At 35.7% G+C, this 69,524-nt stretch overlaps 4 protein-coding genes across 7 annotated transcripts in view; 3 read left to right on the plus strand and 1 right to left on the minus strand.

Moving 5' to 3' along the window:
• The window catches only part of LOC121431767 (serine/threonine-protein phosphatase 2A catalytic subunit beta isoform), a 17,057-nt gene extending 5,427 nt beyond the window's left edge, over positions 1-11,630 (plus strand). The window contains exons 3-8 of one of the 3 annotated variants that reach the window (XR_005972159.1): positions 276-449; positions 1,710-1,799; positions 4,437-4,598; positions 5,317-5,435; positions 5,838-6,551; positions 6,724-11,630. Coding sequence is in view for 2 of the 3 variants with exons in the window: in XM_041629467.1 (XP_041485401.1) it covers positions 276-449; positions 1,710-1,799; positions 4,315-4,357; positions 4,480-4,598; positions 5,317-5,435; positions 5,838-5,910 (618 nt within the window). In the remaining variant the exon portion in view is untranslated. Of the gene's footprint in view, positions 1-275; positions 450-1,709; positions 1,800-4,314; positions 4,358-4,436; positions 4,599-5,316; positions 5,436-5,837 lie in introns of all 3 variants that reach the window. The other 2 variants (XM_041629467.1, XM_041629466.1) reach the window with 2 other exon arrangements.
• A 1,908-nt stretch (positions 11,631-13,538) lies between these two features.
• LOC121431666 (coiled-coil domain-containing protein 177-like) lies at positions 13,539-34,655 on the plus strand. 2 transcript variants are annotated; one of them, XM_041629311.1, is made up of 16 exons: positions 13,539-13,710; positions 15,351-15,553; positions 16,496-16,613; positions 17,808-17,960; positions 18,240-18,658; positions 19,241-19,426; positions 19,938-20,057; positions 20,686-20,739; positions 22,740-22,859; positions 24,637-24,710; positions 25,856-25,963; positions 27,046-27,148; positions 27,722-27,831; positions 29,456-29,626; positions 30,791-30,932; positions 34,385-34,655. In XM_041629311.1, exons 2-15 carry the CDS (start codon positions 15,383-15,385, stop codon positions 30,888-30,890), a joined length of 2,007 nt encoding a protein of 668 aa, XP_041485245.1. In that variant the 5' UTR covers positions 13,539-13,710; positions 15,351-15,382; the 3' UTR covers positions 30,891-30,932; positions 34,385-34,655. The 2 variants fall into 2 exon arrangements, with proteins under 2 accessions (XP_041485245.1, XP_041485244.1); XM_041629310.1 differs by having other exon boundaries at positions 13,540-13,710; positions 22,740-22,865.
• A 9,464-nt stretch (positions 34,656-44,119) lies between these two features.
• LOC121431989 (translation machinery-associated protein 16-like) lies at positions 44,120-50,247 on the minus strand. Its single transcript, XM_041629791.1, has 5 exons — positions 50,130-50,247; positions 47,044-47,156; positions 46,106-46,228; positions 45,219-45,367; positions 44,120-44,482 (listed from the first exon to the last, which is right to left on the minus strand). The coding sequence occupies exons 1-5, from the start codon at positions 50,130-50,132 to the stop codon at positions 44,142-44,144; spliced, it is 729 nt and encodes a 242-aa protein (XP_041485725.1). The 5' UTR covers positions 50,133-50,247; the 3' UTR covers positions 44,120-44,141.
• A 3,825-nt stretch (positions 50,248-54,072) lies between these two features.
• On the plus strand, positions 54,073-58,406 carry LOC121431937. Its single transcript, XM_041629716.1, has 3 exons — positions 54,073-54,331; positions 56,266-56,541; positions 57,695-58,406. The coding sequence occupies exons 1-3, from the start codon at positions 54,161-54,163 to the stop codon at positions 57,776-57,778; spliced, it is 531 nt and encodes a 176-aa protein (XP_041485650.1). The 5' UTR covers positions 54,073-54,160; the 3' UTR covers positions 57,779-58,406.
• Positions 58,407-69,524: the final 11,118 nt, after the last annotated feature.

Below are 69,524 nucleotides of genomic sequence, written 5' to 3' on the forward strand. Positions count from 1 at the left end.
TATCCTAGCCATGGTGTGTTTTCCTTCAGCAAGAAATTTATCCACACTGTGCTGCACTCAACCCAGGTGAGGTAAATGGGTACCGGCAGGAAATAATTCCTCAAAAAGCTGTGTGCACCTGAATCGGTAGCCTAGCTTAGTCAGGTAATAATAACAGCAGGGCCCGCTGGGAGAACAGTTTTTGGAACTGAAGTGGCTACTCTGGGTACATGTAAATATACTGTTATTATTATTATTAGATATTAAAGTTTCTCTTTTTCTTCTGATCAATACAGGTTAGGCATCCGGAACGAATAACTATCTTGAGAGGGAACCACGAAAGCCGGCAAATCACACAAGTATACGGCTTCTACGATGAATGCCTACGAAAGTATGGTAATGCTAATGTTTGGAAGTACTTCACAGATCTGTTTGATTATTTACCACTAACAGCACTGGTAGATGGACAGGTAAGATCAATGGGAAGATTGAAGTATTGTTGATAGCGTGGGTTCTATTCTCCCGCGATAACATTGGGTCAAAGCCTTGACAGAACAAAGAATTCTAGTTCACATTTGTATCAAATGCTAGGATTCATCTCTCTCATTCAATATTTATAACAAATTTTTATATATCCTTGTCAATTCTTATCAAGATTTTGGTCAATCACATAAGTTAGAAACTATAGAATGTATAACACATGTATGGGCCACCTCCTTTCAGCTCTGTACTATAGAAATATATGTTTACATGCAGTGTATGCTTGCAAATTAGAGGTTAAACTTGCATAAGTCAATCTTTCATTTTATAATTCAAATATTCACCCGATTTGAAGCAATTTTTGTTGACCAGATTCTCTCTCAAGTTGAACAGATTTTTTTAGTCCTAGTGCATAGGCAAATGTAACCATTTGTTGTTTTTTCTTTTGATGCAACCATTGTTATATTTTGAAGACAAATTTTTTGAAGTCTTTAAATCAGGAGTAAAAATAATAAAATGTGTTCTTCCTCTTCCTGACTGCTGTATAGCATTTGTTTACTTGATTGCGTAGTTCATTCATAATACAAAAAGTTAATTTGTGTCACCATGTGACTTGCGCAATAGCCATTATTGTACTTTGATATTGGAGTCATTCTCTAAATTTAGACTCTTTATTGTGATGAATTGAATATTGGGTCTAAAGTCCAATAACCCAGTTCATGCTGTATGATGATCTGTCTCCAAGTCTGAGTAATATCAGGATTTCAAATTGTTCTGAGTAATATGTATACTTTGTAGTTTGTAGTAATATTTGAACTTAGATAACTTAGATTACTCAGGATTAGAATTCAGTTGAAATTATTGTTTCTGTTATCTCATCTTTTGTCTTAATATAGATACATTCAATAAAGAAGCATGAACATGATTAGTTTATAAACTTCTATGAATGAAGGGATAGGAGACTTCAACCATTACTTGGTTTTGTATTATTGAACCTTAACAACCTGGTAATGCATATGTAAAAGTGAGGGAGAAGGAAAAATATGGCATGAATCAATGAAAAACACAATTTTGCTGACTGATGCAATCAGGTGATGTACATGTAGATCGTGAAATTAGACGGCAAACTGCTATTTAATCTGTTAATTGCAAAATGGATACGATGAATGAATAATGATAGCAATTCCTTTTTTTAAGATTTTCCTTCCCCTATAGAGGTAATAACAATTACATTTTATTTTGCTTTGCAGATCTTTTGTCTACATGGTGGACTATCACCTTCAATCGACACACTAGATCATATCCGTGCTCTTGATCGTCTTCAAGAAGTACCGCATGAAGTAAGCAATCTATTGGCCAAATGTCTATATTGGTTTATCTAAAACCCGTCACACTAGAGGCGGAATGAGCCGGAATGCCGTCGGAATGAAATTCTTGGTACATTCCTGGATATTCGAAGCGCATTCTAAAAATTCTGACTTGCATTCTGAGTGCATTCCAGACATTCGGGTCCATTCTTGTGACCTGCCCGAATGTTTTGCTCATGTTCAAAACTTTCGAAGTGGAGAAATATCGAACGACATTCGAAGTGCATTCTGAGTGCTCTGTGACTGCATTCTAAATATTCTTACGACATTCTAAGAGCATTCGAGGCATTCTGATCGCATTCTAGAGAAAACCGAATCGCATAAAACGCGGCCAGCTGCTGTTGTAACGTCATTTGGCAGTAGAAGTCACCCGGTCATGTCGAAAAAAAGGAAGACATTTTTGCAAAAGTAGTGAAAATTTCAAATTCCCTCCCGAATGTGGCACAAATTTTGAAAATTCTTCATTCCTGCTGATTCCGAATAAGTGTGACCAGGGTATAACATATTGAATATACATTAACATTCGAGTGAAAATGTTGGGTGTTACCCATTTCTTGTGAGAATATATTTGTTCGATCGGAAAGCTATCAAGTTAAATTTCTTTCTTATATATAAAGCTACATGTAGGCTGCTATATAAAAAGCCTAAAGGCCTTGTCTTCATAATTTTCAACAAGCAAATTGATGAGGTAATATATCTTTGCTTTTTCATTTGCATTTTATTGCACAGGAAATCATCTTTTTATTTAGATTTTATCTTCTAAGAATAAAAAGAAATGGATATTCGTCTGATTTAATGCATTAGATGTTAATTGCTGCAAATTATTTTATTAAAGGGGAAATGTATCAACTAAATGTATGAAAATATGACATATTTATGATTTCAATATTTACAAAAGAAAAAAAAAGAAAGTGGGGATATGACATCAGCCCACATATTGAATATTCATGACTGGTTTGGTATCAGATTTTGATGAAATGTTCAGCATTTTGCTTGATGAATTTTCCTCTACTTATTTAAATATAGTTATTTTCAGTCTGGATTACCCCCTTAAGCACAAAATGTAGCTTGATCGACAGGACTTATCCAGTGATGCCCTGTCCTTCCCACACCCCTTTACCTCCATCCTGGGGGTGTTTCACAAAGATTTAAGTATGACTTAAGTCGCACTTAAATGCCGATGCGTACATGATATCCAACGCGCGATCTTAGTGATAGATACGCAGTAGTGTGCGTCCTCATGACAGGATCTGACCAATGCGATCAAGCCTTTCATACCGTATGCAACTTGGTATTTAAGTGCGACACTGAGTCGTACTTAAATCTTTGTGAAACACCCCCAGGTCAGCATAAGAATATAAAAGAAACATGAATTAAAAGAGTACAACTGAAACTGGCAACAGTTAATTTGGGAAAACAAATGTAACATATATCCATCAGCAATTATCATTTCAATTGATTCATTACAATATGAATAATAAAAGAAAAGAAAAAAAATTTGAGTTGATTGTGTACATGTCCAAACTATTTGGAATCTCAATTGACAACTTTAATCGTCTACGATTGGATAAGAAATTGAGCTATTGAGCCTTGATTTTTGAATAACTTGATTGATGTTTCTCCATTTGTTTATAGGGACCTATGTGTGATTTGCTCTGGTCTGATCCTGATGATAGAGGTGGCTGGGGTATCTCACCACGAGCAATTGAGCCTTGATTTATGAATAACTTGATTGATGTTTCTCCATTTGTTTATAGGGACCTATGTGTGATTTGCTTTGGTCTGATCCTGATGATAGAGGTGGCTGGGGTATCTCACCATGAGCAATTGAGCCTTGATTTATGAATAACTTGATTGATGTTTCTCCATTTGTTTATAGGGACCTATGTGTGATTTGCTTTGGTCTGATCCTGATGATAGAGGTGGCTGGGGTATCTCACCATGAGCTATTGAGCCTTGATTGTTGAATAACTTGATTGATGTTTCTCCATTTGTTTATAGGGACCTATGTGTGATTTGCTTTGGTCTGATCCCGATGATAGAGGTGGCTGGGGTATCTCACCACGAGCAATTGAGCCTTAATTTATGAATAACTTGATTGATGTTTCTCCATTTGTTTATAGGGACCTATGTGTGATTTGCTTTGGTCTGATCCCGATGATAGAGGTGGCTGGGATATCTCACCACGAGCAATTGAGCCTTGATTTATGAATAACTTGATTGATGTTTCTCCATTTGTTTATAGGGACCTATGTGTGATTTGCTCTGGTCTGATCCTGATGATAGAGGTGGCTGGGGTATCTCACCACGAGCAATTGAGCCTTAATTTATGAATAACTTGATTGATGTTTCTCCATTTGTTTATAGGGACCTATGTGTGATTTGCTTGGTCTGATCCTGATGATAGAGGTGGCTGGGGTATCTCACCACGAGCAATTGAGCCTTGATTTATGAATAACTTGATTGATGTTTCTCCATTTGTTTATAGGGACCTATGTGTGATTTGCTCTGGTCTGATCCCGATGATAGAGGTGGCTGGGGTATCTCACCACGAGCAATTGAGCCTTAATTTATGAATAACTTGATTGATGTTTCTCCATTTGTTTACAGGGACCTATGTGTGATCTGCTCTGGTCTGATCCCGATGATAGAGGTGGCTGGGGTATCTCACCACGTGGTGCTGGATATACCTTTGGTCAAGACATCTCGGAGACCTTCAATCACACCAACGGACTCACGCTCATCTCCAGGGCTCACCAGCTTGTCATGGAAGTAAGCATTTCATTCATCACTGACAACTGTTATAAGCTACTGAAATCCTTGCATCCGATTGGCTAAGGGCAAATTAGTCATTGAAAATTACTGATGAGTTGCTTCGGAGAACACTCCCAGAAAAATGATGATGAGGATGATTGATAAAGATTAGATTGTGTGATATGCTGATGATTTTTAAATATTTTAATTTTCATTGTTTCATTAATTCTATCAACTGTCAGTAAAAAAAAACCCTTTAAAAACGTTTATATTGCCTTTCTACCTACCATATTGGGATGCTAAAACTTCTTTTGAATAATTATATTTTTTCCATCTTTCTTGATGAATTAAAAAAATATATTATGTCAGTAACTTTAAAGTGAAAATAGCCCTTAAGTATCATTTAGTTTTTGTCAAAGAGATAAAGTGAGAGAGATGTCACATGTCTTTCTGTAAGTATAATAAAAAGGTACATGTATGTGTTTTTTGCTGAAGTAGACTTTGAATTTCAGCCCCTTATCAGTGCATAACAATGTTATTATTACCATTCTCCATTTTAAAAATGAGGAGCACCTGACCCGAAGGCAGAAGGTTACATTTTTAAAAGTCTTTGGTATAACTCTGCCTTGGATTGAACCCATGACCTTCAGCTCGCGAGGCAGGTGCTCTACCACTGAGCCAACATGCGCGGTCAAACTATTAATTCTTTTGATTCATTAATTGTTTATATCAACAGGGTTATAATTGGTGCCATGATAGAAACGTAGTGACCATCTTCAGTGCCCCTAACTACTGCTACCGATGCGGCAATCAAGCAGCGATCATGGAATTGGACGACGGTTTGAAGTATTCCTTGTGAGTATCAATTCATTCATTATTATTTTTATTATCATCATCTTAATCATCATCATCACCATCATTTGTTTAGTTTGGCCTTAAAAGCATTGTACAGTGTAAATACCAAAATACAATTTAAATAACTAGATATAAAAAGGTTAAAAATTATAGAAAAGAAGAAGAAAATGAAAGTCAATTTCCATGGGCCAGGGCTAATTTTAGATCTTAAGTCGTTGCAAGTGGCCTGTCAAAATCACTGTGAGATAGTGTATTCCATTATTCAAATTCATGATCAGAACTTGTTTATTTTGAATTATATTTTCAGTAATTATCATCATACCTCTCCACAACCTAAAGATTTAGTATTGATGAGATTTAGGGATCATGCTCAATGTTTTCTTTCCACTTCTCATTCTTCAGCTTGCAATTTGACCCTGCTCCTAGAAGAGGCGAGCCACACGTCACACGGCGCACACCGGACTACTTCCTCTAGACTTAAAAATTCCCTTTCATCATCTTATCCCAAATATTGGATCCATCTTGCTGGGTAGGGTAGTGGAAATTATACCTTACCGCAGGATCACCATGGTATCCAGTTGAAAATGATCCTCCAGTTGGAGTTTCAACTTTTCTCATGATTTCTTCTTTATAGCTATAGATTGTAATTTTTCTGCATGGGGGGGGGTATTTGTTCAAAAAGTTTTAATTCTGTAGAAGGATATGTTGCAGAATGTGAACTTCATGGGTTCATTATCAAATTAGTATTAATTTTGAATGTACCCTACTTTTTGTTTGTTACATCAGGGTATGCTTGCTACTCAAAGTAATGCTGTTAGCTAAATTTATCAATTTCAGTGTACTTAGAATGGAGTGCAGGACTTCATCAATCATCTATTTAATTATAATTCAGTAGCCCTATAACGGCATAGTCTGACTACCTACATGAATTACTTATTTTGTGTATTGCATTGTCACAATAGAGAAGAAGTCATGAGAAAATCATAAAACCTGAGTGGCACTTACAGTCTCAAGTTTTGGTCCATTTCTGAAGGAAACCTTACGACTCGTATCAAAAGGGGGCACTGCCTGACGGTAAAAATTGTCTCCCTGTTGTGCTACTCTGAATGATTGTAGGTCTACTTACCTAGTATATGGCCTCTGATCTTCAATTTCAGATTAGAAATATTGGCATGTAATGTAAATGGTCGGATATTGAATTCTTTTGACAGATGATGACTTCACTCTCACACCGGCTGATGAAGTGATTGTTAGTCTACTTGTTAGACCAACCTAATTACATATATAGGTCATCATCTAGCAGAAATGCAGGTATTAAGGGGTGTACTGCTTCAGTTGGGGGGGGGTTCACAAAGATTCACCTGGACAAGAAACAACACTCGACAATGGCACACCAGTTAAGACCATTTCTTTAAACTTGATCATCTGTCTCTCTAAAATAATTTGCATATCATCACGGTTACGCATCCAAACAAATTTGTTCCCATCAACAATTAACCTTTGGATAAATAATGCTAATTTTTAGACATGCGTGACCATCAATTTTATGTTATGCGTATTCGTTGAGAATTACTGATGAAAGCGAGTGGTGGCCTTCCATAGTTTAGTGCAATAGTAGTCAAAACCAGTCTTTGTGAAAGCCCCCCTCCCCCATACCCAGACCGATACAGAAACAGTTTTCATTGGGGCCTTCTTCGGTGGGATTCCATGCTCGGCTCACCTCCATTTACACAATGGGAGAATTTAAAAATATACTGGTAAATTAAGGAATTCAAGACAGAGCCGTGAGGAATTTAAGATTGTTAAACGATATTCATGTATTGTAGATATTGGTCTCAGACGAGAATGGGAATGCTTTATGGTCATGTACATGTCATCTCTTCAGAGCTAAAAAGGCATAAAACCTGCTCATGCATGCTCTACTGGCTTTCACCACATGCAATCTCCATTCATATTTCTCATTTGTGGTGGTTAGAGTTTGAGCTGGGCTGCTTTTGACTAGTTTGAACGATTTTTGCTTTCAAGTAAATAGATGTGTATAAAACGGTAGTTCCAACATGTTACCATTATAGTCTCTTTCCAAGAAATCAGTCTTGTTTTTAAGAATCATCAAATGGCTGGAACTGGAAGACACAGATATGGCCTATTTGCGGGCAACCGTTCATTATTACTCCAAAACAATTTGTTTAGACAGATCATTCCTGTGTGTGTTTTTTTCCTCTCCATTTTTAAACATTTTTTTTTTCATCAGAATTAGCTAATACATCTATAGAGGAACATGATTTGATGATGGATTTTGCAAAAAATTTAAATGTAATACAACATGTTCTCATATCTATTATGATAAATATCTTTATTTAAATAAAAGAATGGATCGTAATCAATTACTTGCTTCATTTGAAAATGATAATAGGTTGTTGATGAGGCCAATAATCTGATATGAACATGTCTGCAATTTTTTAATACCAATCCATTTTTTTTTTTTATGAATGGAAATTTTGACAAAAGGCCCAGACTATGTTATGTGGATCATTACATTATCTGGAATCACTCCACATTGGTACATGTACTAATCACATGATTTCATGAGCTATGTGTTCTCAATATTGTGTGTTAACTGTAGCAGTCTAAACTAAGCGTAGATAAGTACAACAGAATAGAAGTGATAAGAAATCAGACTGCATTGGTTATTATCAATTTTGAATCATCTCTTGGTGAGAAAGTAAACGAACTGGCTATTCACTACAAACTATTAAAATGGATATATTGTTATCGCGTATATTAGAAGCAGCCTGTTGCTGAGGAGATGTAATTTAGTGGCTGCGTTTTTATCTAGCTATTGAGAAAAACAAGCAAAAGATGTGTTGCGTCAGAAGATACTGAATTGTCTGGCTGCGTTTTAAATTATTGAATTTGTCATAAAATGAAATTGTTTTCTATGTTGTGTATATTGAGAGTTAATTTGATATTTGCTTTTGGAAGAGAGCAAAAGGGGGGAATGGAATTGAATATTTAATGTCTTCATATACGTCTGTCTTATTGTATTGCTAGACAGAGATGAGCTATAATCTTCAAAACAAATTGGAATATGTTTCACCAAGGTGATGTTGCAAGATTGGTTTTCGGTCCCAAAATCTGTTGTTAGATGCAATTGTGATTCACTTCTGGACTGCTCCTTGTAATGTAGACTAAAATCAACCTTTTTGACATGTAGTTTTGAACAACAACCGAAACAAATTTCTCACAACATGCTCCAAGATTGACCGGTATTGATAACAACCATGACAAGCTATGGTTCCAATGTTTGCTTTCACCAAACTCTGAATCATCAAAAGCACTGATGTAATGAACATTTTTATGAACATTTAAATTCTACAGATTTATGCCTGGGGGTGTTGCAAGAAAATATTTGCAATTAATTGCAAAAACCAGTAGCAAGTTTACAAGTTGTAGATCAATTTTAACCGAAACAAATTAATTTATGATTGTTGATCATACATGAAGCTGACCAGCGATCAATTGCAAATTTACAATTAATTGCAGCACTTATGATCGATTTTGCGACCTGAAATTGACTTTTCTTCGATTCCACCTATGTTGTGGAAACAGCTAGTGGCATGTTTGGCTTGCTATACTTTAAGACCAATTTTAGCAACCAATCCTGCAAATCTTTTGTGAAACTCCGTTATTACTTTCCTGGAGATTATATTGTGTATGTGTGGGTGTACAGTGTACTACTTCTTGACCTAAAAACACTGCGACACATTTGATAAAAATCTATTCTAGTTTCCTTCCTTAACCCTAACTGTTTTTAAACAACTTTATTGTTGCTAAGATTTTGTTAATGTAATTATACCATCAGCGTCTTTTTGTATGTGAAACAATAAATCTTGTCCATGATAGCTATGTTATAAAAGAGAGAATTAATTCCATGTAGATATTAGTAGCCTGTAACCCATCGTGTCAGTGCAAAAATGCCCTTAACATGACACTTTTTTGCGCATCACATGCATGCGAAAACTCCCCTAGCAGCATGTGCAAGTGCGTTGCATAAGGGCATTTCCGTAATGATGCAGTGTACAAAAATGTTTTGCTGAGGGCGTTCTTTCACCAACACATTGAACTGTTAGCCTATTTTCAAATGATGTAAGGTAGTTATCTTTTTGAAGGCTTAGCTTTGAAGGCCCATTTAGATGTGTCATGAAATCCTTGTTCTTCTCCATCAGACCATACCATGTCATGTCTATATGATCCTGGCAACATGGCAATTATTTCCTGTGTCTGAAAGGAGACCTGTGTTATGGTGTATGCCTGGTTGGTCTACACGGCTGTACACAACTTTTTACCATCCTGTTTACCAAAGTCAATAATATTCAATGTTTGAAGCAAGATTTATATGTATTAAGTGTATAGCACCAATGTTGACTTTTCCTCTTTTTTTTGTTCAAAAATAGATGGTATTCAGTTTTAGTTCCTCCATTTTAATTATTTTTTATTTGAATTTAGCCAAGAATTATTGATCTGGAAATTCTGTTGGAACTTTTGTTTACACTGGAAAGTGAATAATCCAGCCAATTTTCGATGTCATTAAATTTTCTATGTTGCAGTTGATGTATTGAGCACCATCTTGTGAAGAGGTCCGTTCTCATCAGCATCGCCAAACGTTTTAAAGCATTGTTCATTCAGGAGATTATTGTGTAGATGTTGGTCTAGTACGGTAAAGATTTATTTTTGTAATGTGAACAGTGACATTGCATTATACCCATACATCTATATTCAGTGTAATTTCTTACCATTTTATAAACATAATTTGTACCACTCCCTTTCTATGTAATATATCCCGTGACCTGAATTTACACATTGAAGTTAAAAAAACTAAAAGCTTTTATTTTGTATTCTTTTGAGATAATGCTACATGTTGAAATCTGGCTATTTCATCTGTGGCACAAAAAATGACTAAGGTACCTCACCAAAAGCCTTTGTAATGTCTTTTATTAAAAATTCTTCACAGCATCTTTCCAATTGGTATTGCCGTTTGACGCCAAAATGTTTCTTGTTGGATTCTTGAAGGGTAGACACTGCACTGACTCTTGATGAGATACCTCAATTACATAAATCACTTCTTTGCACATAGAGAAATGAAATATATGAACTTCATCAAGAAAAAAAAACATTGATAATCACTTGATATCTCCCTTACATTTAAAAGGCCCATATTCTGCAAATCAAGCTTTAAAAATGGTTCAGGGTACATTTTTAAAGGTGATAGCCTGCTTGAGAGTCTCTTGTACCCATCTCTCTTGCCATCTTGGCCATGCTTCTCCCTTTAGCTGCTTCAATCAAAGTGAAAGTCCTTGAGTATCTGTGAGTAATAGAGAGAATCACTCTCAAACCTTATAACCCATGGAAACTAGTGTTAATTCTAGAACACACATCTCTATATGGGTTGTTCATATGGTCCCAGGGGTGTTTTGTGACGGTTTTCAGTAGCTTATAAAAAATAATAACAGAAAATAACTTTGTTTTATGAAATGATTCTGGGTTGTATTGTTTTGTGAAACTGGTCTCGGACAAACATCCTTGGTTGACCAGGGGCCTGGTTTCATAAAGGGATGCAGCTATAGTAACTTTGCCATGATGAGAACTACCATGGTAACACGGCTCAACCTGCAATCACAATCAAAGTTTCCATGGTAGTAATAATAATGGCAAAGTTGGCATAGTTGGAAGCCTTTCTTGGGCCCCAGAGCCTTGTTGTAGAAAGGATAAAATTATGGCAACTCAATTATTCAGTGGTGATTACATGAAATCCTCAGTTTTATTTGGCAGTTGATAATTGTTGCCATGGTAGTTACCATAGGATTGTAAAGTTATTGATTTGCGCCCCTGAACATCCATCAAACTCTGGTTTTCATCTTGCAGAATATGGGCCTATATATTTAATCTGGAATTAAGATATTGGTCCTCATGTAATGCTGACTGTACAGCCCCATTAATGCGTTATTGTTCATGTTATACTACAACATATCTTTTTTTTAATTTGATAAAGATAAATTGCAGGGAAATGTAGCCCTCTTGTAATCTTTGTTCCTTGTCTAATGAAAAAAAAGCTTTATATCTGGTTTAAACTGAGAAGAAAATTGTTAAATGTGTTTCAAAATAATAAAAAAAAGCAATGCTATGAGTGTGACACTATTTGAAGATATGGTGTATTGTTTTTCATTTGAGTGTTGCATATATTATTTACAATCTTATAAAATTACAAGATTATAATCATTAATAAAAGAATATATGTAGTAGTAGTTGGCATAGTAGTCGTCGAAGTAGTAGTGGTAGTGGAAGTGGTAGTAGCAAGTAGTAGAAGTAGTAGTAGAAGTAGTAGTAGTAGTAGTAGTAGTAGCAGTAGTAGTAGCAGTAGTAATAGTAGTAGTAGTAGTGGTAGTAGTGGTAGTAGTAGTGGTAGTAGTAGTAGTGGTAGTAGTAGGGGTAGTAGTAGTAGTGTGGTAGTAGTAGTGGTGGTGGTAATGGTAGTAGTAGTAGTAGTGGTGGTAGTAGTAGTAGTAGTAGTAGTGGTAGTAGTAGTAGTGGTAGTAGTAGTAGTGTGGTAGTAGTAGTGGTGGTGGTAGTGGTAGTGACAGTAGCAGGTAGTGGTAGTGTTGGTGGTGGTAATCTTTATCTTGGTAGTAGTACTGGTGGTGGTGGTGTTCGTGATGGTGGTGGTATATTCATTTGATGGTGTAAGAGAAGTAATGGTGGTGGTATTGATGGTCCCAGTGATGGTGGTGATGGTAGTGGTATATTAATTTGATGGTGTAAGAGAAGTAATGGTGGTGGTATTGATGGTCCCAGTGATGGTGGTGGTGGTTGTGATAATAAAAACTGCATGCTTACAAATCTTTGGCAGCATACTGTCCACTGTGTTGGGTAATAAATGTTGGTGAAAAAGTATGTATATATTCTGGGCAGTTATCCAATTGAGCAAATCTACTACCCATTAGTTTTATCACCAAATTTGGGCAGATTTTAACAAATAGTGGAGTGGACAGTATGTTGCTCAAGGTGTATTAAAAGTTGGGCATTTTTTGCCCAACTGTTTTAAGAGTGTGGTGTTTTTTGTGTTGGTAGTAAAAAAAAAGTTGTGATGATGTAGTAGTAGTTATGACAACTTACACGTGCACAATATAACCAAGATAATTAAAGAGAGAACGGGTGTGAAAGATAAACAAGATTAATTGATTAAATTCCTAAGTTTAACTTAAAAAACGAGGAAGGGGGAGTACAGAGAAAGAGGGAGGGTGGAGAGTGAGTGTGAGAGATTGGGAGAGGGGGGGGGGGGGGAGTGTGTGAGATAGAGCTAAGGGAGGGAGAGGGATGAAAACGAGAAGGGAGAGGAATTAGGGGGAGGTTGCTCAGGGATTTTTATTCCAGGCCTATATGCACCATCCCCTTCTCAAAGTAATTTATGAAATAATAAATCACAAACATCAAGTAGCCTTATTTTTGTCAAGAATAAATCGATCAAATTATAACTAACAATGTGCATAGCCGACATAGATAATTATAGCCCTATATATGTTCACCTGATATCATCGACATATTAAATTATTAACATTAAAACTTAAGTTAATTACTGATCACGGTGGTATAAAACATCACCTAACACGCGGGAGAAGTCAGCTTATCGTAAGCAATGTCAGTCAATAAAATTAATTTATGGCAAAGAAAACACTATATATCACGTCTTCTAGTGCATTTAATAGGGGAAAGGAAAGAAGAGGGGGATTTACAGATTGACAAAAGAAACAAGATGTAAAATTCGTAAGACTCTTCATATCAACAAACATATTGTTCTGCATGGTAGAATATCCCGATACGGCAAGATGTCAATCATGATTCTAAAAATGACAACAAAAACATCAACTTATCTTGAACATGATAATCTAATAATCAGAGCATATACTCCTGATAAGAATAACGACACTTGACATTTTCGGTATAGGCCGACAGTGTACATTCGGTTTTGGTTAAGCCAAGGTAATCATATTCGAGGCGCATGATCTCTGAAAACAGAGCATCCCGGAAAAAAACTGATGCATCCACTGCATGCATTTTTTATAATCCACGACCTAATCACGTCATCACCTTCAAATAGCATCTCATGATGTGGATGTCAGTTCGTATGGCGTCGTCTTGGATGATCGCATCTTCGGAAAACACCTGTGAAGGAATTTATTCCGAGCCGTAGAATTTGGAAGATTGTGGACATTTCTTGAGGGTAAGCATCATTCTCTTGCTTATTTTGTCATGAGCTCCGTAATGTTTGTTTGTTTTTCTAAAATATGTAATTTTTATGGAAGAAAGTGATGACGTTAAAGTAAAGTGGGAAATCTCGCATCAGCATCATCTCGGCAAACAAACGTCCCTGGCCTGGTTCACAGAATCTTGTGCGGCTAGTTTACTGTACAGTCCCATATGTTTGGTATCACGTATTGTTTTATATTTTTGTTCCTAACAAAACTTGCCCTGTCTTTTAGTTGATGGTCACAATTAAACTATTGATTCATGTTCCCATTTGATTGATGCGTGCTTCTATGCTATATTATAAGCTGATATGTCCAGTAATCTTCAAGTTGGCAAGGCAAGGCCAAGGGCTAAGCTTGGAATCCTGGGGTGGTATTCTGGAACACTGTCATAACTTTTGTCATAAATTTTGTCATTTCTTTCCGAGATGTGACACCGCTATGATTGTCACAAATCGGTATTCTGAACATTGTCTTTTCCCTGTCATATCTCTCAAAGTTCCCGCCCATCTTTTCGGAAGCAATCCAATCAAAATCATCGTTAGTTCCCAGTGCAGTGTGGGAGCCCTTCTAGCCAATAGGAATGCCCCGTGACAGGTAGGGGATATCCCCAATTCTGTTGCTGGCATCGCGCAACTACGCGAATATTGATGCGCTTAATTACAAAAAAAGACGGAGCTGTGAAGGATTTTAGAGGAGAAGTAGAAAAATAAGGAAAACAGAGAAAAAAAGGAGAAATTAATATGTAGGGCCTAACTAATTGTAGCATGACAAAATAATTCTAAAAATTGTCGTGGATGATGAGTGAAACTTATGCCACAATCTAATCTAAATGATATCATTATATGCTTGAAATTCCATCGGCAGGGTATCGGGATATTTGGTACTAAAAGATGTGACAAAATTTATGACTGCTACCCCCTGTCATAACTTTTGTCATATCTTTTGCTTGTATAAAAGGATTACGCGCATTAAAGCCGCGTATTTTTGGTGCGCGCCAAAGAGATAAGACAAAATTTATGACAATTTTTGTGACAAAAGTTATGACATCCACCAGAATACCGATTTTGTCATATCTCTGAGATAAGATAAAATATGGAGATAAGACAATGTTCAGAATACCGCCCCTGGGCCTGATAATTTGTTTTAAGTGTGCAGTTTTACGTATTCAAGTGAATTATGAAACAGAACAAAATTACCTAGCACTTTTTCTACCTTGAGTTCTCAACACCAAGTGTCTACCAAGGAGACTACTAGGACATGAAACAGGCCCAAATGAAAGACAACTACGTATGAAGCCTGTGTGTGTAAACTGCATGAATTACATTTACAGCACACAAATCTGCTGTCATAAATTCATTGAATCTTGAGAGTTCGGTGTGTTCTTTGTTTACAAAGGACATTCTGCACATTTCCTGTAGAAAAAAGGATGACACTGATGGATTTCCAAAGAGTTACGATTGATTGAATCAATCATAACTCTTTGTAAGACGGGGCTCAAATGTAACACTGCAAATACATAATGATAATTAAAAAATTGTTCAAATCTATAATGAAGTTCAAGCAATTGTGTGTACAGGAAAGAGTAATTTTTTTTTCTTGTTTCTGGATCCAGGTCCTGCTCCTCGTGCTGTCCATAGAGGGATAATGGACCATTCAAGAGACCACCATTCTGATCTACCTATTGAAGATTGGAGATCATCTCTGATGGAGAAGAAGATAGACCTGTATAACTTTGAGAGCTGCGCTGCTGAAGAGTCGCCCTACATACTCACCAGTCCTAGATCTCTCCGCGCATGTGCAAGAGTGAAGATACAGGTATACACAAATAAATAATACTCATCGTTGAGAGCGGGGGAGGAGGGCATGGTTGAATTTCCCTTAAGTCAAGCAATTATCTATGGTACCAAGATATTTAACATCTAGAGGTAGACTCATTAACCTATGATAATGCAACCTGAGGCAAAGTGAGGCTGTAAGGATAGGCCCCTTGAGGGTTTTTAAAAGTTTCTTGTACCTAAGGCCCTCCAATGTAGGTACTTCTTTGATGTCAACCTGGTAATTCCTTAATGCTTACTGTATTTCAAGTTACCTTTTGTTTCATTTGTCCACAAAATAAAATGGAAAATAGTTCAAATGCTGTTTTTAGATATAAACAAGAATGAAGTCCGATACAGCACAGTTTAAATTCTGTTTTGGATTTTCCCCTCCAAATAAATAATTTGCACCAGCCTCAAGAATGAAATGACCCCAGATAGTTTGATTGCTTTAGAATTCAGTCAGAGTGGTCAAAATGCTCAGCAAAAATGTAAAATGTTCATTGTGACTATGATAATTCTTTGCTTTTCGTGTAGCCTGGGGTAGTGCTGTGAGGGAACATCAGTAGTGCCACCACCCCAGTGATCTTTAAGTGCTAGAAAAAAGGAAATAAAGAGGAAAATAATGGTAGAGAGTAGGAAAATACAAAAATTGAGATCTGTGTCCCATCATTTACAACCAATTTCCTTCTGTTGAGAAAAAGATGACATCACTGTTGTGTCATTTTGGCCCCTCCCCCTCCAATCAAAATGCCCTAGCACCAACCCTGTATCTAAATTGTATAAGAAATGACCCTTCTAGTGTACTAGATTCCTAAAGAATGCACAAATCAAATTATGGTTTACAATTTTGCATTTAAAAAAAACTAACATGAATGACATGAATGTAATGCCAATCAACCAGTCATATCGTGAACCCTGTGTTTGTGTATTTTATCTTTAGCCTGTGGAATTGTTAGCTAAGCCTGAGACAGATTTTGAGGAGGAGCTGCTAACATCTGGACAACAACCAGGAGAAGCCTCCAGGAAACTCTATGATGCCCATGAGAGACAGAGATTAAGTATGGCGACAAATATAATCATGCCAAAGTTACAAGTTGTTTGAGTTTTTTTCTGGCACTCTCATTCCCCCCCAAAAAAAGAATTATATGAGCCAATCGGAAATGATCTTTTCTCACTTTGATGTTTTTATTTTTCAGTAGATAAGGTCTTTTTTTAAGAAAGATTTTGAGATATGTTAGGCTGAAATTTGGGAGAAAAAAATTGCAAGCACACATGCTTTGTTACACTTAGCACAACTTAACCGGTGTGTTGGCTTAGTTGGTAGAGCGTCCGTCTCACAACCGGGAGGTCGGGGGTTCAAACCCCGGCTGCGTCAGACCAAAAGACGTTAAAAGATGGGAGTTGCTGCTACCCTGTTTGGTGTTCAACGATTAAAGGGATAGAGCCTCGTCGATCTGGTGCTGCACAGCAGCTGCCTGGACTACGATCAATTGGGCAAAGCAAATTTTCGGAGTATTTCATTTCATGTCTATTTCGAACAATAAATTATGGATTTTCATTTTTTTTAATTTTCATTCACAAACTATAAAAATAATGCCTCTTCATTATCTTGCTATGTCTTGTCTTTTCTGTTGATGCTGAGTTGCTCACAATAAAAGTTGATTTTCTAAATTTAATGAAAGTATAATACAACTTGGACATTTGCAAAGAAGCAGCATTTTCAAGAGATGGGATCTAGGCCCCATCTTACAAAGAGTTACAATTTATCCGATCAATCGCAACTATGGACAGCCAGCAACATCAACATTTAAAATACATGGCTTATCAGTCTGGTAAATCAAAATTCAAGATTTCCATGAAAGTAACCATTGATGGCAAATTTTATCATTGATTATATAATGAAAATTCAATAATAAACAAAACAAAATTCAAAGTGGAAGATTCACAGTAGATTGCATAGTAATATATGTGGGCAGATCAAAATTGATATGCAGTTCACCATAGTGATGATAGATGATTTTGAATTATACCTTCTAGCGCAAGGACAAATGTTGAATAGAAACTTAGTTTACATCAGGGCCCCGTCTTACGAAGATTGGATTACATTGATTGGATCCAATGGAAATCTTGAATTTTGATTTACCGTACTGATAAGCCATGATACCATGGTAGAAAATAGCGATGGCATAAATACCCATAATGGTAATTCTGGTCATTCCAGTAATGTCTTGATTGCTGCTTGTTCTCCCCAGGGAAGTTGTATATGTGTAGACGAGCAAGAGAGGAGATAATTCAAGAAGAGGGAGGAGATGAAAGGATAGAAGTCATCGATCATGCCAAGTTACTCTTCCAAGGATTAAACAAACCCCCTGAAAGAACAGTCAAAGCAAATGCCAATGGAATAGGTAAGACACTGCCCTTAATAGAATCGAGGGACATTGAAACTCATTGTGAGATTAATGTTCAGGGGGAAAATATGTAATTTCTCTATGGGGGTTATTTTCCTATTATTATTTTTTAAAACCAGTTCAGTTTGGTTTGATCATAAAATTGAAGTCAATTATTTAACAATAAAAGGTATAGGCTCCATCAAAAGTCTTAGCATTCATTTTGTATCATTGAAGCTCTAAGACAGTACACATCATTTGAATACCCTGTTTATGTTTTCATCCCGCTTTATCTAGATCAAAGTAAAGTGATTATTCCTAAATCAGGACAAGCCAACTCCAACCTGAGACCTGGAGCAAACCCTCGACCTCCCAGTCATCCTCCAACTCGACCTCCACCATCCAGATCATCAGCGAGCTCAAAGACATCATCGACCTCCTCGCCTAGGACATCATCCAGCAAGACAAGCTCTGGCTCCACTCCATCTTCGGGAGGTCGAAGGAACCCTGCCCCTGGAGACCTTCCTTCGAGGTTCTTCAAGAGGTCAGCGTCCATGCCACCTACATCTAGACAGCGTCCTCAGTCAGCCGTCTCGAGTGGGTCGAGTCATCGATCTAGTCGGACACCGTTGAGCCAAAGATTGGGTCTAGATGGAGAAAGGCCCTCCAGGCCATCGTCCCGGTCAAGACCTTACAGTGCTAACCTGCCAGAGAGGGTAAGAAATTAAGTTACCAATATCCTTAAAGATCATTGATCTTGTAGATGAAACCAGCTTGAAATTGTAATTAGACAATCTAATGTAATTGGAGGATCACATTGACGTGTAGTGACTCTATGGCCCGAAATCACAAAGGTGGTTTAGAAAATCCACAGTTGAATCCATGGTTTATGTAGATTTCCTGTATGAATTAAGCTTAATTTTAGTGCGTATTGGGCGCATGTATAAAAAATGTCCAATGCTGATGTGTGCTTTTGTCACAGTGCGTCGAATTGATGCCTGTTACTATGGTTAGGTACGCTATTTTATTTGTGAGTCCACTGTTTGAAGAGTGGACTCATTAATTCAAAAGAGTGGACTCGTGAATAAAATAGTGTATCTAACCGTGGTAACAGGCGTCAATTTGGCGCACCGTGCCAAAAGCGCGCATCAGCATTGGACATTTTTTATACACGCACCTGAAACGCTATAAATTAAGCATAATTTATACAGGAAATCTGCATAAACCATGGACTCAAACGTGGGTTTTCTAAACCACCTTTATGAATCCGGGCCTGTTTGTCTCATTGCTATTGATAGGACCAGAGAATACTTGACTGTATGGTGTTCAAGAGAGAGCAAGAGAAGGAAGACCTGAGACATCAACAGATCATCAGGAAGGTCTGGGATGAAGAACGAAGGAAAGAAGATAAGATCAAAGCAGAGAACGAACTACAGAGAAGGAAGAACTTGGTGGAGAGAGAACAGGATAGACAGAAGAAAAGGGTAGGTATTGGGATTTCTTCAGATAATGGGAATGGTAAGAGAAGAAGGGAGAATAAGAAAGATGGAGAGGAAGAATATCATAAAGGGAAATTTAGGGAGGAAATTAAGATAGGGTAGAGAAGGAAGAACTAAATAGACAGAAGAAAATGATAATAAAATTCAAAAGAACAAGTGGGGATATGATTTCATCAGAGTACCTAATGAATATTCATGAAGACATGCCTAGAACTGTTTCACCAGAATAATGCAATCTGTAAAATTCAATAACTTTGTTATTTGTTATCCGATTTTGATCAAATTACAGTATTTTGCTCTGTGAATTTTACTCTGTTTATTGAAATATAGATATCTTCAGCCCCGAGCATCCCTTTAATTCTGTTCTTATCAAGGATAACCTAATGATGTTCATTTTGATATGATCTTCAATGACCTTTCAATGACAGATGATTCAGATGAATGAATATTTTGATAGACTTTGCATTGATACATTTTGATATTTCATTTCTTACAGGAGAGGATGCAAAAGCAGAGAGAAAAGGAAGAAAAGGAAAAATTGAAGGAGATTGAAGTATCTCTGAAATATAAAGATGCTAAACATGTGCAGTTAGCCTCACAACAAGACCTACTGAAGGTAATATTACTGGGGCCCGTTGCATAAAAATTTTTACCTGAGAAAACTCTGGTAAAAACTGGAAACTATGATTTCCGCCATTGATTTTAACACAGGGCAAAAACTTTGGTAAAAACAACCTGAGTTTTCTGAGGTAAAAAGTTTTATACAATGGGCCCCTAATGTCATTTCTCTCTATCTAATGTCTTGTATCCGGACACGTGGGGATGCATAGAAAGAATACCTTCCATTCATTTTAAATGCATGAAAGACAAAATACATAGATAGATAGAAAGATAGATAGATAGGAAGATAGATATATAAATAGATAGATGGTTTATTATGAAAAATCAAGCAATCACCGTGGCTAAGGCTGAATTCTGATGTAAAAATTTACCAGCATATACTTCACACTGGCTTGGTACATTGAGCTATATGTCCTTATGTCATTGTATTCATATACAAATTTAGGCCCAAGATATGTTATCTACCAGCAGATTTGTATAAATGAATCATTCATACATCCTCCTTCGTAATCTTTGAATGTTGTTTAAATGATACACAACCTATGAATTCTTCTGGTATTTATGATAACATATAGAATGAAATTATTTCAAAGGAATTGTCTTCTTTGTTTCAATTTGTGTAGATTCAGCAGATAGATATGAAGAAACAAGTCGAGAAGGCCAAGAAAGAAAAACAGGTATTTCCTATTTTCTGCTCCTTCAACTTTTACTTTTAAAATGTGTAGCCCAATTCCTCCATCCTCTATAATAATAGGTATTACCCAGGGTAGCCACTTCAGTTCTTTAAACTGTTCTCCCAGTGGGCCCTGCTATTATTACTCCGGCTTTAGCTGGGCTGCCTAGGTGCTCAAGCATTCAAGGAATTTCTTCCTACCAGGTATCCATTCACCCCACCTGGGTGGAGTGCAGCACAGTGTGGATCAATTTCCTGCCGAAGAAAATTGCGCCATGGCTGGGATTCGAACCCACAACCCTCTGTTTCAAAGTCAGAAGACTAATCCACTGGGCCACAACGCTCCTCTTTTAATTTGTTTTGATATATTATTGAAATTATAGACATCAGGGTCGGTGTTCTGTGCAATGCTAAAGCCAGAATTTTAAGTATTTTACTCAATATTCTGCTTAAGCAAAAAACCTGTCAATCTGGGCCTTTATTCAACTGCCATGTTTCACTTTAATCTACGTCAACCTCCTACCTGGCTAGCATGCAGTTTACAAACATACATGCACAAAGTCATCCAGCTCACAGGTGGATACGTACATTGTGCAGTATTTGGGTCAGAACAGTATGACGTCACAATGCATAACTCTGAAATGTGAAATTGTGAACTAGATAAGGGGGCTTATAATGCTGCATTGCAGTTATCATTTTCATTGGTATATCATACTTAAGAATATCATAATTGACTTGTTAATTTAATAGAAATGTCTCTCATAACTAAGATTGTATGAATATGAATAATCTCTCTTTTTTGTTGTGGCAATGCTTACATGTATTATGAATGTATATATCTCCATCACAAAGTGATGGTTTCTCTTTTGTATTTTCCTAATACCTGACCCCTCTCTCCATCTATTTTATTTACATGTCACCTTTCACTTGTCATGCTTCTCTCTTTCGGCATACTTCATTCCATTTAGTCCCTAACCCTAACCTGGATGTTATTGAATACGAGTATGAGCATATTGCTTAGTCAAGTAAAATGCTAAGTAAAATACTTTGAATTGAATACCGCCCAGTTTTCTTTTGCTGGCAGCTTTGATCCAGCGATACTTCAGGCTAATCAGTGCATATTTATTTATGATGAAAATTGATTTAAGAAACATAATTGACCTCTTTGTATGCCCAAGCCTTTTTCCCCCTCCATTTTGATTTAACTTCATTACCTGCACTGGTCATAAGCATTTCAATCTTTCAAATGAGCTCAAAAAAGAGACAAAATTATTTCAGGAAAGTCCAACACCTAGGGTCATACGTGCATATTATCCTTGGCCAATATAAATGGATGCTACACTTACTTTATTTTCATCAGGTATTCCACTAAGTCAGTTGATATCTATGGAAGATATTCTGAAATAGTTTTATGGGTAAATCTACTTATGCTAGATTCATTTCTGTTTTTAATCATTTCTTCCTTTATATTTTAAATTCCGGGAAACAACTATATTTTGAATACATTCTATAATACACTTTATTTGTTCACTCAAACTATAATTTGTGATATCTTCTTAAGTCATTTTATCCTATGAATTTTATTTATGTTACACATTGTAGCTATCCAGATAAATAGTAGCTAAATTTCATATTTTACCTTTTAGTATTTAACCTTTTGCTTGGTAATGATGTTTTTTTTAATGCACAGATTTCCAAATAATTATTAGACAAAATCATATTCAGTTCCTGTTAGAATTTGGTGTAATAATCATTCCCCAAGCTGTTTGTGTGAACAAGAATCTGAATAGATATGTGTTATAATTTCAAATCTAAAAAGTCACAGAGGTCATTATTTAAGATTTTTGAAGTTCAGAATAGTCTGGCAATGACAGAGGCATAAGTTTTGCAGTTTTTTAGTATATGAATATTTTATCTTACTATTTTTATGTGGAATGGACTGAAATGAACTTGAATTGATTAAAAAAAAGTAAAATCATGATCACGTTCCATTTTTATCACCAGTCCAAAGCTTTACAGGTGAAAGAGGCAAAAGATGAAGAATATCGGAGAAGTGCAGAGAAACACATCATGCTCTCTCTGGAATCGGCTGAAGCAAAGAGAGAAAAGAAACAACAAGAAGAAGTGAGGGTATGAATGTATGCCTGCTTAGATTGTCTTGATCAGATACATGGACATCTTTTTATATTTATTGGAATATACATGTAGCATGGATCACATTCCTAAAGATTAATAAACTTGCATGACCATAAGTATTAAACACATCATGATAGTAATCTCTGGAGTACAGATGTATGATAATAATAATAACAGCATATTTACCCAGGGTAGCCACTTCAGTTCTGAAAACCGTTCTGCCAGCAGGCTGTGCTTTTATAGAGGGTAGCAGGGGGAGGGGGTGACTTGCTCCTAAAAGTTTCAAGTCCATGAAAAGAGAAAAAAGGAAGAAAAAATTTGATCATATTCAATTGAAAATATTGTTATATATTAATAGATCAGTGTTGATCAGTGTGGATAGTGGCTTTCTGAAATGGGGTAAGATGCACCCATTTCAGTTCCTGGTTTGTTATGTGTTTTGTGCATGACTTTGATTGTATTGTATCTTGCATCTTTTCTATTCATTCACTTTTAGTGGTTTGGTCTTGTATTTATATTTCTTTCAATGAAATCTTTGCAATGTCCGATGCCCTTTTTTATGCACAACAAAATATAAAGAAAAACATTTTCAAATTCAATGCAATCTCATTCATCTTAGATTACAGTTGATAGGCCTGCATTTAAAGCTGTTGCAAAATTGTTTATGATATCATTTTCATAACTAGATTGTCTGTTGTGTAGTGTGAAAATAAAATATTGATTGTATCATCCAGGCCTTTATTGTTTTTATCTTTTGCTATCCTGGCACACTCTTGCAGTCTCATTCCAATTTTTTTCATCATCTTCCCTATTGAATATGGGCCTCCTTTTTGGTCAAGTTCCCTCTAATCTTCCCCAACATATCTTTAGCAAGAAAGATTTTGTGCCTTTTCACATGCCTGGGGTATTTGGCTTTGATCCATACCAGTGAGTACATCATTGGACTTCTATCAATATTGATTTATATTCAGGAAAGTCAAGAATGGGTTCTACTCTTGGGCGATCCCAAATTGTGTTTAATCCGATAATCACCTTTACACCAGTAGCTATCAGCATGTCCTGTTTTGCTTCCTATTAGACATCTTTTAAGGCTAATCTGTCTTTTGTTCCAAATAACAATTGTTAATCTCCTCCCATCAGTTGCTTCTAGCATTTGAATGCCATGTTTTGCTTGGTAGCCCAAAGACAGTTAGTTAGGACAATCTCCTTAAATAGCAATGGCTCATCTTTTTCTGATTGTGGAGATATTGACTGGTTAATTTATAATTCATTGTGTGATGTTGAAGAATGTTCATACATTGCATATAGAGCATACATTGCACAAACATGCCACTTGTAAACAAAGGATGCAGATTTAGAAAGTTCATGTCAGTACTCTGTATCCACTATCGTCTTGGTGGTTGTAAGATGTTGGGGCACAAACATAATAAAAAGGTACCAAAAATTTCAAAAATAACAAGTTTACCCCCCCCATTGATCCCTGTACAGTTATTGTTTTTCCTGATTGTTATGAAAGTTGTCCTTATTTGTAATAAAATTTGCACTCAGTCATGATAGAAACATTCAATATCTACCCAAAGGAACAATTTTTAGATTGCTTCAGGAGATTTTATTTGAAATGCATTTTAATTGCATTTCAATAACTGTCTTGTGCATGCATCTACCAAGAACTAATTTATATTTTTCATTTTATTGTTTCGTGAATACTGGTGATTATGTTAAGGAAAAATAATGCATGTTTTTTCTCTCTCTTATGAATAATTAGGAACTTCAGAGAAAGAACAAAGAAGTAATGAAACAACATGCGGTTAGAAAGAAGGTCATCGACAAGAAAACAGAGTGAGTTATAAATAACTTAAGGTAAACAAATGTTCTAGTTGTAGCAAGTGATAATTTCATGAGAAAGGTTCAAGTTTCATATGAAGATCTAGATCTGGTACATTTACATTAACCTAATCTTGTGAATTTACTTGTACGAGGAGCTGAAAGTCAGATCGAAGATTGGAAGTGCAGGTTAGTATGTGTGGAAGAGTATTGTTGCTTCGAAAAAGGCTCTACATCCAACCTGCCTGTTTATTTTATGTTTATATTATGTTTATTTTGCCCATTTCTCTTTAAAGGTAAATGCTAGTTTTGGTAACGATATCAAAATGAGTTTGTACAGAATCCAATGAAATGACCACCAAAATGCCTGTTTGTAGAAATAAAAACGCATGTGCTAAAGGATTCTGGAAGAAATTGTGTAATTACTGAGAAATCAGCAAATAAGCACAGGATTCGAGTAGGGCGTCGGGTCCGACGCTCTAAGCAATAATTATACATTGTCCCAAGTGTGCTTTTCTGTGTTGGGGATCTTCGGTGTGAACATTTTTCAGCGTAGATTTCAAGATTTCACAAAGTTCAGTTAATGTAACTGTACCAGATCTAGATCCTCGATGATATACTGACAATTAAGCCTTATTTTACAGACTTTCTCATGAAATCAGTGTTTACTGCAACTACTGGAATTTCTCTTTAATTCAATGTATTCTAACCGAATCATGTAATTCATCATAGACTTTGTTATGCATACAAACACTCGGGTGGTCATTTTATTGCATTGTGTTCAAATTCATTAGAGTATGTTACTACATCTGGCATTTATGTTTAATGGCTAAGTTTACCCTCCCCCCATCAAAAAAGAGAATGAATAAAGAAATGTCAGACATGCTTAATATGTGAAAAGAAAAAAATCAATAAAATCAAATGTGAAATATAGATAGTTAGGACATTTTAAAATGTTGCTTATCTGTAACAACTTCAATAATTCAATTTGTACCTCAATAGTATTTACAAATTGATGTAACTTAAACAATTAATCTGACTTGCCCTAAATATTTTTACAAGTCTTTTACGTTGATGAAGTCACATTATTTGCTACCTTTGCGCCGAGATTGCATTACTTAGTCCCATTTGTATGATTTGATGTCATGTTTTGTCTTCAGAGAGGAGAATGAATATCAAAGGATGTGTATCGATGCGAAGGATAGTAAGCACAAAGAACTCATTGAACAGCAACATTTCCAAAGACAATCAGAAATCAGGAACAGCAGGTAATGAGAGAATTCAAGTTTGGTGTTGACAACTGGTGTTAGTGTTTGGTTGTTTTTACACCAGACACAGCACTGAATGGGACTGGTAGTAATAGATGGGTTAAGGTTTGAAATTTGAGTTGATTTTTACCCAAGTCACAACACAACTTGAAATGAGTTATGGAGTAATGGGTGGTGTAAGGTTGGGTGTTGAGAACCTGTGTTAGTGTTTGGTTGTTTTTACACCAGACACAGCACTGAATGGGACTGGTGGTAATAGATGTTTTAAGATTTGACGTTGGGTTGATTTTTACACCAAACATAACACTGAACTTCCAAAGATATATCTAGTAATGAAATTAAGCAAACGCTGAGATTGGCGTCATTTTGTATTGAACCATGTGATTTATATAACTTTCTTGAAACCTACCTTAAATGTTGGTACTATTGCTCAAAATGCTTATTGATTTACCAACATCAAACACTAAACCTTGAAATAATTCAGTCTATATGACTTACATATATAAAGTGGTGCAGCCAAGTAAATTCCTTGATGGAAATACTGTATGTTTGTGACGATAGGCCATTTAAAAGTAAAAAAATACAATCGTATGAATTAATAAAACGTTTGGAAATTCTTTATCGAATGAACTCAAACATTCCCCCACACTCCTGTCTTTCAAACGAAAATATAAACTTTCCCTTCTTACTCCTTAAGGTAGTTTTATATTTGCCTCTCCCTCCCCTCTATTCGTCTTTTACTGTCTTTTGCTTTGCTCTGGGGTTTTGAGGTCAAGTATCTGTTTTTTTCATATATAATTTATGTATTCATTTTTTTTTTTTGGGGATTGACCTTGATAGATCAATATGGCCTTTGTCAATCCCCCCCCACATTTTGATTTTCTATGTCTTTCTTATATAATATATTGTATCTATTTATACTTGTATTGCTATTATCTATTGTATGTATTCGATTGTACTATTAATGTATGTTTTTATTAAATATGTGCAACATAAATCAAATTGAATAATTCTTCATGCAGAAATGTAGCAGTGGCAGAGAGATAGGTTCATTAGATATTCATTGTAAATTTGATTGACAGGCGGAAACTTGAAGAGCAACAGAAGAAAGCTAGCAAGACGAAGGTGGTCCTTGATAACAACCTTGAGAAATGGAAAGATGATATTGTCAAGCATAGATCAGTGGTAATGCTCTATGTATTTTATCTGTTATTTGTTTATTTGGTTGATTGGATTTATTTCTGCTTTCAAGAGCATGCTAAAAAAAATATACAATGGGTGACTTCAAGTTCAGTGTTGACCTTTTGGTGTTGGTGTTAGGTCAATTTTTAGAGTCAAAAGGGGCCTAAGCTTTCGATCCTAGCAGAATCTTCGTCGGTCAATTTTTACACGATTATAACACCAAGCATAACATGAAGATGGTCCCGAAAAGTCACTCACTAGTTGTTGAGATGTCAATGATGTGATCTGGATCAGTTTTACAAAATCTGAATAAGTTTTGGAGCTAGGGGAAGCAATCCAAATTTCAACATCAACACCACACTTGAAATCACTCAATGTATTAAGATTATCCCATGCTTACCGGGACATCCCCTAGGGAATGTGGGGCTTTTCATGAAACAAAAAATCTGTGATTTCCACAGATGATATTGTTCAGAGCCAATCAGATACAAGGATTTCAGTAGCTTATAACAAACAGCCAGTGAAAATTATTTTGACTATTTATTTAATGAAATACTCCTGTTGATGTATCATTAGGTCCAGGACCAAGCCGTGGTGAAGGCAGAGAAAGTAGTTCAGGAGAAAGCCCAGAAAGCTCAAGAGCTTCGTATTGTCAAGGAGAAGACGCACAAGGAAAGAATAGCAAGGTATGGAACACCTCATGTTCATTATACTACATGGTCAGTCATGCACTATAATGGATTGTATGGATGGTATATTAGTATTAGATCTGGGGCCCATCTTACAAAGATTTGTGATAGATCCAATCAATCGTAACTATGGAAAGCCAGCAACGTCAACATCTAAAGAAATGTTTGTTCAAAGTATTTTCTAGAAATGACATGTATCCATACATTCACGTTTTTCTTGACAATTCAGTATGCTTCTCTTTGTTTTGAAAGGACATTGAGCAAATTTCCAAAAGAAAAAATTATGACAATGATGGATTTCCATATATTTGAGATTTATTAGATAAATCGAACTCTTTGTAAGATGGGGGGCCCTGTAATGCAATATACTCGAATATATGGAGTCTATTACAGAACATGATAAAAGCAACTAGACTGGATCGTTAAGTCTGTGAATGGTGGATCACGCATTATCTTAGATACCTACAAAAAAAGAGAAGATCTATCATGCACCATACTCAATTTTATGCACAAGAAATCTATTATTACATGTAGATCTGCTTAAGGATTAACTTGTAGAAAATATTGTCATCATTTGCACTTTGACCCATTGCGTACTCATGATAATGGTTTCGTATTTTTGGATAATATTTATCAGCATTTAAATAGTCAAATGACGGTCAATTAGTATGGGACACTTCTGTAATGAAGATCAGTACAACCTTACTGGTTGTTGATAGAAAGTGAAAATGAAATTGAAATCGAGATTTAAATTTGAAATTGAATATATGTGACATTCGTGAAATAATTTGTGTCTGTTTTCTGTTTCTTATGAAAAGTTGTAACACTATTAAATTATCATGACCTGAGAAGTGCATGAAGTGAAGTAAGGATGGGGATGAGTGGGTTTGGACGTACAAAAAGTTTGATAACTCTCTTCAATTGTCCTTAAAGGACAAGTCCACCCCAAAAAAAACTTGATTTGAATAAAAAGAGAAAAAATCAACAAGCATAACACTGAAAATTTCATCAAAATCGGATGTAAAATAAGAAAGTTATGGCATTATAAAGTTTCGCTTATTTTCAACAAAATAGTTATATGAACGAGCCAGTTACATCCAAATGAGAGAGTTGATGACATCACTCACTATTTTGTATTTTATTATATGAAATATTTTTATTTTCTCGTCATTGTCATGTGAAATGAAGTTTCATTCCTCCCTGAACACGTGGAATTCCATTATTTTAACATTTTGTGCTTCAGGCAAGGAGGTCCTAATCGTCAAATTCGTAAAATTGAAATATTGTATAATTCAAACAATAAAAAGCATAAGAAATAGTGACATCATCGACTCTCTCATTTGGATGTAACTGGCTCGTTCATATAACTATTTTGATGAAAATAAGCGAAACTTTGAAATGTCATAACTTTCTTATTTTACATCCGATTTTGATGAAATTTTCAGCATTGTGCTTGTCTGATTTTTCTCTATTGATTCAAATCAACATTTTTCTGAGGTGGACTTGACCTTTAATAGGTTTGCCTGATTTGGCATGATGACATGAGGAAATCTACAACAGGTGATTTTTTTGTTGTTGTGGAGAATTGTAATAAAACAAATTTTACCCATGAATTTCTAAGGGTTGCTGAGGATGCAGAGACATTGGCAAGGTACACTGAGCAGAAGATCAAACACAAAGATCAGAAAGTTCAAGAGGTCATCGCCAAGAAGCAGCAGGAGATCGACAGGTCACGGGCTGTGGCGCAGAATTCAGCTAAACTCAGAGAACAAATACGCAATCAGTACACAAGGTATGTAGACTGTTGTATCATCAAAGAACTTGTCAGACGTTTTATTCGACAGTTACCATAGTAAAGATGCATCTCAGCCAATCAAATTCAGTAGAGGTCAGATCTGGAGCCCGTTGCAGAAAGAGCTACGATCAAACGTAACTCAAAAAATCTTGCGCAACTTGATCTTCAGCCAATGAAGCACCTGTATCCGAGACTTGCGCTTGATATTTTGACTTGCGTTTGAACGCAACTCTTTCTGCCACAGGCCCCTGAAAACTTTGTCAGATTTGTCAGACACATATGTTCATGAAGTGCTCCACAGGATACTATTTCATGAAGGGATATGTCAGTCATTTTACGCCTCAAACTGAAAATTTTGCATGTGATTGGCCGAGAGCAAATTAATCTCTGAATAAAACATGCTACCTCGGGGTAAATTGCAAATTTGTCTATTGCCAACTCGTCCACTCACCACATGGTCTCCTTTCATTTAGTCTAATGCCATTCTGTCCAATATTTCGTCTAACCACCATTTGGTCCAAATACCACTTCATCTAATCACCATTTCGCCTCTAAACCTGTCGGTCTAATATCCATTTCATTTTCATTCATATCGCACAATTTGACACTTAGTCCAATTAATAGACCAAATGGTATATGGAAAAAAATGGCCATTGGACCAACTGGTTATTAGACGGAACGGCATTAGACTGAATGAAAGTAGACCATAATTTGAGGGGACGAACTGATGGTAGACCAAATGATAGTAGACGAGTTAGCATTTGGACGAATTGGCATTAGACAAATTGAAAATAAACCCTACTTACATGTAGGAAACCCACCTGTTTTTTTCAAAGGTTTCAAATGTCTGCATTATCCTAAGCCTTTCTTGTTCTTTGTTCATAATGTTCACCTCGAACTGTTGTAAGCTACTGAAAGTCTTGCATCTGATTGTTTGAAAATAATTTAGTCTCTCACTAAATGATATATTAATACAGGTCCCCTATGAAACTCTGTCTGTTCAAATTTTCTTATAGTATGATAATCCTCTCCTATCTACCTATCAAGATTTAAGCATGGGGGGTTATATTTGTCTAAATAATGTGTATTCACAAAAGTGCTACACCCGAAATACTCTATGTAATTCATAATCTACTATTCCTTTCACCTTATATCTCCTAGGTCATTTGATCGGATGGCCAAAAAAGCTGAGCTAGACTCCAAGCTTGGAGCTGGTCCTAGTCTTGGGACCAAGAACTACTCTCATGTCATCATCTCATGATCCAGAACATCTATGACCTCATCCAAAGAATTTAAAGTAAAGGTAACTTAGCTAGCCAAAGTCATATCTCTTTATGGTAACACAGCCAAACTGATATTACCTGGTTCCAGCAGAAATCTATTTACAAGAAAAAGTTGAAAATATAAGAAGTAGCATTCTACATAGCCCACGTGGCCTAGCGCCCTCTGGCAAGGCGTCAATCCACACTTTGACACTCTCACCCACGTGCTAATTGGGTACCGGTAGGAAACAACCGTCATTGTGGTTGGTTTAGCAAGTTTGCACCTAACAGGCTGCTTGGAATGCTATGAATCCAGTGATGGGGTAATAATAATTGTGAAGCGCTTTGAACAGTCGTAGATTGATAAAGCGCTATATAAATGTCAATTATTATTAATTATTACTGTTGGAGCTGTTATTTTCGCGGATTTCGCGAATTGCTGATCGGCCGCGAATTTAACAACACGCGAAAATATTGACACATTTCTTAGTCAGTGCCAATGCCCCAACAGCAAAGCTTTACTATTGAAAACATCCTGCAAAGTGAGAAATAGAGAGATGCACCTCTATATAGTTAGTGATTCAAAAAGTTTGCTAGAATTTAACTTTTTTTTAATTTCTCAAACAAAATCAGGGCTTAAACTATTTTCTAACATTATTTTATCAATATTTATACACTCACTGTAATATTAAAATGTATTTTCCATGAAACAATTTGATTTTTTGTCATCTGATTGACTCTATACACACGTATTGGTAGCTATTTGCATACTCATTAATATTCATAAGTCACATGACCAGAATCTTGAAGGTGAACATTCTGTTCACAAAATTCCACAATTTTGCACTTTTTACCAACTTTTTGAAAAATGAATCGAACCAAACGCAAATTCCAAAGATTGCTTAACCCTATAGATCCTGTGGCATGATGAATTTTTAGATCTAAAGGTTAAAAAATTGAAATTTAAGCCACTTTTTCCACAACTTGTAACTGTTTTTACAGGGACATATTTATGTACAAAAGACATATTAGCATGGTGACTTTGAGGAGTGTAGATTTGCACATGAATTGCACTAGTTTTGCTTCTTTGAAATGCTGTGGAAATGTATTGTACATCTTCTGATCGCGAATTTAATACCCCCATCTCACTAGATGGCGATTCCGCTGCGATCGTCAAAAATCGACAAAGCGTGGTATATCGTAGCTTGAACGTGGCTTGATCTTTTCAATCTTCTCCGTCGTACCTTGATCTTTTCTGAAGCGGCAAGGATCGCCACCATCTTCCTGGTCGCCACAAAATTTTGAACATGTTCAAAACTTACGTAGCGAGATCGCGGAGGTGCTAAAGCGCATCATAATCGAGTCAAGAGCGTATTACAAACGACATATTCGTAGCTGTAACGAAGCTCCAACGCACAAAGCGTAGTAGAAGCGCATTAAAAGCGGCACCGATCGCCCGTGTTTTTCAGGCCCGTTCCCAAGACAATTCTGCTACGCTGCTTCCGTTTACGAGGCGACTGCCTTGCGCTCGACACGCTTCACACTGTTTCCACCACGACGCTTTCCCTTTGGGTGGCATGTGGCACACGTTCTCAGCCCGCTGCAGGCATTCGCGTTGCGCTTTTGCTGCGCCGCTGATGACTGGCCAGCGATTGAGCAGCGACCGTCTGCGCTGCTATGAAACAACGTGCCGATGGTAGCGGATTATCACATTTTCAACAGATTACGAGGCGACACCACAACGTTTTCAAATATACTTCCCAGAAAAAGGACCAAAAAGGGAAGCTGCCCAATCTGTTATGCCGGCGGTCCAAGAGGAAGCGAACAAGAGGTTATGGTGGTGGTAGAGGAGGAGGAGGAAGAGGAGGAGGAGGTCTCGTAGGAGGATGAAAATCTAACTGCTGAGCCAGCTTGAAAGACAGAAAAAAAGACGCTCGCATGTCTTGATGACGAAATGGGTTACCTCCGCAAAAATATATAAATTGAATATGTTTTAAAAATAGAATGAATTCTAACTACAGTGACAGTAAACAATATTAAAATTCTAATGATTCGATCACTGATGTATTGATTGGGAAAGCACACTTTATGGGGATTCTTGCATTGTGCCCCCCCCCCCTTATGAGTGCTCTCACATCAGTAGACTACTTCTTGAAAGCAAATTTGAAAGGAATTTACCTAACAATTTTGAGTGACAAACTTTTGTGGAAAAAATAAACAAAATATAAAACATTTTTATGCTCTTTTATGAAATTCTGGATGCATCCCTCATATTAACTATTAGACTCATCGACATCTTTTGAGTGAAATTTTAATATATATATTGTATATTATGACTTAAGTGACAGCCAGGATCGGACCCAGTATCTTTTTGGCCTCCTCCTTCTACTGTCCTCGTATCAGGTCCTCGTATTCAACTTCTAATTGAAGTTGTTGTATAATGCTAAGATGTATAAGTCCAACCAAATTCTGGACATCCATCTTGGTCGGAGGTTGGCAATCGACTGAAAAATGTCTCGTGTTCCGCGATCAATATGCCGATTGCTTAAAATCGTTTCAAGAGCCCATCATGAACGTAACACAATCGTTCCATTCGTAGCACCACCGTACCGAGGTCCTAATTAGCGTATGGGCCTCGTTGTACGGTCGCTTTGATCGCAGAAGCAGCGCATCACATCTGCCTCAAATCGTGGCAAGAGAGTGGCAGCGTCGTATTACCAGCGTATTACCATCGCCTTCAGCGCAGGTCCGTCGCAGTGAAGTTGTAGTGCAATCGCCTCGCAGGCTAAAAATAGAATTCGAGGACGATTCTGCTACGCTTTGCGGGATTTAGACAGATCGCCATGGGTCGCCATGGTCGCCATGATCGCCATCCTAGTGAGATGGGGGCCTAACAACCCGAGACCCCCGCGATTCGCGAAAAATTCTGTACCCGAAAATAACAGCTTTTACAGTATTACATAATCTGGTGGTGTTTGACAAGGACTTTTGCTGACTTAACACTGAAATTCCCAATTGTGTGCGGTTAAAGACACTTCATCAGACTGGTTACATATGAACAGGGTTCCTACAGTCATTGAAAATCCTGGAAAAAATTGTGGTCATGGAAAGTCAGGGAATTTGGGAGATTTGTGAAAAGTCATAGAATAGCATTTATTACCTCTTGGCTTATGGCAGCTTTCCAGTTTGTCATGTCTTGCAACTCTCATACCAGTACTCTGTGATTATACTCCGCTATTATAATCGGTGTTCATGATTTCCATTTTTCCCAGTTTTGTGACATCCCAAATTCTACATAACTCCCGGAAGTAATTGAAAGCATCAATTTAGTCATGGAAAAGTCATGGAATTCTGTTTTCAAATTTCTGCGGGAACCCTCAATGAAATTAGTTTAGGATGACACTTTTAGTGAGACATCCCTATGAAACATCCCTTGGTTCCCAGAACTGTCTGGCTCGGGTGATTCTTAATCTTATGACATTTTTTTTTTCAGCATTTGCAAAGATGACTGTCTTTTCACAGAAAGAGATGCCTGCTCCGTTTCCAATGACATCAGTTTATAGTCATTTCTTCAAGGAACTGCGTTATCCTGCATTTGAAGCTGTACCGTTAATACCCAATTAGCTAGCAAGCACCCTGCATCATTTGACAAAGTGTTCATCTACATTTGCCACTCTCCACCCAGGTGTAGGAAATTGGTACCTGGTAGGAAGGAATTCCTGGAATGCTCAAGTGCCCAAATCAAGGTGACCATTCTAAAGTTGGGAGCACTGAGAAACATTATATTAAGCGCAACATAAATGTTGCATATTACTTTTGTAGGCTATTTGTCTTTGTGTTCAGAATCTATCAACCAATGTAGTGAATGATCTAAATTGCAGCTTCACGTTGTTGGTGTTCAGTTCAGTTATAAAACAGCAATTAAAATTTGCCATAAAAGGGTAATTGGTTAGTCATGCACTTTACCATGACTGTTCATCAGGATAAGCAAACGGTATTATAATTCTACCAATATTACAAGTGAGCTATTGTTTACTATGAAATAGGAATTTGTGCAATTGAATGTAAATACCCCTACCAAAATAAAATGGGCAATACAGTTTGTACAGCCAATAGTGAATATTCTATTCTCTTTATGCAAAACAGGTAATCCATTCAACTCAGTTTTTGGAAATAACCCCCTCCCCCCACCCACTTTATTTTTGTGGATGTGTGCTGGTTTTAAAGCATGTCCATATCCTGAAAATGAACCATTTTTACCTTTACAAGGCATGTTAGCACATAAATAAATGTCATACTTCGCTCGCTACTTTCAATCTGAGACCAATGCGGTAAACATGTGCCATGTTGACCTCTACGGGCTTTGCCCATAGGAATACTGTAAAAAAAACCCGGCAATATTGGCCAGATTCCTGTTAGTGCGCGTGCGCATTAGTAGCTGAGTTTGATCGCTAATTTTAGTATTTGCAAAATCTGGTTGAAACCAGTTTGGGAACCAACGCATTGTCGATAATGTGTGGTGAGGCTAGTGCATACGTATAATCAAACCCAACCGCAAGATTTTTACGCGTTAAGTTTATGTGCGCGCCATGCATGATGAGCAACTGCGTGGTAACGATTACATCACAATTGCTTGTCAAGGATTACTTCGCCAAGTTTGTGAGTATCCTGATATCAGAAGTAGTGATAAGCAAACAGGCTTATCAATTTTTCTGAATAATAGCTTGCATTACGCATTATACAGATGTAGGTAATAATAATATTGACTGGCTCTTTTTTTGGGAAACATCAAATATATTGCCTTTAAAAGAACCATATTGCCCTCGTCTAAAAGACTCGGGCCAATATGATTCTGTTGCAGGCTACGTATTTGATGTTCCCCTCAAGGCCAGTCAATATTATATAATTATTGACTAGCTGTTAGGATCTTTGGCAATGTGTGCTGTAAGGCACTTTGGCAATGTGTGCTTAGTGGACTTTTCGATACCAGGGGGGCGGGTATTTTCTTTTTTAAAATTGAGCCATATTGACTGATGTTATAACTATAGTATATTTAATGCGTAGTTACCCAAATGCTTTGGTACTTAATTTGTAAATTTTAATTATTTATTTCCATGTGCTTTGTTATTACTGTAAAATATATAATTTAGTTGAAACTTCATATATTTAACCAACTGTCTTGCCGAAGTTTCTGGCGAGTAAAATATCTCTCCTTTTTTTATTAATTAGTGAATCCAACAATTTGATGTAATATTTGTTTTAATTGTGCAAAAATTGTCATTACTGCTTTATTTATAAATGGATGTCAATATACACAAATGTATTGTAAGTTTAGAATATGTATGTACTGCCCATTAATTTGTATGGCTAAAAAAATAATTACCCAATAACAATGAATTTTTTCACCAGAAATTTTTATAGAATTGTTACACTAAAAGTAAATACATGTAGAACAAAGAAGCTTATTGCCAAAACCTTAGAGCTTTACCTTGTTCAATTTTGTCGATAATATTTTAATGTGTTTTTTTCTCGTTTGCCAACTGCTCTTTAGAGTTTTTTTTTTTATCGCTGATAACTTTGTTTGGTGCAGATAGCTTAATATGTTTTTGTTGCCAATAACTTTTAAATGTTTGATACAATGTATGTTTGTCCTTCATCATTCCTTCAGTCTACATTCCATCTAGTATGAAGCTGATATGCTGCCCAATATTAATATCCTATTCATTTGTGCAAGATTTTGTTAGTAATGCGTTTATGTTACAATACCATCTTTCCTTCTTTTCATATTTTTTTGTCAAAGGTCCAATAATAATAATCCCACCAAACTTTCCTCTTGGCAATTGGAAGTACTTTGATGTAGTGTAATAGCAGTGTATACATGTAGAAGTAGATATTTTTCTATTACGTCACAAGAACTTCACTTTTTCTGAAGCCCTACCCTCTGTACATGTTTTTTTTCTCAGATATTAAAGACTTTCAGCTCTACCCAATTACTTCAAACATAAATCAGAAATTTTGACCGGAATCAATAGGAGAGATTGAAATCATGGATTGTGCAGATTATGTGTATAATTCAGTTCACTGGAAAAGTTCCAATGATGCACTACACCTTTTTGCAAATGGTGCTAAATATATGCTTAATTAAGCGCAAACTTTATTCATGAAATTTCTTAGTACATGGTTTTGTTCCCCTCCTGGTTTGAACTACTTTTGTGAATTTGGGTTTTTACTTCTTGATGTGATGAAACATTTAAAATATATTACTAGAGCAAATGCCACAAAGTAAATTAGCAGTATAGCAGAATTAATGGGTATTATGTGTGTATTCTGTAAAATTCAATTGTAATTATTGTCAAATATTTCACTTTTCTTTTCTGAACACTGAAATAGTATATATATGTGTGTGTGTGTTTTATTCTGCATGATGTTAAGTTTAGAATTAAATTATATACAAAATATGATTATGCCATGAAATTCATGTGAATAGAACTAACAATGTGTTGAATTTTATCTGAGAACAGTTTATGCACTAGTACTATTGTATCTTGTAATATGTGTTAAAATATGGAATGTACTAGAAGATATTGAAAACCTATTCAAGTTGACTGAATGTTTCATATGAAAGGAAAAAAATGACCTATTATGTAGAGATCTATGTGTAGGGTTTACAATTGTTGGATATCATAAGTATAGCTGGCAACTTTCAAAAAATGACCAAAATGTAAATAAAAAAAAATTGAGCCTGTTGTACGCAGCATTGATCAAAGCTCTAAAAGAATGCATCATGCAGCATTATTTTCCCCAAACAATCAAATAAGTATTAGCACCATACCAATGAAGCAATGATCCAAAACCATAATTGTGTTGTACTAGTTGACTTTTAGAAAATAATTCTGTAATAAGTGTATGATTCAGTATCATGGGAATTGGTTTGCAGCTCAGTGAATGTAATTATACTAGGATTCTATGATATACCTTTCAGTGTTAATATCATTGTTTTGTTTCAACTACCTTTCCCGCTCTATATGTAATGCACTTTGTTTTTTTTTTTTCCAGTAGGTGCTAGTGAGTTATTATTACCAATATTATTCATGTACATGTAATTCAGCCTTTGCCTGCTTATGGAATTTTATCAAACTAAATACCATTTATCTGTCTATCCATCTATCTATTATTAAATTGAATATAGATAATATATATTCCATTTGTATATACAGCAAAATTCCCAGATTGAATGCTATTTTATTTTAGATCAGCAGAGTGACTTTACAAGCTTTTAATAATTTAATTAACCTGTGCTTGTTTAAAGGAAAAATATAGGACTTTATGAAAATAATTTGCAAATGATGTATTAATTTCATGAATAGATGTATGTTATGTTAAAATATATAAAATGATGAAGAAACTCATGAATTTAAGACTTTGAAGCAGCCATTGTGTAATAAAAAAAAGAATAGCTTTATAATCATATGTGGTGTTCAGCGCATAGAGATGCCAAGCTAGTGACATAGGACAGAAATAAACAGCTTTTCTAGGGATTTATTTAAAATTTCTGATATGTTTCTATCAACTACAGACACTGGTGAGTGTAGCCAATGTAATTCGGCTTTAGGTCTAGTGGTATACAAGCACTGTTGGAGTATTTTTTTATAAGTATCAGCCAATGAAAAACAAATTTGTTGGAATGAGTAAATTATTCTGAAGAATAAAGTTGGAATCTAGAATGCCTTTAATATTATAAGGTGTTTTTTTATATAATGCACCTGACTGTGAGGTATTTTGATGTACTTAGAATGTGTTTAATGATTTATTCATTCTCTCAGATGAAAAGTTATCTTTTGAATTTAAACAATTTTCTTGGAATGATTATAAGGTGATGAAGTGGATCTTTACCAAATGATAAGTTGCTCACATGTGACCAGGATTTTATTTCACCTAACACATGAATTCACTAATGACCGGTGATGATCAGTCATTGACTAGTCTGATATTGAGATAAGGATGGTTTATCAAATAAAAATCTACAATTCTACATCACTATCTCATGACCCAGTGGCGGACGGTGACCCGGAGGAGACAAAGCATTGGAGGGGCATTGTATTGTTTGTGAACAATGCTGTGCCCCTCCAATGCTTTGTCTCCTCCGGGTCATGGCCCGCCACTGTCATGGCCAACAAGCAATCATTTTAGCAGGGCATTAGAATAATTACTTACACTCAATACCTTTGACAGTTCAAACACCTTCGGCTTTGCCTCACACATTGTTATTTCACTGTCCCAAATGTACCTCATGTAAAATGTCCTCACTGATATTTAATTTTTAATAAACTGCATGCAAAGATAACAGTCCAGTTATCATTTACTTGATAAATATCCCCTATTATTATTATATTATCCAATTCATTATCTTGTCAGAAAATTTGTGGATTTATTGGTCTTAATGTCAGTCCAGAATATTTTTGTCAAGATTCATGTATTGAATTATACCAAAGTTACAAAAGGAGTGCAGGGACTGATATTCATTCCAATATTATCTTTTCAGATTTGTCTATTCTTTATGTATGTACATATTTTAACCTTGACGAAAAGTGACTATGGTATTAGTAAAGTGAACTGTTAAAATGAATTTCATATAAGAGTTATATTTATGAGTATTTATCGGCATTTGCATCATGTTTATGTATGCCAAGGCCCTGTCTTACATAGAGTTGCGATTGATCCAATCAACCACAACTATGGAAAGCCAGTAACGTCAACGTCTAAACTGCATGGCCGTGCAAAATATTTTATAGATAAGATGTGTATTCATACATTCATCATTTCCTTGAAAATTCTGTGTGGTTCTTTTTCTTTGCAAAGGACATTGTGCACATTTTTCTAAAAAAAAATTATGACATCACTGGTGGATTTCCATACAGTTGAGGTTGAACGGATCAATCGTAACATTTTGTAAGACGGGTCCCTGGGCCCCGCAACACAAAACTTAGCGATTAATCAAAGTTTGATTCTGCAAGTGATTGTACATTGATTCTGATCTGTGGAATTGATCGTAACACTTAGTCATGTGATCAATCTCTTTGTTGGGTCCTTAGTTGTGAGAACAGGGTATTTTAAATGGTTATTATGATTTACTATGTAGCAACCATGGACCTACAATACTACTCTGACTAGTGGGTCCATGGAATTACCAATGTGTATTGTATGTACATGTATATCAATTCTTTGTATTATTATGATTAGCTATTACCGTACTCCAAATCAGCTCACATGTTGGTCTCTATGTGATAACCTTGTATTTTTGTATATCTGTAGTCAAACAAATTTTTGTGTTTAAAAATATGTAGGGCAGTTTAATTCATAGGGGTGACTCCTGTACTATCTGCTTTCATTCCTCAGATAGTTAATAATTGATATTTTGTTTAAAATTAAAAATTAGAAGTAGATATGAATATCATGGAATTCAAAATGAATGATACAAGTTTTAGCAGAATTTTAATGAAATGATGCTAGCTTCACTTTTAATGGAAGAGGTATCTATAAATTATTTGTACACTACCAGTATATATTAACAACACTGTAACGACAGAATATGAAATTTGCTAGAATTTTCCTAATCTAGCTATTATAAAATCTAATGAAATATATATCATTTGATAGCATACACTTTAGCCTCTGTTCTGCACTTAGTTTAAATTTGTGATCAGTAGTGCATGAATGATGATGAATTGTTTTATGCCATAATGCAAATTTTCAGACCTTGCTGTGAACTTGCTATGTGTCGATGATCATGACTTATTTCTATTTTTTTTCAGAGACATGAGATGATATGGTTTTATTTGAAAAAAGATTCTTTTGATTCATTTTTTGGGTTTCACTCATTCTGACAGTAAATTTAACATGAACTACAGTACGAATATAATTGCAGCTCTTGTACAATGAGGCATTAGAAGCCAAACCATCATTCATCTAAAACTTTTCAAAATGAAGTACCAATTGAAATGCTCAGTATGATATGCAATTGATTAGAAACATGATTTCCTGTGAATGTTGCAATTCAGTATGAGCCTTACAGATTGTTATTTTTAAACTACAATTCATAGATTATGTTCAAACATTTTTCAGGTATCAGAATTGAATTTGTTGCGTTTGTAAAAATGCTACCCACTCACTGAAAACCTTGCAAATGATGCGCTCGATGTCTTATGTGATCATGTGTATATAGACACATTATTGAAGAAAATAATTCTTTGATATCGTATGCAGTACTAATGCCAGAGAGTGATCATATACCTCATACTGGCCCGACTCCCTCAAAATTCTATAGCAAATGGAAGGCTTGAAATAGTCTTGCTGTGCAAACCCTTCACTGGAGTTAAGGGTCTGAATGTGCAGCCTACTCATGCCTTGTGTACTGAAGGCCCTCTCGCCATGGAGCTACTAACACAGTTGCTCCATGCTCTCGCTCAGAATTGAAACAGCAAGTTTTGTATGTGCTAGTCTTTGCGTGGAGACACACTTGTTGATTGATCAAAGTTTCAATCAGGGTCTCTGCCTGCAGACTAGGTTTGAAAAAGATGTATAAACATTTACTGCCATTATCTTTTAAAGCAAAATGATCTGGAATATCTTGCCCCATATTCAGGCTATGTCTCTCAGTTGTAGTTGGTCCATGGTATTAAAGAGTCACTAATTTTACTCTGTCAATTATGTCTAGTACAAACATTAATGATTCCTTATTTAAGCTGTTGTGAATGTGTATGTACATGTAATATCACAAATCACTTGAGAAATGTGCATTTTGATGTCTTTATATGTAAGCTGCCATGTCTTTGCCCTAGCGTGTAGATGCACATTGTAGTTTGAAAATTCAGGGTGTATATGCAAACAAGATGCAAGGTATATTGAATATGAATGTGTATAGAGAGAACTTGATGTGATGGTTGATGACAGTGTAGTATTACTAAGAAAGAAAGCAGTATAAATAAATGTGGTGCTAGAATGAAATGTGTTTCACGTTTGCCATGCTTTGAGTACACTACGATCATTGTGGAGAGGTTTGAATGGCTGAAAAAGAGAGAAAAACACATATGATACGGGAGGAGAGGATCAGAAAGAGACAGTGGGCAAATAGAGATGGGGGAGAGAAAGAAAGAGAGGGAGTGGGAGGCTGGGGGGAGGGAGAGCAAGAGGGAAGGGAGAAAGGGGAAAATACATGGTAAATTAGTTAAAAAGAATGAGGGTATTTCCAATTTCATTTCCATCATCATCACCACCATCATTTTTATCCCCGCCATATTCGTTTTCATCATCATATTCACTACCATCAACACCATTTTCACCTCCTAGTAATAACTGTAATTATTATTATAATCATATTCATCATCGTCATCATAATCATCATCTCCATCATCATAATCACCACTATCACCACCACCATCAACATCACCATCATCATCACCATAATCACCATCACCAACATCATTTATCTATTAATCCCAAGTCCATTGTTTTACCTGAATGATAAAACAGCATGCCAGAAAATGTAGAACCCCCCACAAAAATAAAACATACATGATGGTAAGTATATATACGTTTATATTTCATCCATTACTCATTGTAACAGCAATACAAAGCATTTTTTTCACATAATTAAAAAAAAAATGAGGATAGACGAAAGTCCCTTGCGTGTGAAAAAAAATCTGAACCACACACAACCCCCCCAGATAAATTACCCTGTGATACTACCACGTTCTTTTAGGCTTCTTCAAACAGTCAAACTCATCTCCAGCTTTAGAAACAGAGCATGCAGTCTAAAGAAGCCTAAAGCAACATAAAAACACTTTTCAGACTACAGAAATTTTCTTTAACCCTAGGAAATATGCAGGGCTAAAAAGTGTGTGTGTGTGGGGGGGGGGGGTAGGTCTTAACTCAGTAATTTTCCTGGGGTCTGGCTTAGCCAAATTCGGTTTCACACTTCCTAATATTACTACAGTGGGCTAGCACAGAAAATGGCATGGTATGACTGTTAAAAAGCAGCATTAGCCTGCTTTTATATTGAAGTGATAGCCAGGCAATTGCAGTGCAAAGAGCTGTAGTCTGAAACCACAATCATAGAAGTAGAAAGTTTCATGTCAAATGCATACTGTATGGTAAAATCATCAATATTCATCAGCTGGGCGATAGTCCAGGATTGACACCTGCTTCCCCAGCTATTACAGCAAATACTGTTGGTTTAGGAAAACAGTCTGAAAAAAAATAGCAGGGGGAGGGGGAGAGAAAGTAGCCTGAAAGGCATAAAAGTATAAAGTCTCACAAAGTAATACCAAGAATCCTTGATTGTGTACAAAAACTTCTTTTTTAAGTCCAGCAAAATACCTCTCACGAATTCACCGGACAGTTGTCCACACTGCCTAAATATTTATTCAACGAAACCCTTGGACAATGGACAACTTTAATATCAAGAGACAAATAATCTGGTGCAAAACATTGCTTCAACCTGGGCAAATATTCGACTTACAAAAGGTAAACATATGCAAATTTACCTGTAGTTTAAAATGAATTCCGAATTTCAAAATCATCCAAACACATTGATTTTGATCAACTGCTTTTACAGATTTTTCATACATTTTGAATATAACTTCTTTAGGGTATTAAAATGACCTTGTTGATGAGTAGGCGGAAAAGGAATAGTGATCTGTATTGTAATTGATACAGAAATCAAATTAAATTGTAGTTTAGTTTCCCTAGACAATACATTGAGTATATTAAGAAATAAAAATGGTTTCATAGCGGTGAAAATGACCTTTATTGACACTTCATTATATAAGCATTGATCTGAAATGATAGTTGTTCTCACACTGATGATGCTCTGATGATTCTTCAACATATATTATAATAATAATAATAATAATATGCAACATTTATATAGTGCTCAATACAAATGGTTCTTAGCGCGGCTATCCTTCCTCGAATGCTCGATGCGCCCAATAAGCTTATTGGGCGCATCGAGCATTCAAGGAATTCCTTCCTACCGGTTACCAATTTACTACACCTGGGTCAAGAGTGGCAAATGTAGATAAACGCCTTGCGAAAGGACGCTAGTGCTGCGGTGGGATTTGAACCCGGACCTTGTGGTTCAAAGTCCGAAGACTTATCCACTGAGCAACAACACCTCTACAATATTTGTTTAGCACCTTGAGGAAAATTCACTCCCGTCACGGCAACTCCATTGTTCATTTGTTGTGAGGCATTCAAAGACTTTCTACCCCTTCATCTTCTTTACTATCGTTCCTTTCATCTTCCATCTCTTCCTCATCGCTGTCCAACAAATCATCCTCAACCCCCTCATCATCATCCCCGTCGTCGTCCCCTCGACCCTGGTGATCACCTTCCTGTTCATCCACTCTCTCAGCATCAAGTTCTTGACCATCTTCCACCAATCCATGTGAATTCGTTGATTGTTTACCAAAGTCTGATAGGTCAGGAATAGTTCTCACAATCCTCCTCATTTTGATGTTTCCAAGGAATTTAGGGCTTCCATCCCATACACGAAAGAGCTTCAGGTTTCTTCCGTCACAGATGTCTGGAATTTCTTCAAGAGAAAACAGAAAGTTCGGTACTCGAGTTTAGCCATAATGTACAGATTTAAAGAGTTGAAATATCATCATTGATATTTCAGCCAAAATACAATACATAGATTATAATAATTGGTTCACATACAAGGTTATGATTAGACAGATTTAGCTGCAAATTTTTGTGATTATAAACAGCAAGTAATCTCAATAATGTCAGTAGGTAAATCACAAAGGATCATTACATTTACAAATATACACTTATGAACACTGAATTTGTATATTGATATCAGCCATGGAACTGGGTTCTTGAGCAATATTTGGTCAATCATAACAGTGCAAAATGTTGCATAAATTCAGAAAATTGTATGCTGAGACATCCAATTCTAATTCAATCACAAAAAAGATGAGGGAGATTTCAAAAGGAACATAAAAGAATATAGCATTTCCTTTGCACTTTAAGAACATCAAATATTCACACACACAATGTCACAGAAAAAATATTGGTCAGGAACAAGAGTTCTTAAATTTTAAAAAGTTTTAACTTTGTGATGGTATGCAAGCAGCTTCAAAATGTAAATTCCATAAATCAATTTTTAACATAATGATAAAGAAATAATTTTCTATTAAAAGGGGGTATGAAAAGATGTGATGGAATATCCAATGCACAGATACAGTCACTTCATTTTTTATGGCATATTTTTGGAGAAATTATACGACTTTAAAAGAATTACAAGGAGTAATTAATATACTCACCAAAACCACAAGTATTGAACTGTTCTTCTTCTCTGTTCATCGTTTGTTTGATAACATCTTCTCTAGTAGCGTGTTGCCGTCCACTCCTTGATTTGATGCTATTGACAATTGATATTTGCTCCAGTTCTTCTTCAAATCTCTCTAGGTACCTGATCAAGCACAATTGAAATCCAGAAAATATAATCAATTTTAAATTTTATGTAAGCCTCTTATTCCTTGCATTCATATACATCTGCAACTGTGATATACTGTACATGCATAATAACAAAAATTGAGTAGTACTAGTAGTCAAAGTAGTAAATAAAAAGATATTTTGAGAGAGATGGGGATATGAGCTATATCATAAGCAGCAGCAGTAGTAATAGAAGAAGTAGTAGTACTTAGAAGTAGTAGTAGAAGTACATGTAGTAGTAGTAGTAGTAGTAGTAGTAGTAGTAGTAGTAGTAGTAGTAGTAGTAGTGGTAGTGGTAGTGGTAGTGGTAGTGGTAGTGGTAGTGGTAGTGGTAGTAGTAGTAGTAGTAGTAGTAGTAGTAGTAGTAGTAGTAGTAGTAGTAGTAGTAGTAGTAGTAGTAGTAGTAGTAGAGAATTAGTAGTAGTAGTAGCATCACCATCATCATCACCATTGTTATCACCATCATCACCATTATCATCACCTTCATCATCATCATCATCACCATCATCATCAACACCATCGTCATCATCACTATCACCATCATCATCAACATCATCGCCATTATCATCACCTTCATCATCACTATCACCATCACCAAAACCATCATCACCACTATCATCACCATCATGATCATCACCATCATCAACATTATCATCTTAATTTTCATCATTTTCATTTTCATCATCATCAACACCATCATCATCATCATCATCACCTTTCTACTATCTCCTCAGCATCAGCTCTGCTGTAGTTTGTTTTATCTGGATCCAATGCATCTTGAAACCACTTTAACTTCTCAATGAGAACAGAGTTCTTAAACGAAGTCTCCTGATGAACTCTGAGAAAGAAAGTCACAGATAAGTGAAGATTAAATTTTGGTCATATGAATTAAAACACACACAAACAAAAAAAATTATTCAAATTGGCATACATCTATGAGAAAGGTAGTCAAATATAATATAAATCTCAAACTAGCTTTTCAAAATTATCTGGAAATATTAAGTAACAAGCAAGGATTTGTAATTGACCACTATCTTGATTCCTCCCATTTTAATGGCCAATTTGCGGCTATATGGGTAGGACCAGAGAGCAAAAAATTCTGATATTCAAGGAAGCAAGCTGAACCCCTGTTTACTTGCCGTAACACAAATGTCACAGTTTTGGAGAACAATTCCCATCCATGCTCTCATTTTCTTTGTGATGTAAATGGATGCTGAGTAAATACACAAGCTAAATCATGCATCATAATCATGCGTCATGGTCTAATGGTTATGACTCTCGCCTTTGAAACAGAGGATCGTGGGTTGGAATCATAGTCATGGCGAATTTTCCGTCAGCAAGAAATTTATCCATACTGTGCTGCACTCGACCCAGGATAGGTGAGTGGGTACCCGGCAGGAGTAATTCCTTGCATGCACTGAGGGCCGGTGATGGTAGCTCGAGCTAAAGCCTGAGTAATATTAGCAGCCCTTTGAATCTTCAAAAATAGTGCTTTATAAATCCAGCTATTATCATTATTATTATATCTTTGAATGCAAGATTGCTCCAAATCATTAAGTCTTACTTCATTGTGATGGAATTGAGGCTTTTGATTTGAAGAGGATAAAACATATACCATGACACATTTCCTTCATCATAAATGATTGGACTCACTTTCTGACTCTCTCTTTATGAATCTCTCTTGCACCAAGCTTGTTAGCCTTTCTGCTCTGGGGATGAATCAGTTTCACAGACTTAGCAGCTACCTTGGTCTTTCCGGCTTTGGGCTACAACAAAATGAAAATAAAAACAGAAAGTCAGAAACATTACTGTTGAGCATGCTACATCATGATTGGGCAATGGTAGAGGTACTTGTGAATTCATATAAATATCACGTGATTGATTTTATTTAGTACTATGTGCAACATCTCCCTTTTTTGCATTTCAGCATTTGGTGCATGTGGAGAAAGAAGGCAAACCTCCAAATTTGATATTTAATATAAATCTGTAATGGAAAGCTAGAAAGTTAATATTAAAATAAATGGTGTCTACATATATTTTGAGGGTACATCCTACTATTAATGTGTATGCCCTAAATCAGTAATGATGTGGATATGAATTATGAAAAATGTAAAAGTTTTTATTTCTACAGGATAAATTTTGCAACTTATCATTGAAACTTTATCATGATCGAGCACCTTATCAAACTGTAATATCTCCATTTTTTAAAACCACTTCTCGAGCATGGAATAATGAAAATTTTAGGATATATTTGTTTGTAGCATTCTGGGTTTTCTAATCACTTTATTTGTTAAAAAGGTGCTCAAAAAGCCTTTTAAAAAATAGAATTTTTAAATTGCTTAGAGAGGGCAGTAGATCATAGATGCAACATTTGAAAAATAAAAAAAACTATCAGTTTTGGGCACTAATGCAGTTTCGCATACCAGCATACCTCACCACCAGTAATCGTTCACAAATGTCACAAATGTCGTAGCAAGTCTCTCAATCACATTTTGAGGTCAATATACCCACCTCTTTTCCAAATATAGCGATTGGTAAATGTGACTGAAAGACTTGTAATGACATCTGTGAACGAGTACTGGTGATGAGGTATGCTGGCAATCAGCTATTGTTGTTGCAATCGGCTTGTGTGAAACTGCAGTAGCGCCCAGTTTTGTAAGTCTAGTTAATTATTCTACTCTGGCATTCATTTATGTTCTGTTTTTCATTATCTTGGGGATCATTTTTCATTCAACAGGATGCTCAAAAACTGCTAATTTGAACATATATTATTGAGCCTCTCTAAGTCTAACTTAATAAAAAACTGGAACTTGTGGAAGGCCAAAAGGCAAAATTAACTTTATCTCACATTTCACAAACTCTCTTTTGACTTTTTGTCCCTGAAAAATTAATGCCATGGCGCACTGCCATGTCGACATTGCTGTATCATGTGATGATCATGTGTATGTAGCATGCATCATAATCATTGCATGTCATTATCATCATGAACAAAAATGTAGAAACTGAGCTGTATAGCTGTACAAAGAAAACAAGTATTTATTTGTTGGATTGAGAGGAAATAGGCCAAATATTGCCAACCTACATTTAGATCATTTACATCATTTATGATTATGAGAGACAGTGAAATGTAATGTATACCCAGTTGTTGTGTATCCGGACGGGTTGTTGGTCCGGACAATCAATTTTAGAATGTCTGTCATTTGGAAAAATTTACAAGCGAAGTTTCATCAATTTTTAGTACAAAATGTTGGGAAATATTATAAAGAACAAAATAGATAATGATTACAAGTAATGAATTCATATTTTTAGTGTAATCCACAGACAAAAAAGAAGGCTTCAAAAAGATAAAGTGTCCGGACACCCGACCCCCCATCCTACGTGCCGTAAGCGCGTTTCCGTTTTACACCCTGGCGAAGGCATTTTCCGGAAAAGTAGCCAAAAAGCGACTAGTGAAGAGTCTACGTCTACGTTTGTTTACATTATCAGCTGGGCGCGCGATCCAAAGTCCGCACCGAAGTTATCCGCAGAACATACTTGCAAATGCAGCTGAGCTTATACTTTCCAGGTTCAATACGAATGTTTGCCTTGCCGATTTTCTGATGTCTGTCTTTCTCTCTATCTGTCTATATATCTATCTCTCAAATTCTATCTCTATCTTATCTATCTATGTAACTGCAGTATCTATCTATCTAATAATCTTCTCTGTCTCTCTCATTCTTTATCTAACATCTATCTCAATATCTCTATCTCTCTCTCTCTATCCATCTGTCTGTCTTTCTCTATTTCTCTCTATCTATATCTATCTATCTATGTATCTATCTATCTGTTAATTTGTCCATCTTCTCTGTACGTCTCTCTCATTCTTAATCTTTCTATCTATCTAATTAACATCTATCTATCTGTCTCTCAAATTCTCTATCTCTCTCCTTCTCTAGCATCTGTCTGTCTTTTTTCTCTCTTTCTCTTTGTCCGTCCATATTTCTATCTACAACAATTCTCTCTCTCTCTATCTATCTATCCTTCTCTCTCTCCTCCGTCTCTCTCGATCCCTCTCCCTCTATATATCGACCTCTCTGTCTCTCCCCCTCTCTCTATTTATATATCTATCCATCAATCTCTCCCTCTTTCTCTCTCTTTCTATCTATCTATCCACCTCTCTCTCTCTATTTCTATCTATCTGTCTACCTTGTCTCTATCTATTTATCAGATCTTTCGGCAGCTTCTAAGTGTATCAATCCATCAAACTTCAATTTGTCTACTATAAGTATCTGTTTATTTTGATTTTGTCTGTCATTCTATTCATTTAGTTAATAATTTATTTTTAGAAAAAAAAACTATCATAAACAACGCGACTGCAAAAGCATGTTCGGATTTCACTCCTGACTGCCGCGGCTCTCTGTGTACATGAAGCCGGTGCCGAGGAACTCTGTGCTCTGATCAGTAACTGTGCAAATTGCATGCGGTGGTGGACTCGCCTGTGTCGCACGCAGGCTGCAATGCAACCAGCGACGTGTGTAGACTCTTCACTAGTCGCTTTTTGGCTACTTTTCCGGAAAATGCCTTCGCCAGGGTGTAAAACGGAAACGCGCGTGCCGTAAATAATTCAATCACACATGTCACAACACAAAAAGCAATGTATGGTACAACACAAAATATATCTGCTCAAAAATGTAGTAAAATCTTGAGTGACTATCTAAAACCATGCACAATGTATGAGCACTAAAGATCATTTTTCTTACCATCTTCGCGAATAAGTGCAAACAGCCGTGAAAAACGAGAAAATCTTGCAGAACTACCGAACTGTTCACGAACGAACGTCAGCATGGATGAAGTAGTGTCGCCGCGAGACGTCAAAGTAAAAATAAATAAGGAAAAATATGTAAGTTTAAAGGGATGGGACCGGGCTGAATTTATCACAGAGCAAAATAAATGCCGAAAATTTCATCAAAATCGGATAACAAATAATAAAATTATTGAAGTTTAAAGTTCAGCAGTATTTTGTGAAAACAGTCGTCATGAATATTCATTAGGTGTGCTGATGATGTCACATCTCCACTTTCCGTTTTCTTATGTTCTTACATATAAAGAAAATCATAATTTGTTCATTATTTCTGAATAATATGTCTCCTTATAATGAAATAAGTTGTAGCAATAAATAATTAAATGCACTAAATCATTTGTCAATCCAATTTTTGTAGTTCTTGGAGGAAAAAATTGAATAAACATAATTTCATATAATAAAATACAAAAGAACAAGTGGAGATCGATGTGACATCATCAGCCCACCTATTGAATATTCATGACGACTGTTTTCACAAAATATTGCTAAAATTTAGAATTCAATAACTTTGTTATTTGTTATCCGATTTTTTTCTGCATTTTGCTAGGTGAATTCTATTCTACTTTATTTATTAAGCTATACATACTTTCAGCCCGGACCATCCCTTTAATAAAAAATAAATTATCTAACCTTTAATGCAGTTTATGAATAAATTAACGATGCTTTGGTTTGAAACGTAATCTTAAATGCCATAAATGAAAATTTTAATAGGCAAAATTGAATGTTCATTACTGGTGCAAAGTTTGGTGTAAAGAACATTGCCTATGATTTTGAGTGATTTTCGAGTGTTTTTCATGGATTTTTTGCAGTCCACGATACCTCTGCCACCCCTCCCTGCCAACACATTGTAGTGCATGTAATTTTGTCTGAAGGAGAGCAGTAATGAACAGCCTACTCTGATCGATTAACAGCTATTTCTCGGTGTCTACAGATCATTAATAATCACTTAGAATAAGCGCTGTGTTGTTGTGGAAGTGCATTCGGACATTTAATTATATAGACAGGGTTAAACCTTCTTCAGTGACCAAAATTTGTCAAGGTTCGATTTGAAAGTGCTCAATGACGGACTTTCTGCAACACATAGGATGCTGGAAGGCTGTTCCATTCCTTAACAGCTCTTTGTGAAAAATAACACTGCCTCATCAGAAGTTGGAACTTACATGTGTGTGTGTGTGTGTGTGTGTTTTAGATAGTTGTAAGTGGTGATCTTTTAGGGCGACTGATGGAGTGTTGAAAAACAAATATCCATCCCGGCTAACCGTAAAGCACTTGCGGATCCAGCTGGCCCGCGCCCCTCCCCCTTGAGAGGCACAATTAAAATTTGTAATGTAAAAATGCCGTTAAAACACAAGTGTGCCCCCCCTTGAAAGTGAAGACCCTTTTTATTTGCTTGTCAAATTTTTTCCTCGGGGAAAATATGCCCCCCCCCAGTTGGAAAATCTTGGATCCGCCCCCGGAGTGAAGGTCTTCTATTCGATCTAGTAGACTAGCATATCACTGAAGCAAACTAGTATCTTTATGCTTCGAAGTGACTTCGAATTGGGAAGTTCGATCATATCTGTTTTAAACGTACAGGCATGTATGTTCTTGTGTTCCATTAACCATCGCTCATACTCTTAATTGTTTGAGGGGATTAGTTTCCCGACGCTGTAAACCACTGGCGGCGGAAGCCAAAAAATTTAGGGGGGTCCACCTGAAATTTTGGGAGGGACACAGGTAAAAATGTGACAAGCCCAAAAAAAAAGGTATCAACCTAAATTTTAGGGAGGAAACATCAACATTTTTTTACAAGCAAACAAAACTAGCGTAACTATGGGGGGGCAGAGTGCCCCCCACTGAAGAGCCACCAGTGGCCCCCTGCTTTGAAGTTGGAGACCCTCTTTTTTGCTTGTCAATTTGTTTTTCTGGTGCGAAATGTTCTTGACATCCTGTTGAGGAACTTTTTTTTTTTGCTTGTCAATTTTTTTCTGGTACGAAATCCTTTATTTCTGGTTGAAGACCTTTTTTTTTGCTTGTCAAATTTTTGGGCGGCCGATTTTGCCCCCCCCCCTATGAAAATCATAGGTACGCTACTGATGCTCAGCCAATTATTACAATAAAAAATGATATTCAGCTTTATAGGTCAATGATGCGGAACTCAGTAGTTTGTGGGATATTTCTGTTTTAATTACTACCAAACGTCTCGTACTTTCTTTACTCTTCGCATTAACACTAACCATGGACATTCCAAATTTACACTCTGAAAAATTATGGCCATACTTATGATTCAAAATGAAAATTGCTCTCACGACATTTCACATGCATAACAGATTACAGTACAGCAACGAACAGATCAAATCATGATACAGATAAAATAATGCAAAAATAGTTTTGTGGGATCTAGTACCTTTATCATTTTGAAACTACACTGAAGTTTTTGCTGAATACATCCAAAAGGATCAAATATTCAGCTTATACTAGGGGAATGCAACATTATTAACAAGTTGTTTTTAGAGGGAAAGTGTAAAGCGCAAAATGTAAAAGATTTATATTAAAATGTATGAAAATGGTACTTTACTTTTTAAACTGGCCGTGAAAATTTGGTGAACTTTTGGTCGGTTTTCAGAGTTATTTCCCTAAAAGGCTTTTACATTGTCTCTGTTAAATTTCAATTCTCATTCATTTTCCTATTTATTCTACATCACAAATCGGGATGAAGATACTAGTAACTGACGAAAACGAAAAGACATTCTGAAGGGGTTGTGGCCTAGTAGGGGTAATTGAATTTGAAGAAAAAAATATCATGTATAAAGACATTAACATATTTTTATCCAGGATTTTTTTTTTCTCGATCTATCTTTTTCTAACGATATCTGAAAGGAATGGTTTCAGACACTAACAATCAGTATCGTACCTAAGATTTTCCACAGGGGGGGGGGGCAACATCGTCCGCCAAAAAAATGACAAGAAAAAAAAGCTCTTCAACCACAAATAAAGGATTTCGTACCAGAAAAAAAAATTGACAAGCAAGAAAAAAAAAATGTCTTCAACTTCAAAGGATGCCGGGTCACTGCATGGTGGCTCGTCTGGGGAGGGGGGGGGGCAGGGATTCGTCCCTTGCATGGGTAGGGACTCGTCACTCGTCAGGGGGGGGGGCAGTCTGCCCCCTGTCCCCCATTCTTCATACCTACATGTATTTTCGACAATCAATGTTACCATGGACTAAACACACCATTCCCTCACCTGAAATGGGGAGTATCATAGACCCCCATCCCCATGATCGACGCTCACGGTGAAAGAGTCAGTACCATCTCGAGGATAATCATTTTTATCATTATCGTTTTTACCATTATTACTACAATATGATGAAGATGATGATTGGTTATGATGATTTGAATGATTATTAATAACAATGCTGATAATAATAAAAATAATGTTCGTATTATGCTTATACTTGTCATATGATACATTTTATTATGTGTTCGACCTTAAATCATTTGGGGATGAAAACACAGGCCATCCCCCACATGAAATATTTGGGGATATAGGCCGGGGCCTACCCCCTGTCTCCACGCCCCCCCCCCCCCCCCACCACCACCATCCCCTGGGATCGACGCTTTGAAATATATATATTTCGTACTTGTGTTTAGTATCCAAGTTTTGATTATCTTCTTTATCAAATAAAATAGGATAATCCAAAATAGGCATATCTATTTTCATATTTTCAACACGAATCACTTTTCAGTTTTTCCATGAAACTGCATGGCGGCACCACAGTTCGCCATTTATACAGGTTGCACCTGTGTACTCTTTTGAACCTCTGGCTTTAGAAATTAAAAGTTATAGCTTCTTCTTTTTCTTTGTAGACACCGTACCTCCTTAACTTAGCTTCGGCAAATTAATGTCAATATTTTATTGAATAGTCTATTATTACAATTATTTTGCTTTTTCATGATGCGGTCCACTGTGGTAATTTTCCTCATGGTAGTGGCAGTACTGCTTGCTATATTAGCACAGTTGGAGCTTGTTTCGGAGCCACTTATTGCTCAAAGATCTGCAACTATCTCATCAGATAAATACGAGACTTTCCGGATGGTGACGGATCTCCACAGTTATCACAAGGTACGGAACGGTACCGGTGTCTACCGGGCAGAGACGGGGGTGTGTTGGGATGTGTACCGTTGTCGTTGGATTTTAGTGAACGATGTCATGACACTTCTTGAATTCGACCCGATTTTTCTGGCAAGTGACAACCAGCCACAAAATTTTGCCAATGCTTCTTTTAGCTTTACCTTTTCTTCTTTGATAGAATTATTAGAAATATTTGACTTTGAGATATTTTTCTTTTTTTTTCTCTCCCTTTTCCCTGGGCTGCAGCTGCCGGCTGTAGATGTAGTGTAGCCGTAGAATTTACTTTTATCTTCTGGAGTGAGAGTCCATCTACTTAAAAAAAAATAGATTAAGATGTAACTTGGGCCTCTAACTTTAGACAGATCTAGGTTTGATATGATTACAGTACCAGGCACAAATCTTTGACTCACTATTTTTTTTATAGTACCATGACTCGTGAGTACCTATTCTATTCCCTATATTTCAACCAGGTCCAGATCCAGAGAACAATTGATTTGGTTCACTGATGGCTGAAGTGAGTCAAAGAATTGTGACTGCCTGTGGTAGTTTACTTATGTTTTAGTTAATGACTGTTATTTTGTTTCTTTATTTTTCAATTTTTTCTTTTTGTTCCTTTTTCATTGTTTTTTCTTTTTCTTTTTTTTGTATTCCTTTTTTTCCTTCTTTTTTTTCATTTTCTTTTTTTTGTTTTGTCTCTCATTCTTTTGTTCAATTTGTTTACTGCTACTTCTACAGCTAGCTGCTTCTTCTGGAAACAGTCCACCGTCTGGTGTATTGTCGTACTGGTGAAGTGCAGCGTGCAAGTGTACATTATCCAATAAAAAATTGCTTACAGCGTGCAAGTAAAAACAACCACCATTATTAACGGAGCTGGGTCTTTTGTACCTCTTGTTTAAAGATGTGTAGAGAGGTACAATTAACTGTGCTTTAGTTTGGGGGAGGGAGTTCCAAAGTCTTATCGAATCTACAGCATGCTACTGCATGCTGTAGTGTATTGCTTGCCCACATTAAATGAATAGATCCAGTTGCAATCAGGATAAACGATGATTTCATGAGAAAGTCAGTACAACAAATGTTAATTGTCGCCATATCATTATAGTAGATTCTCCCTAGCTGCACTGGCCCTATCCTAGGTCAGAGTGTCCAGGCAGTTGAATGTACAGCCAATAAATAAACATAACTTTTACCTAACCAGGAGGCTCCAATAGAGTAAAAATAAGTAAAGAACAAGTCCGGCCCAACAAAAAGATGATGAAAAATCCAATAAACATAACACTGAAAATTGAATCAAAATCGGATGTCAAATAAGAAAGTTATGACATGAAGTTTCGCTTAATTTCACCAAACAGTTATATTCACATACCGGTTAGTATGCAAATGAGGGAACTGATGACACATCACTCACTTTTTCTTTTGTATTTTATTATATCATATGTGAAATATTCTAATTTTCCCCCATTGTTCTGTGAAACAAACTTACTTCTCCCTGAACATGTGGAATTACCATTGTTTAACATTTTATGGTTCAGTCCAATTTGTCCTTATTGTCAAATCTGTAATTATTGAAATATTGTATAATTCAACCAATAAAAAACAAAAGAAATAGTGAGTGAGGGACATCATCGACTCTCATTTGCACGTGATTAAATTGTGCATATAACTATTTCGTAAAAAATAAGCAAAACTTGAAAATGTCATAACTTTCTCATTTTACATCCGATTTTGATGAAATTTTCTGCATTATGCTTGTCTGAATTTGCTATATTGATTCAAATCAATATTTTTCTAAGATGGACTTGACCTTTAACTAACGTGAGCTTTCTCACAGTAATTATTTTTACTTTCTAGGAGTCTCCTGGATATGCTTACCACATTTCTCAGTGGGAACAACACCTTTGATTAATTTTTCCTATTTTTATTTCCAGTGGATGTCATTTATTGTATACGTTGCTGAGGACTTGGACACTTCCCCTCAGATGAAGATGGGCAAACCCTTCCGACTGTATGCAAGCTCTCCGGTCGGAAAGATTGAGCTGCCAGCAACGATCACAAAGCATCATTCTCCTTCACAGTATGAATTTGAGACAAAGGGCGCCCTCTTTGGTGTACGATCCCACATGGAGATTGTTGATGGCAAGATGGCAGGTTTCTCTAAACTAACTTGGAAGATCCATGCTAAGAGGAAAAGTTATCTATACTGGGTATGTACATGTACAATCTTATTCAATGAACAAGGTGATGTTACAAACCTCTATAATAAGTTTGGCAATGTTTGGCTTATTTTCTCTTTTTCTTTGGAACAAATGCTTGATTGTTTGACACCGTCGGATTCCATTACAGCTGCAGGTAGTCATCATTTCACTTGGCTCTTTAGTAAATTTGATTCTTTCAATTTTTTTTCTAAATTAAAAATAGAGATTGAAAAATTAAAATTTTCTTGCCATATTACTTTCCACCAATAGAGGGCATACACAAAAATATGCCAAAAATTCAAGTTTTGAGTTTTGCAAGTTTTGCTCTGGTGAATACAAAAATTATTTCCGAGTTACTTTTGAAAAGTAAATTGCATAGATCTGTATGGAAGTTATTTTTGTTCACAAAAGTATTATTTTAATGATTTTTAAAGTGTTCATTGTGTACTGCATTGACATACCATAGTCATTCCTGTAGATTCCCCACAGGCAGGATGGTTGCAGTGGGCAAGTGCATGTATGCTATGAAATCAGTGGGAATCCATGCAAGGGTGAAAGGCTAGCTATTAGCTCAAGTTCACACAAGCGTTAAAAGCCAGCAGTACAAGTACAAAACCATGGACCATCGATATTTCATGTATAATTGTGCTTGATAAATAACATTCATTTCATTCACCCTTTTTGTATAGTAAGGGATAGATGTTATTATCAAATTGTTATGACAGTTACATTTCAATCTTTATCTTTAGTTGTCTATGATGATGGATGTCATTTTATACGCCCGTCCTATGGGACGTATTATGGTATCACGCTTGGTGTCCGTCTGTCCGTCCGTTAACTTCTCCTTTTAAACAAGATAACTTCAGTTTAACTTAACCTAGACTCATATAATTTGGTGTTTATGATACTATCATGGATCCCAGGAAGCCTATTGATTTGGGGGTCAAAGGTTCAAAGATCAAGTCGCCACCTTCCACTTTTCTTGCTTGACCAATAACTCCATTTCCCACGTTACATGTGGGGATATTGTGTTCTTGCCCCAGCAGCACTCTTGTTTTATATTGTAGATTACACAAACAAGATGCATGTGTGAAATGACAATTAAAAATACTGAATTTTTACTGATACAAGTGTGTTTTATATTTTATTAATTTTCTTATAGATTACTGTTGTTCAACCTCTGAAGTTCATCCTTTCTCAGCAAGTAACTGCATCTCTCTTCAATCTGAAGGTTCTCATGCAATGACTGTCACCAAACATTCTCCCTGGCCTTGTTTCATAAAACAATCATTGTATCTTTTCAATGGATCCTTGGTTTTGATTGGCTGTTGAGCAATGTTACCATGGTAGTTGCCATTGTTGACGAGTTCAGATGATTGTAAATTTATGTAATAGGGCTTTGTTCATATGGCAATAAGGTAAAGTACTACTTCTTTTGTCTTGTGTTTTATTAACTTTTCTTCAACAGGCCTGTGGTAAACAGAGCACACCCCATTCACATCTACTTTCTTGAACTGGTTACCCTTAAATCAGTTTTGGAAACCAGTCTAGGAGACCGGTTTTCAGAGCCACTTCAGGGCCACTCTGCGTTAAGTGGTCTTGTTACCATGAGAACGCTCTCAGTTCGGAAAAAATGAAGAGGCTGAACATTATGAAAAGAATGTTTTTTAAAGGAATAGATATATATCATGAATGCGTAAGTCAGTGAATTTGAAAACTTCCTTGATGGTTAATGACGAATCACCTTTATATCTCATGCGCAGTTACCATTGTCAAACGGTATATATAGAGCTTAAATTGAAAGTAACAGAATATTAATTCCCCCTAGCCTCATAGATCTGTTATCCTTTATAAAGTAATTACAATTATAAAATGAAAAAAGGTATTGGATCCTAATTCATTTTAATAATCTACATATATTCGTACCTTTCTTGTGCCTTGATATTATACAGGCAATATCCCATCGACCTTTGTTTTGTGAATATCCTACATGATCTTTCAAATAGTTGTAATTGTCAGTGTGTATTCATTCATATAGTTTACATTAATTGTTCATTCAAATTGGCTAAAGCTCAGTAGGAGTTGGGATAGCTCAGTCAGTAGAGTGGGGGTTTGGATTCAGGTAACCCGGGATTGATTCCCACTTGGTGCGCTAGTCCCCTTTGGTAAGGCATTAATCCTTATTACCAGGTCCCTCAGAGAGGACCTTAAGCCATTGGACCTCTGGTTGCTTGCTAACAAGCATTCATGCTTTCTTAGCAATCAGATAAAAAAATCACCACCATTTATAATCAGCACCATTCAGTTATGGTTTACAATAAATTTTGATACCAGTACATTCCATGCATCCAATGTTGAGGCATTTGAATCTCTCATCTTTATACAAATCACACAATTAACCTCTCTTTATTAAAAAAGGGAAAATACCAGTATTTTCTAATATTAGATCAACATTGTTATCATGGTTTGCAATATTTTTTTAAGATTTAAACTTCTGAAAGTTCATGTTTTAGAAAACTGTACATATGTATTTCAACAATGACCTGATAAATTCAAGTGAAAAGAAGAGGCAGGGGTGTGTAGATTTTTCAAGATTTGTTTACACTGAAGTTGTGTGTATAATCTGTATGACAGTACTGAATGAGCTGAAATGAACTCTGTTGATATTGCCAATTTGACCAACTGTAATTTCTCTTCCAAAAAGAAAGAAAGAAAAAAACCCTAGTTTTCTGGAACTGTTAGATTGTTTGATATTATTTTAGTGCAATGGGTAATGTTGCAAAATTGGACATCCTTTTTAATATTGATGTTTTAGATTTGTTTAGAAATCTTATGACCTGGACCATTTGGTGAGCCTGATTTTACAAATGTGAATACATGTATGTGATCATGTTTTTTTTAACTATAAATCCCCCAAATGAAACCACAATAAAACAAATTGTTTTTGGATGAATTTGAGTAATTGGCTTTCACATTGAATTTAACTTCATTAAAAAAAATCTAACATACATCATAGCTCAAAGTTTTTGGCCAGCAAAATTAAAAAATCTACCTGACTTGAGTCTCTCATTACCATGATGTGGGTTCAAAAAATAGTTCTCGATTCTCATGATCATAAAGGTCACAAAATTTGATCTAGCCAAAACAACTGTAGCAACTACATTACTCACAACAGGAAAAGTTCATCCCTGTTATTCAGCAAAAGTTATTCACATTTGAATTTTGGTGAGAGAAAATATTGCTTTGTCTAGCCAAAAGGCTCTAGACAATGAAGAAGAAGAGTAATATCTATGCATTATGATTTGGCATATTGTCAACAGGTATAGGTTTGAAATCTTTCTATGTTTAGTTTTGCATATACTCCAAATTTTCAACAAGAGAAACTTCTTTCAATCAATGAAATACATTTTATTCCAGATGTATTGTTTGTCAGTAATATTTTTAATACATATTGAAATTGATAATAAAATTATTTCTGTTAATGCTTAAAGTCCGGTAGTTTTGTATTCAGTGAATTGTAAAAATTCTTATTAATCTTTGACATGGAATATATGCACACTTTAACTGGAAGCGTACGCAGGATTTTTGAAAGGGGTGGGGGTTGAAGCTAAATGAAAATAATGTTGACAAACAAGCAAAAAACAAAATTCTTCAATTATTTTTAGGGGGTGGGGTGAATTTATAAAGGGGAGGTTTTAGGCATAAAAAAAAATAAGGGGGGGGGGTGAACCCCTGTAACTACCCCTGCGTACGCTACTGAATATATGTAGCAATTATAGTGAATTTGACATTGTTTAATTAGTTTTGCAGTGCGTGTGTGACCTAGTAAACTATTGCAATAGAATATGTATAAATTCTTTATATTTCTGTATACCCTCTGTTGTTTTACATTGATACATTCTAGGCGGCACAGGTATTTTCACTTTCTGTGAAAAACAAAAAGTGATATGTTTGGAGTGTATTTCCATGGCTTTATTTCTACTACATAGCATTTGTTGACATACAGACCTCAGACTTTTGAAAAAAAAAGCTTCACCAACATTAAAGGTGACAATGAAGTAATATTGTATTGTTAACCTGATGTGGATATCTTATTTTCTGCAATATATTATGCCCTTCTGTACTGTGACAAAATTAAAGGGATGGTCCGGGCTGAAAATATTTATATCCTAATACATAGAGTAGAATTCACTGAGCAAAATGCAGAAAATTTCATCAAAATCGGATAACAAATAATAAAGTTTTTGAAGTTTAGCAATATTATGTGAAAACAGTCGTGATGAATATTCATTAGGTGGGCTGATGATGTCACATCTCCACTTTCCGTTTTCTTATGTTATTACATAAAATCATCATTTTTTCATTTTTTCATACTTGTGTCAATAATATGTCTCCATTATAATGAAATAATTTACAGCAATGAATATCTAATGCACTAAAACAGATGTGAATCAAATTTTTCTAGTTCTTGGAGGAAAAAAAATTGAATAAACCTAATTTCATATAATAAAATACAAAAGAACAAGTGGAGATGTGACATCATCAGCCCACCTAATGAATATTCATGACGACTGTTTCCACAAAATATTGCTTAACTTTAAAATTCAAAATCTTTGTTATTTGTTATCAAATTTTGATGAAATTTTCGGCATTTTTCTCAGGGAATTCTACTCTATTTATTAAGCTATAAATACTTTCGGCCCGGACCATCCCTTTAAGGAAGCAAGTGACATATTAACCCAAATTGATTTTTTACTGGATACAGAAACCAAGGTGGATTGAGACTGATTTAGAGAGCAATCATTGTATCATTGCATGCCTAAAAGCTACATGTATATTCAGTGGTGACGTGCAGTACATTGAGGGACAGGGAACATCTGCCCTTTGATATGAGGAACAAACGGAAAGGAAACAATTAAAAATAAAATGACTGAAACTCTTGCCACCCCCCATCAAAATACCTTGTTTGTTGTCAAACCTGTGTGTGATCCAAAACCAAAATAACCAAACGTTATATACTGGGGATATTCCTGAGTAAGCGTTTAAATGCTTGAATACTCTTCGCAGACTGAACAGAGATATCAAGTGAGTTCCATAGTTTTGAACCAAGATGAAGAAGTGATCATTAAAGTGACTTTTTAAAAATCTGAGCTAGAAGGTCACACTTGTCACCTGTGTCTGTGATATGTTACAAAAATGAAGCCCAGAAAAAATTGCGTTCGAAAATAATTATTTAGTGCTTCAAAAATTGAAATATAAAGTGACCGGAAACACCATCTTAATTTCATCCCATACACTTATGTGTACTATTTAGGTGTCTATAAGATGCCTATTTACAAAATCAGGGTTTTCCTTGTAGTTGTAGCTTTTAATTCTCAATAATAGTTTTCATGGTTTATTAGTTCTAATACATGCATTTGTACACATGTTTTTATCTTGTTTTGAGAATTTTTTAAATCAGCTGCTCACAAAGTTAAGCAATACCTTTAACCTTTAATTTGTTTTGGGTTGATATTACGTTTAAAGATATCACTATTTAATTTTAGTGCATTTATTACAACAGACAGTACTCTTTTTTTCTTGATCTGATCATAAATACTGGTACTTTGATTTCATGAAATTTGTCATTACTGCCAAATCCTTGTTAACTGACAATTTCATTGAATTATTTTGTTTTCAGTTGACTGAGAGGATCTTAATCTGTTACTATGGTAACTGTAAGTGAATATATGAAAAATACAATTGTTAGAAGACAGTGTCGACATCATTCATGAAACTGGCTAGAATACTAGCAATATTATTTGTTATTGCCTGTCATATATCATGTTATGTTCAGGATGATCTCAATATCTCTCAATCATATTTATTTCTTCTTTTCATGTAATCACATGCTGTTATATGCAGCAGCATTTGAAACTTCTTTTCATGAACTAAAACGTTGTTTCAGAATGAAACATGTATGTAAATACATGAGTTAGATGCTAATGATGTTTACTACATGTCCATGTATTCAGTAAAGAATGAATCTAAAGTAAAGGGAGATTTCAACAAAGTGTGCAGTTCGCTTGATTTCCATGTTTTTGAAATTGGACAATTTTGTTTCATACAATTATAGTTTCATGGAGCTTGTTACATATACCCTTTTTAGAGTAATAATAGCTTCTTTGATGTATATAATTGAAGGGGAAAATGGGAGATTATTAAGGGTGAGATTTTTATATTTATTCCATCTTTGCAATTGTATTAAATGAGAATGCTGCCAATGAAGTTGTTGAAGTACTTGTTACCTTTACCTCATTTGATCATTCGCTTCATATTCAAACTTAAAATCTATTTGTGGGCTATGTCTATTTGTGTAATATTTTGTAAACAGTGCAATGTCTTTTAAGTTTTATACAGTTCTTATTTATTTGTTTGTATCAGCGATTCAGTATTCTTAACACTCTAAAAAAAGAAATGTTAACTAAACATTTGAAAGGTTGGAGTGACAACATTCTCTAAATGTTGCATTTACGGCCACTTTGAATGGTTCTACCCAACACTTAAAATGTTGGATACAGCTTTATACAAGGTTGGATGTAACATTTGGAAAAGGTTGCCCTCCAACCTTTCAAATATTGATTTAACATTCGAATTTTTAGAGTTTCAAAGCATTTTTTATATATTTTTCTTTCAAATGGGAACAGAAAATTGTTTTCATAAAAGTTTGTACAATGTACAAGACCTCTTTTACTGTTGTGAAATATCTGTTGACCCATTGTGTACTGAAATGAGGCGTTTCCTGTACAAAGCCTTTAGATGTGAATTCAAAATCTCCGAGTTCAAAGTGTTGTTATTGTTATATTATACTGCCCTCTTCGGTTTATTTTGTAAATTTTGATGTCTGACTTGAATATAATAGAACAAATATCAAATATCTATTTGTTTTTGTTTGTTTTTTAGTCATATTTTAAAGGTTATTGAATGGGAAAAGGTTGAGTAACAACGAGTCAGTGGAGTAAGTTGTTGGACGAAAGGATATGAGAAAAAATAAAATGTAAAAAATAAATATTCAATTTACACAAGTTGATTCAAACATATAAACTACAAAATTACAAAGAACGAATAATCAAGACATAGGTACATGTAAATCTATCAAGGCCAGTCCTAAGGTAACCAGCAGACATATTAAAAGAGAAGAGAGAGAGAGAGAGGGCGGGGGGTGGAATGGGAAATGAAATTGAAAATATCGGGAAAAAAGAGAAAACAAACTCATGCATGCATTTGAATTCTGACAATGATTTCCTAATGTTAATATGCAACTTTTATTTAGTGCTTAAAGGACAAGTCCACCCCAACCAAAAGTTGATTTTGATAAAAAAGAGAAAAATCAAACAAGTATAACACTGAAAATTTCATGAAATTCGGATGTAAAATAAAGTTAGTACATTTTAAAGTTTCACTTAATTTCACAAAATAGCAGTTACATGCACATCCTGATCGGTATGCAAATACTGATGACGTCATCCACTCACCATTTCGTTTGTATTTTTGTCTCACCTGCGAAGCAGAGTGAGACTATAGGCGCCGCTTTTCCGACGGCGACGGCGGCGGCGGCGTCAACATCAAATCTTAACCTGAGGTTAAGTTCTTGAAATGACGTCATAACTTAGAAAGTATATGGACCTAGTTAATAAAACTTGGCCATAAGATTAATCAAGTATTACTGAACATCCTATTAGAGTTTCATGTCACATGACCAAGGTCAAAGGTCATTTAGGGTCAATGAACTTAGACCATGTTGGAGGAATCAACATCGAAATCTTAACCTGAGGTTAGTTTTTGAAATGTCATCATAACTTAGAAAATATATGGACTTAGTTCATGAAACTTGGACATAAGGTTAATCAAGTATCACTGAACATCCTGCATGAGTTTCACGTCACATGACCAAGGTCAAAGGTCATTTAGGGTCAATGAACTTTGGCCGAATTGGGGATATCTGTTGAATTCCCATCATAACTTAGAAAGTTTATGGATCTGATTCATGAAACTTGGACATAATAGTAATCAAGCATCACTGAACATTTTGTGCAAGTTTCAGGTCTAATGATTAAGGTCAAAGGTCATTTAGGGTCAATGAACTTTGGCCGAATCGGGGGTGTCTGTTGAATTACCATCATAACTTTGAAAGTTTATTGGTCTAGTTCATTAAACTTGGACATTAGAGTAATCAAGTATCACTGAACATCCTGTGCGCGTTTCAGGTCACATGACCAAGGTCAAAGGTCAATGAACTTTCTCCGAATTATTACCATCATAACTTTGAAAGTTTATGGATCTGATTCATGAAACTTGTACATAAGAGTAATCAAGTATCACTGAACATCCTGTGCGAGTTTCAGGTCACATGATCAAGGTCAAAGGTCATGTAAGGTCAGTGAACTTTGGCCATGTTGGTTTTTTTGTTGAATAACCATCATATCTCTGTAAGTTTATTGGTCTAGTTCATAAAAAGTGGACATAAGAGTAACCATGTATCACTGAACATCCTGTGCGAGTTAGAGTAGTATTCAAAGTCAGCACTGCTGCTATATTGAACCGCGTGATGCAGGTGAGACGGCCAGAGGCATTCCACTTGTATTATATATGAAATAGAATTATAATTTTCTCCTCATAGTCAAGTGAAACAACGATTAATTTCTCCCTGAACATGTGGGATTAACGTTGTTTAATAGTATATAGTTCAGTCAAGTGGGTCCTTATCGCCAAATCAGTAAAAAAAAATATTGTATGATTCAAACTATAAAAAAAAAAAATAAGTAGTGACAGAGGGACATCATCGACTGTCTCATTTGCATGTCACAGATTTGTGCATATCTCTGTTTTGTGAAAAATAAGCGAGACTTTAAAATGTCATAACTGTCTTATTTTATATCCGATTTTGATGATATTTTCAGCGTTATGCTAGATTGATTTATCTCTATTCAAAATCAGTTTCCTTGGGATGGACTTGACTTTAATAGGGGAAGGCGGGGTAAGTTGAGCATAGGGGCAAGTTGAGCCACCAGCCCCAGGCCAATAATGAATGAGTCAGACATTGTGGTGGTGTCATGTATTGATGACCCATAGCATAACCCCTAACCCCACCACATTGTTTCCAACTTTGAAACAAAAAGTAGTTTTTTAGAGGGAAAAATATGAATTTCAGCCAAAAAAGTAAAAAAGAGTGTGAAATAGATAAGTGCTTTATAAACACACACGTCTTTCAATATAATAAAGACATGATAACAACATTATTAGTCCAGGTATGGATCTTCATTCTTGTCATAGTCTTTTATATGATGGATGCATAATAAATGTGTGGATATAAAATTATCGCACTAAGTTCGGACTGGGGTAAGTTGAGCCAAACAGCATGGGGCAAGTTGAGCCATGGTAATTCCTATGGTAATGTATCTTAAAAACAAACAAACCATAAAAATCGATTGAAATGCAGGCTGAAAGGAGCAAATTTACATGACTGCTCTTTTCCTTTTACAGGATGTTAGTATATATAGAGAATTAGCAAGTGAAAAGTCTTTAAACAAAAATTGACATGCTGGTTCTTCCCCCATACAATTTGTACATAGTTTTTGTGGCTCAACTTACCCCAGAAGGTGGCTCAAACTTACCCCATATATGGGGCAAGTTGAGCCATTTGACATCGTTTTTTTTCAAAGGTCACGATGACTTTCAGTGTGGGGATAGAAAGTTATATATAGGTGGAAAATATTTCAGAAGAATTAAATTTCAAGGCAAGGTACTTATTTCGACAAGATTATTAATCATATCAATTCTAACATGCAAAAAGCAAAAACTGTCACAACTTACCCCGCCTTCCCCTACTGTTCCATCAGTTCTATCAATGAAAACAATGGTCGTTTCTGAGGTAACAGAGGAATAATAGCGACTATATAATATAAGCCCATTCATGCATGAGAAATGGATTTATACATGCAGATAAAAGGAGCAGGCAAAAGACGCATAATACATATTTTTTTTTAAGTCTACTGAAAATTTAGTTCAAACACATACAGTGTACATCGTATCTGATGAATAGTTTGAAAATAATTGTAGTTGAGCAAAAGCATACGGAGTGAAAAAGTTACAGAATATAACATTCAACGAGTCTGAAACATCATGTCGAAGAAATACATTAAAAATACAAGAGTTTGCAAGCGGCCAAGCAATCGAGTATAACATTATAAAACTGTCTCGGGGACTTTGATTTTTATTGTATCTTCATTCCCTTCCTAATGTATATAAATGGTACAATAATTATTATGAGGGTTTATTTCCAGTTGGCCTAATGCTAATTCGTCTAATTACCAACTCGTCTACTATCATTTGGTCTATCATCAATTCTTCCACTAACCACATGGTCTAATTGCCAGTTCGTCCACTCACCATTTCGTCTATTAACCAGTTGGTCCAATAGCAATTTAGTCCTTAAACCATTGTCGAACTGGATAATTGTTAATTGGGTAAAATGAATAGAAAAGTAAACGGGTATTACTAGATCAACTGGTTTAAATGGTCATAGACGAATTGATGATTAGACGAAGTGATTATTGGACTACTAGTAAATGGTTGTGAAGACGAAATTTTGAAAACTGGGATGGTAATTTGGCCGAATTGGGACGAGGCTATATTTCAACCCCAGATTTTTTTTATTCATTATTTTTTTTTTGTTCTAGTCCCCCATAAGTCACTGTTATTTTATGGAAAAGCGGTTAACGGCCTATTCCTTCCCCTCTTCATTGTTTATAATTTCCCCTTATCTTTTTAATTCATCTTCCCCTTTCCCTTCTCACATTCTTTTTTTTCCGGCCCGGGGGGGGGGGGGGGGCAAGGCCACTACCTCTGGTAATTTCCTGCAAGTGTATACGGTAGACTGCCGTGCACATACCCTGTCGGATATAATTGAGGGTCAGCAATTTTACGAGGAACCATTGACTTTCTTTCAAAGCAATCCCCGAAAATGTATATACCGGTATGCTATTAAATACAAACTCAAAATTTGTTTATATTAGTCAAAAGCACTCTTCTCCCGTAGTTCTCTACATATAAATAGAATTGCCCTCGGCTTAGTCGCCAGCTCCCTAACTGACCTCGGGTAATATCATTAAAAATATATATTTGAGTGATTAAATATTAATCGTGGACATGGCTGCACGCAGAGATTTTTTTTCTGGTGGGGGGCAGGACACGTGAACTTGCGAGGGCCAGGGAGCTTAAAAACTTTCAGCATATTTCAGTGACGTCATAAGCTGTAGGCCGTTACGTAATAAAGGGCGCGGCCATGCGTATTTGATAATTAGCGCAAGTTATTATACATTTGCATGATAATATTATAGCGCATTACTGGAACGGCGCTTGCATATTATTAACGCACTTCGCTACTTTGTTGGCCCTAGTAACTAATGTCAACAAACCATCATTCTCTTGCAATTTTGCGTTTCGAGAACTCTTGTCAATTTTATTTTGGCAATTATCGACTATTTCCAACTCTCAAAGCCTTCTAATCAATCTCGCCAGGTTAGTATATTATCATTATATAGCAGTGAATAAACTGAGCAAATACGAAGAATATTGAGGCAGTATTTGTTAAGTTATTGAAAGAAAAACAGTGAAACCTTTTTTCTGAAGAAAAAAATAATGGACTAGGGGCCTAGATCTATTGTTGTCAGGACACTTTTAAAACGTCTTTTTGTCTAGGATTGCACAAAAAATATGAATTCAATAGTCGTATTTTTTCAGTTTTGTTCTCTATACTATCGCCTAAGACTTTGCACTAAGATTAAAATTGATGAAACTTTGTTCGTAACTTTTCAAATGGCTGTTTAAAATCGATTGTCCGGACAGGTAGCAACTGGGTTAGGCCTACATTGGTCTATTCCTCATAAGTTTAATTTTCCGTTATGAATTTGATATTCATGTTACAAATAATTTCCTATTCGTAATTTGATCTGTCGTCCGTTTCGTTAAGATCATAGTTTCTACATTCTATCACTTGAAACAACGTTTTGGCGATGTATTGCGTTGGGCGGATTCGTTCCCCACACCCCTGGGTCCTTGGAAGACCACTCCCCTGCATCGGGTCAGCTTGTCCTCCTCAGAACTCCCTGGATGTAAGCAAACATGATTCCTGACCCAAACGTTAATATTGTATTGAATATGACAATAAAATAATTGAATTGAATTGTTTCATAATTATGCACGTCACACCCCACCCCTTTAAAAAATGAACAAATGCCTATTAAATGGTTTTGCCTGAAAAGTTCCTTTGTAATCAACGTGATATTAAGTTCCCCAATTTTTTTTTTATTTTTTAATTATCATTTACATTTCATTCAACCCACTCACGTTAAATTCTTGATCTGCAATCAATGAAGAAAGAAAGTAGAAAAAAACAGAATACACATGATCATAAAACACATAGCACAATATAGAAACAGACAAAACTAAATTGCAACTAAAAGGTGTGTCCAAATATTCGTTCCTTCTATTCTGATTTCCTTTCTCCGTTTTTATTAAAATACTTTTTCTTATTCAAAGTACTGTTAGGCCTACATGTAAATTGATTTATTCAAATATATTCAAATAAACCCCGCAACCAGGGTTTATTCTTATCCCTTGAAAGAATATATAGTGAAGGGATAAATTATGGATCAATGATTGAATATGAATGAATGAGTGAATAGATTCATAAATAAATAAATAGTAAAATAAATAAATAAGTAAATAAACAGCTATATGAATAGATAAGTTAATGAATAAATAAACTAATTGATAAATATACAAACAAATAATGCATGCATTATAATGAATAAATGGATAAATAAATGAATAAATAAATACACCAATAAATAGATAAATAAATAAATAAATGAATGAATCAATAAATAAACAAATAAATATATTGATGAATAAATAAATAAATTAAGAATGAATGAGTGAAGCCTACTTTT

The sequence above is a fragment of the Lytechinus variegatus genome, chromosome 18 (genome assembly GCF_018143015.1).
Source record: "Lytechinus variegatus isolate NC3 chromosome 18, Lvar_3.0, whole genome shotgun sequence".
Lineage (NCBI taxonomy): Eukaryota > Metazoa > Echinodermata > Echinoidea > Temnopleuroida > Toxopneustidae > Lytechinus > Lytechinus variegatus.

Coding starts and splice junctions, on each gene's coding strand:
- LOC121431666 (XM_041629310.1), top strand. CDS start 15,383: ATGGACCATTCAAGAGACCACCATTCTGATCTACCTATTGAAGATTGG. Junction 16,614..17,807: donor CCATGAGAGACAGAGATTAA/GTATGGCGACAA, acceptor TGTTCTCCCCAG/GGAAGTTGTATATGTGTAGA. Junction 27,149..27,721: donor TTGTCAAGCATAGATCAGTG/GTAATGCTCTAT, acceptor ATGTATCATTAG/GTCCAGGACCAAGCCGTGGT.
- LOC121431989 (XM_041629791.1), bottom strand. Junction 45,368..46,105: donor GCTGAGGAGATAGTAGAAAG/GTGATGATGATG, acceptor GTGCTTGATCAG/GTACCTAGAGAGATTTGAAG. Junction 44,483..45,218: donor GTTCAATACTTGTGGTTTTG/GTGAGTATATTA, acceptor TTTCTCTTGAAG/AAATTCCAGACATCTGTGAC.
- LOC121431937 (XM_041629716.1), top strand. CDS start 54,161: ATGATGCGGTCCACTGTGGTAATTTTCCTCATGGTAGTGGCAGTACTG. Junction 54,332..56,265: donor ATCTCCACAGTTATCACAAG/GTACGGAACGGT, acceptor TTTTATTTCCAG/TGGATGTCATTTATTGTATA. Junction 56,542..57,694: donor GGAAAAGTTATCTATACTGG/GTATGTACATGT, acceptor ATTTTCTTATAG/ATTACTGTTGTTCAACCTCT.